This window comes from Lagenorhynchus albirostris, chromosome 19 (genome assembly GCF_949774975.1).
Source record: "Lagenorhynchus albirostris chromosome 19, mLagAlb1.1, whole genome shotgun sequence".
In the NCBI taxonomy this organism is placed as follows: Eukaryota; Metazoa; Chordata; class Mammalia; order Artiodactyla; family Delphinidae; genus Lagenorhynchus; species Lagenorhynchus albirostris.
The window spans coordinates 29,315,310-29,387,398 of NC_083113.1; positions in this window are offsets into that span (position 1 = coordinate 29,315,310).

A 72,089-nucleotide genomic window follows, 5' to 3' on the forward strand; every position below is an offset into this window, starting at 1 on the left:
AATAATGCTGCAATGAACATGGGAATGCAGATATCTCTTCAATATCCTGTTTTTATTTCCTTTGGATATATAGCCAGTAGTGGGATTTCTGGAGCACATGGTAGTTCTATTTTTAAGTTTTTTAGGAAACCTCCATACTGTTTTCATAGTGGCTACAGCAATGTACATTTCCACTCACGGTGTACCCAGGTTCCCTTTTCTCTACATCCTCAGCAATACTTGTTATCTTTTGTCTTTTTGATAATAGCCATTCTAACAGGCATGAGGTAATATCTTATTGTGGTTTTGAATTGCATTTCCCTGATGATTAGTATTGTTGAGCATCTTTTCATATATTTTTTGGCCATTTGTTATGTCTTCTCTTGAGAAATCTTTATTCATATCCTTTGCCCATTTTTAATCAGGTATTTGTTTCCTTGCTACATAGTTGTTTGAGTTTCTTATATATTTTGGATATTAACTCCTTATCAGATGTATGGTTTACAAATATTTTCTCCCATTTCATAGGCTGTCTCTTCACTCTGTTGATTGCTCCCTTTGTTATGCAGAAGCTTTTTAGTTTGTTGCAATCCCACTTGTCTATTTTTTGGTTTTGTTGCCTGTGCTTTTGGGGTCATATCTAAAAGAAATCATGTCAAGAAGATTTTCCCCCATGTTTTCTTTTAGTAGTTTTACAGTTTCAGGTCTTACATTTAAGTGTTTCATCCATTTTTTTCTTTTTTTTTTTTTTTCCGGTACGCGGGCCTCTCACTGTTGTGGCCTCTCCCGTTGCGAAGCACAGACTCCGGACGCGCTGACCCAGCGGCCATGGCTCACGGGTCTAGCCGCTCCACGGCATGTGGGATCTTCCCGGACCGGGGCACGAATCCGTGTCCCCTGCATCGGCAGGAGGTCTCTCAACCACTGCGCCACCAGGGAAGCCCAATTTTGAGTTCACTTTTTTATGAGGAGTAATGTAAGGGGCCAGTTTCATTCGTCTGCAAGTGGATAACCAGTTTTCTCAACACTATTGAAGAGATTGTTCTCTCTCCATTGTGTGTCCTTGGCTAAATGTGTGGATTTATTTCTGGACTGTCTTTTTGTTCCATTGGCCTATGTGTCTATTTTTATGCCAGTGCCATGCTCTTTTGACTGCTATGGCTTTGAGGTATAATTTAAAATCAGGTAATCTGATGCCTCCAGTTTTGTTATTTCTGCTCAAGATTGCTTTGGCTATTTGGAGTGTTTTGTAATTCCACAAGAATTTTAGGACTGTTTTTTTAATTCTGTGAAAAATGCCTTTTTAATTTTGATAGGGATTGCATTGAATCTGAAGCTCACTTTGGGTAGTATAGATATTTTAACAATATTAATTCTTCTAATCCATGAACACAAAATATCTTTCCATTTATTTATGTCTTCTTCAACTTATTTTATCCATGTTTCATAGTGAAATGTCATTTTTTAGTCTAAATTCTAAATAATTGCTGCTTTATCTGTTGAGGCTTAACAATATATATAAGCTTCAAATTAGCACATTTTATTACTTATGCCTTAATAAATATTTCATCCTACACGTGAGGTAATTCAGACAACTCCCAGGTATGCAGTGGTTCCCCGTTGCACCAGGACTCAGCCCCAGGGTATGTCTCAAGAGAATAATTCTGCAAATGTTCAGAACTGTTTGGGCTTGCTTCCAACGTAATGTGTGTGTCTCTAACACCTGGCGTGTGACATATTCCTGTACTTATCTAGTAGATTCAAAATAAGCAATGATAGTGAATATAAAGATGAGGAATTTGAGTTACTTCAGTTCTGTCATTCTATGTGACAAATAGAAATGTTTTATTTATGTTTAAAATAGTGACACAGTACAAAGAGCTAGGTGTAATTTTTTTTCTTTGGTAAAAGTAACTTTTAGGTCATATGGGAAATATTTTACTGAATTGAAATGCTATCTTTAAAATTGAAATTTATTCTTTTTAAATTGCTTATTGTTTGTTCCAAAACTAAAGGACAAATCAAAATATAGCAATTATTGTAACATCATTAATTATTATATAATTATTACTGAAAATAATTTTGTTGTAGAGAAAAGAGGGATATTTTTAAGTGCTTCATATTTTTAAAGACACTGGATACGTTACTAAATACAACAGCTATACTTATAATTAATTGGAGACTGTTAACTGCTTGCTGTACCTGACACCGGGTGCTTTGAATCCATTAAATCATTTACTTTATGTCGAAGTAAAAACTATATTATTGTCATTAGTCCCAGCTGTACATGAGGAAACTGAGTCATAAAGATGCTGTATAAGAGGTGAAGGTGGAATGAGAACCCAGATGCTCTGATTCCAGAAACTGTGCTATTAACCACAATGCTGTGCTGTTTCTCAATATTTCATCCAATAAATAATCATCACAAGCCCCAGCTGTGTGCTGGGGACTTTACTCGTGTTATCTCATTTAATCCTTTAATCCTTATAACAACCCTATGAAGTAGTTACATTATTCCCGCATTACAGGTTTAGAAACTGAGATTCAGAGAAGTTCAGTCACTCGCCTAGGATCAAAGTGGTATAAGTGTCAGAAAGGATATTCTGGGACTTCCCTGGCCGTCCAGTGCTTAAGAAGTTGTCTTGCAATGCAGGGGACATCAGTTAGATCCCTGATTGGGAAACTAAGATCCCACATGCCGCGGGGCAACTAAGCCCACGCACCGCAACTACTGAGCCCGCGCGCTCTGGAACCTGAGTGCCACAACAAGAGAGAAGCCCACCTGCCGCAAAGAAGAGCCAGTGTGCCACAACTAAGACCTGATGCAGCCAAAATAAATAAATAAACAAATAAATATTTTCTTTAAAAAAGGAAGAAAGAAAAAGAAAGGGTATTCTGATTCTGCCCACTCTGGCTCTAGAACTCTCTCTTCCCACTGCTTCTTCCATTTGTTGTACCACAAAAGGATGGTGGACTTCTAAGTGCTAGAAAGGGCTTCCTGACTAGTGATTGCAGTCTCTGCTGGAGGGGCAGTGTTTGCCTATTAAGCGTGACCCTGTTATTCCTTCCCTCACAGCCATAAGAGAAAGAAAGAGGAGGAGGCACATCTTGCGAGTAAAAGGGGTTGGAAAGTCTTCTCCAGGTTAGAGAAGCCCAGGAGTTAGTGCAGCAGAAGGAAACTGAGGCTTGAGCTTCAAAGTGCAACAGCTAGACAGAACAGTAAACAATTTCTTGATTTGTCAGAGACAAAGCTCTGCCAAAGGAGAGACCAGGCACTGCAGCTGTGTGGGGTGGGCACGGCTGAACAAGGAACACCAACAGGACTCCATCTCTCTCTTTCATCCATTGGCTTTAGTCTTGGGCAGAGCCTCCTAACATGACTGTAGGAATGGCCTCCCACAGCTGCCTGCTGCTATCCCACCAGCTGCATAACCCCTGCAGAAAGAATACTTCTTTCCCAGTAGGGACAGCAAAATTCCCAAGGCTGGCATTGAATGCCCCAGCTTGGGTCACATGCCCATGCCTGAAATAATCAGGCAAGGGGACATGAAAATTCCCCTATGTCAAGTCTGAATTATGTGTCAACCCCTCGGACCACAGTGTAGAGTCAGCCTACCTGAACCACGTGAATTAAGTGGGAAAAGACATTCTGTTGTTTCCAGAAGAAAAGAAATGCAAGATGTGCAGACAAAAAGCATAACAAAAACTGATATTTCCGTTAATGGTCATCTTGACTGCCAAATATAACAATTCTTTCTCAGTCCTCCTCTGACTTGTCCTTCTGGCCATATGTCACCTTGCTGACTGTCTTGTACTTGTTTCTTACTCACAGCTTGATCTTGGGATCACATCAGCCATTAGAAAACAATGTAGGTGTCCATCCAGTAGCTACACTTGGGTCATTCTTCCAGGCCACACAGATATTTATAAATCCAAAGGCCTCAGCCTCTTCTTCTAACATTGCATGATGGCAGTCACGCATGTGATGACACATTTCCCATGGGCGTTATGACTGAATTAGCCATAGCTGTAATGCTACTACTCCTCTCTTACAAAAGTATACATGAATGCAAGCCACAGAGAGCAGCATTATTACAGGCATAGCACTGATTCTTTTCTCCCTTATTTTTTCAAGGCATTTGAAAATTTCGGTTCATAACTATTAGTCATTTTGCAATACGTCTTCCAAACCAATCATGACAAACCAGGATTTCCAGGTAACCAGGTTACATAGTTTTTAATCATCTTGTCATTCCACCCACAGTCTTTATCTGTACCATTCATTTGGTCATGGAATCATATTCTAGTTTGCATTTTTGTTTGTGTGTTTGTCTTATGTTACTATTTTCCAAGGATTGTAAAGACAAATGCCTACTGAAGCAAGGCAAATAAGGCTGGATTAAGAGTGATGGGAATTGTGATGAACTGGGGAGTACATTTCTCAATAAAAGGAAGTAGCCACCACTCAGGTCCAGCTGGTTGTTGCCATGACAGAGTGTGGCATCTGTGTTTCTAAGTCCTCTGATATTCTCTAAGAGAAGCCTGAACTCTCAATTTTCAGGTGAAACATCCCAATTTCTAAATGTTGGCAACAAAATCAAATTTTAGGTTTTATTTGATATGTTTAGTTATTTATGCTAAGACACTAGATGCCACACAAATTACATCTGCTGGCCATATCTACCATTTTGCAACCTTTGGTCTCTATGTCTTGCACCTCACCAACCAAGAGTGTACACTCCTGGGAAGGTGGGTGGATTAAATATTTTTCTGCAAAGCTTATAGCACTCATCCCAGGATGGAGCTCATGGCAAGCAGTCAATAAAAAAGAGAAATAAAATAAGGCTCGCAGACAAATGTTAGAAACAGAACAAACGCGACAACAGCAATGGCACAGGACATGATATCCATTTGGATTTGTTTTCAAAGATGTCAAATGATCTCACCCAAACTTTCTTTTAACCAGTCTGTGATTCCACAGAAGCTGCCTTTCCAAACCTGATGAGTTAATTTAAATAAAAGTCACTCAAACAGTCCCTGCATTGCTGTTGTAGGCTAAGATGTTGTAGGACTCTATAGGCTCTGATCAAAACCCCTTACCCCAAAAAGCTACTCACGGCACCCACCACATTTTTCTCCCAGCCTTCTCTCATATTCTAGAGAAAGCCCTTAATATGTACACGGTACATACCAGTGAGATTTAGATATGATTTTAGCAAATCTCTGAAGCTACTCTGCTGCTGAATTTTATGTGTCAGAGCCACATTTAAGGAGATAAGGGTCTTCAGCCAGCCACAGAGAGGGAAGCCCTACATGGCTTTGGTCTCCGAGTCTACATTGGAAAAGGACGAGGTGATGATTTGTATAGGTGGCACAGGCTTTAAATGTTCATTGATCAAGCACTATTTGAGAATCACTTAAATGGAAATGGTACCTAACTCAACATTTCATTGATTCATTTGCTTTTCGAGCTAGTGACTGGTGGGACCAGAAAGTGATATGGACTGAAGTCTAAAGTCAAACTTACACCAGTTGCCTTTCTGTGTCCACCTCCAGCTTTAGAATTAAAATCGGCACAACTCATGAGAGTGTTTGACCGTGGCTGCGAGAGTGGCAACGAGATCTCCGGTTGAGGGAAAGCCGTCTCCTCCTTCCTCCACTGTTCCGATTCCCTGCTCACTGGTCCGCCGTACAAGAGGATGCTTCTGCTTCTGCCCTTTGCATCTGACGCAGCACCCTGCAGGCTGAACAGGCTTGGGGGAGCGGGCGGGGTTTTGAAAGTGCCAATAATTATCTGGTGGGAAAATGTTATTAAGTCCATGGATGAGGAAGGAGAAAAGGAAGTCAGGATGTCCCAAGGAGAGGATGAAGGACTTCATTCTTAGGATATGGCAACAGCAGAGACACTATAACAATTTCTCCTGAACGACTTACTCTTTTCTTATTCATTGCTTATATTATACTCTGCACTTCATTTACTATATCATTTGATTATCAAAACAACATGAGAATGACTGTTATTTTTTTTACTGATGAGAAGTTTTCTCAGAGAAGATAAATGATGAGAATGAAATTGTTGTGTTGCAAGAGTCTTTAGATATCCTTAATCTTATCCCATTTTATACATATGGAAACTGAGACCCACAGAAAATAAATGGATTGCCCAAGTCCAGTGGGTATTTATTAGCAGAAACCAGATGAGAACCCAGGCTTTCCAACCTGCAGCCCCCCATTCTTGCTTAGCAGCCACGAAGCCACCAAAACAAGCTTCCCTTACTTGCCCTGGTGCCAGTAGTCCTCAGGACTGTGTTCTACAAATTAATCTTTCTGTCATCTCAAATCTGAGGCTTAAAGATAAAAGGTAGAGACAGGATTCAAGACAGGTTGGTCAAGAGGTCTTCAAAGTCTTACAAAATGAAATAAATTATGAAAGGAAAGGCAACGTAAATCAACCAAATGCCTTAAATATGAACTTGTAAGGACTCCCCGCTTGTTCAGTTTCATCCCTCTAATGCTGACAAAATTTTGCAGAGTATGGGTATCCAGCAGATCAAGATTAATGAATAGACCAGGATTACTTATAATTGACCTATTCATTGTTCCTATGCAGATGGTTCTACTAAGTATGTGAAAACAATTTGTTCTCTTAAATAGGTTATATATTCCCTACCCTCAATTTTGTTTACACTATTAATTTGCTTAGCAAACCCTTTTTTCCATATCTAGTACAAAGGTAAACTTCAGCCCAGCCAGAGGGTCTGAATTATTCATACATTCTAAATTAGCACGGTCCAGATTAATGAGGTTTTATTCTACTTTTTATCCTCAACTACCTTCCCTTGGGGCACAGAATCATTGCTATCCTCTTTCTCCTTCCCTATTATCATAAGCTATATCCCCCAAGTGAAGCCCCTTTAAAGGGGCACCTGGTTACAATCTCTCTAGGGCTGCTCTGAACGCACAATGAAAGAAAGGCAAGTGGTCACAGAGCTACAGATTTTCTGTCACCCCATCCTTGGTTCAAATTCTTTACAGTGAGTAGCTGTCAGAAGCTTAACTTCCTCTTCTCCCACATATGATATTTTTAAAAGGACTTGAGTGAAACTAACACAACATTGTATATCAACTATACTTCAATAAAAAAAGGAGTTGGACACCATGAGGCCATTAGCTGGGGGGAGAGAAGCAGAGAGAGCCTTGGAGGGTCCTTTCCAGTGGACCCCTTGGCAGTCATGCACTTGCTTAGTGAAAATTAGAACTCCAGCTCCATGAGACAGTGGCTGGTTTACGATCATCCCCTGCTCTTTGGTGTTAGGTAGATACATACATTTTAAACACTCATTTTCCATACACCATTCACGAACAAATACACCCTCCCTCCAAAAACATAACTGCAGGAAAGGAGCTCTCTCTCTCTCTTCCGCACACTCTGCCAATGTCATCTCTATGATGTGAAAATCACTATTTGAGATTGGTGCAATCTGCGAAAACTAAAAGCAGAGAAATTCTGTATGTTTACCCAAGGTAAGTGTGTCAGCACCAGGAACATAAGAGCATGGACAGTGTTGAGGATTAGCTGAAAGCCAGTCGCCGTATGCATGCTCATTTCCTCTTTTACTGCTTAATTCCCCTGCGATGCCATCTGATCAGTTCTCGAATGTCCCCTGTGCCTTTGCCTTAACAATCGAGCCTGGTAGGCCATTCCACACATTTGTGATTCTCCGCATGAAAAAAAAATGCTTCCTGACATCTGTTCTGAATTTGTTTCTCTTTAATTTCCATTTATGCTCCCTTATCCTAACATCTGTGTCATTCTGAAAACAGTAACTCACACTGACGTTATCTGTGCCATTTACAATTTTATATTCCCCAGCTAGAAGTTCCTCTTAACCATGTCGTGGATGTGGAATTCTGGTTGGTGTTCAGTCCAGCGAGAGGGGCTCAGCTGTGATTTCAGAGGGTTCAGCTGATGTGTCAGCCCCCAATCCTTTCTCAATATCTTTTTTGAAAGAGAAGCCAGCAGCGAGGGTTGGGGGAGGGGGGTCAAACCTGGATAAACACAGTCTTTCAGTTGGAAACCTTTCTGCTGAGGCCTCTCCCCGGTCCTCAGTGCAGAGGTGTACTTTACTCTCAGTATGCTAGGGCTTACCCGCCCACTTTCCTAACAGTCATTTTCTAGCACAATCCAGAACCTGGGATGTTTCATGCACTCAGGAAACATTTGTGGGGTGAATGCACAAACCAAAGAAGGTAGGTAGGTGGGAAGGAAGAACCGAAGGAAGGTTGGCTGTCTCTTAGAAAACAGAAGAGGGCACGATCGAAAACTTAAAGCCAATTCTAAAATCATCATGTCCTTCTGGAATGTATCTGCTTCTTAGGGCTGTTACTTGGATGCTCCAAATTTCTCCCCTACTTCGCAGTCCCCACTCTTCAGGTAAATCTCTCTCCTGTGTGTTGACAAGTTCATTCTGTGCCCAAGTCATCGACGTAAATTCTAATCATTGCTACAGAAGGCTGTTTTCTGGCCACTGCCATGTTTTCTGGCTTGTAGTTCCCACTTCTGCATCCCCCATTTCATCTCTGCCTCTAAGTTTAAGAGCATGCATCTGAAACATGGCCTGAGACCCAAGCGCACCCTCCAACAGTTAAAGAGCCTTCAATTTTAAATTTATTTATTTTATTTATTTATTTTTGGCTGTGTTGGGTCTTCATTGCTGTGCGCGGGCTTTCTCCAGTTGCGGTGAGTGGGGGCTACTCTTCATTGAGAGGGGTGGGCTTCTCATTGTGGTGGCTTCTCTTGTTGCGGAGCATAGGCTCTAGGCACGCGGGCTTCAGTAGTTGTGGCACGAGGGCTCAGCAGTAGTGGCGCACAGGCCTAGCTGCTCCACAGCATGCGGGGTCTTCCCAGACCAGGGATCAAACCCGTGTCCCCTGCACTGGCAGGCGGATTCTTTTTTTTTTCCCTCATATTTTCATTTTATTCATGACTTTTCTGGTAAGGTTGACAACAGAAAAACATCAGAATTTATATCTTGCTCATACTGATGGCTACTACCACAGCTCAGTAAGTTATAGAAGTTTAATAAATATTATAAATATTATTATTATTTTTGTGTGTGTGGTACGCGGGCCTCTCACTGTTGTGGCCTCTCCCGTTGAGGAGCACAGGCTCCGGACGCACAGGCTCAGCGGCCATGGCTCACGGGCCCAGCTGCTCCGTGGCACGTGGGATCTTCCCGGACCGGGGCACGACCCCGTGTCCCCTGCATCGGCAGGTGGACTCTCAACCACTGTGCCACCAGGGAAGCCCATAAATATTATTTTGATTAATGATGATAACATTGGTCAGGCTGTTATGCTATTATCAGCTGCCAGATAGAGGACATTGTACTTCAGAAAATATTTTCAAAGGTTATTAAAATTTCTTCAATTAGTTTAGTTTAGTTTTTTCCATTCAAGTCAGTTCTTGATGATTGCCTAAACTTCATTCTATTGTTAGCAATTCCATGGAAATTGACTTTACCCTCCTTCATAATAAGAAATGATGGTAAGGAGGAAATAAGAATAGGTACAGTATTTATTTATGACATTAAATATAAAGATACTGTACATGCCTTTGGATGGGCAGGCGGATTCTTAACCACTGTGCCACGAAGGAAGTCCCTAGAGCCTTCAATTTTAGAAAAATACTACAGTCCTTCAAGAAGTGTTTATCTGTTGCACAACTACTCTGTAGCAGGCATTGAGCTACATGCTCAGAATACGACGAGGAAAAACAGACATGGTCTCCATCCCGATGGGACTTAAAGTCTAGTGGGAGAGGCAGAAAAAAGCCCAAATAAGCAAGCAAATCAAATTAACCCCCAGCTGCACGCTCTGGCCAACGTTACGAAGGAGAGGAGCAGGGCACTGAGACGGAATGAGGGGACAGCTGTTTTTCCATTGAGTGATCAAGGAGCAATCACAAAATATATTTATCATAATAAATATGGAGCCACAGTAGCCCGCTGCATCATGAGCTAGGAGTTGGCCCAATGCAGAAGTTACTACGAGCCACATGTTGGTGGAGGAGAGACAGGGGCAAAGAGAAGTTAGAAGGCAACCTCTATCATGGCAGCAGAGATGGATACACCTGTACCTGTGTTCATGGGAGGGAAGAAGCAAAGCCTATGCTTGTTTTCAAATAGGAAACAACTGGAAAAACATTATTATTAAAGCTTAAAGAAAGGAGAGCTTGGTGAAAGCTGGAGATGTCAGAAAAGCCTTCGAGAAAATGAAAGGACTTAGGCCGGGCTGAAAGGGATAAGAAGGTGAAAAAAAAAAAAAAAGCCCTGTCCCTCTTCTGGTCCAGGGTACACTATTTCTTGCTTTAACAAAAGTTCCCGCTACTAACTGCTCTCCTTGGTGAATGAAAATGAAATTTCAAATTCCAAAATGAAATCCTAAAATGTTACTCTGGCCCTGTCACCTCACGCTCAAACTTTTTGCTGGGTCTCGCTGTCTTCAGGATGAACGCTGAACTTTTTCAGGTGGTACAGAGACCCTCATCCTCTGGCCCCTGCATACCTATCTAGCCACCTCTCTTGAAAGTCTCCACAACCCACTCTTTACCCCGTAAATTTACATTCCACTTGCACCAGCTTCCTTCAGTTCCATGAGTTACGTGATGCACTCTCTGTAGATACGTGCTCCTGTCCACCTGGGTCACTCTTTAGTCTTCCACTTGACGACCACCAGCTCACTCTGCAGAGGCAGGTGATGAAATCGCTACTCTGCGGAGCCTCTCTGAGTCTCCCCCATGTCTGAGTTGGGGGCCTTTGCTATGCAACCTGACGGCCACAGTCTCCGTAGCATGACCCTGATCGCATAGTATTATGTCTGTTTAATTCCCTTCCCCCCGCATTATAAGTTTTGTGAAGGGAGAGCCCACGTGAGTCTTGTTTACCACTGGCTCCCAAGAACTAACAGCTCTTCTTGGAAGTAAATAATGAGTGAGTACAGGTTAAATTGTTGAACCACATTGCTGAACTAAAAGAATCTCTGGCCAGTGGTCCTAGATCTTCCACAGAAGGATGATAATGGCGTTCCATTGACCGATTCCAAGCTTCCTCATTGAAATCGTCCCGTTCAGAGATGAATCAGCCACACGAGTATAAATCTCGCCCGAACTAGAGAGCCCCAAAGAGACAGAGACCAGAGCTCTGCCTATTCATATCCAGGAAGAAATTAAATGGAGGCAAAGAAGTGGGAAAAGGGGGAAGAGGCATTGCAGCACTTCCCCAAACAGAGCCAGCCTTGGCATCAGAATGTCCAATAAAAGACTTTCCCCTCACTTCCCCCAAGTTATGATGAACACCGTGCGTGAGGATTCCATTTCCCCCTTTTGGAATTATTTATGGGGCACTGGGCTTAAATAAAGATTCTACCCTTTTGGAGAAAAACGTCATATGTTTCCCCCAATTTTTAAAAAAACATTAGGTATACTGATCCTGTTTTTAAGTAAGCTCCAGCCTGTGAGTAATAGGTAAGTTTTCTTTCTTGGTTATATCATACTAAAGCTTATTCAGATATGATAACGTTTTTGCTGCTGTATCTTGGCAACATGATTTATTCTGCAAATGCTCAGTGTTACCGTCTCACAAGGCTGTACCATCTGGGTTGAATTAATAGGCTACCCGGAGAAATAAATGAGAATGGTCTCCCATAATTAACATGTAGGTAAAGTATATTTAACAGATTATTATAATTAATATGTCAGTTACTGATTTCATGCTAAATAGAATTGTGAACACAAGATATTAAGATTAGTTACCCTCTCTGTGTGTGCCTTGAAGAAAGGCAACAGGGAAAGAAATGAGGGCACAGAGTCCAGTATCAATAGAATTGACCTTAACATTAAGAACATCAGATACCAAAACTCTAAGTAAACAGTGACGATGTCAGGCATTATAAGCTGGGAGCAGCAAATTACTGGTTTCATAAATTCAGAGTTTATGCCAGAGATGTCCAGAATATCCCAGATGTGACCTGCAAAAGCACAAGAATGTGGTTAATTTATACACAGCTGAAAGCGGCTATCGAAAGGAAGGGGGTGGGGTACGGGAGGCAAGACAATGAACGAAACCAGCTTTGCTTCTAATGCCAGTCTGCATTCCCTGCTGCTCAGTACCGTATGCAAAATGCCAGTGTGAGGGAGAAAATCCACAAAGGACACCTAGAGGTGATGGGAACTCGGGGGGCATAGGCACCTGTGCCGGATCCTCATGGGATGTGGACAGGGATTTTGTCACCTGGCATGAATGGCAATAGACGGGTCCTGGGGAACAAGGCAGTGGGGGCCAGGGAGAAGAGAGAAGGTGACTCACCGACCTTTAACGCGTCTTTCATGACGCATTCCTCTATCGAGATTATTAAGTTCCATTTCTTTCAAGGCTTCTGGGAAAAGGAGAGATTCACCTTAGCAGAGATTCTCCTGGGGATGCTGAACTGAACTGTTACCTCACTCAGCGAGGAAAGCCACTCACCTTCATTCAGGTTCATCCGGTTTTCCCATAATGGACGTGCATGTGCTTCATACCACAGTGATCCAACAATGTTTTTTTTTTTATAATTGTGGCTTTAAAAAATTCTTTTTTAATTTTTTGGCTGCCTTGGGTCTTCATTGCTGCGCGCGGGCTTTCTCTAGTTGTGGCGAGCCGGGGCTTCTGTTGCTGTGGAGCACGGGCTCTAGGGGCACGGGCTTCAGTAGCTGAGGCACGCGGGCTCAGTAGTTGTGGCTCGCAGGCTCCAGAGCACAGGCTCAGTAGTTGCGGCGCGTGGGCTTAGTTGCTCTGTGGCACGTGGGATCTTCCTGGACCAGGGATTGGACCCGTGTCCCCTGCATTGGCGGACGGATTCTTAACCAGTGTGACACCAGGGAAGTCCGATCCAACAGTTTTTTAACGTGTGTTTGTGTATGCTTATGTGTGTCATTGAAGCAAGAATATCAATTTGCTTTCATCACTCTGGGTTTGCCTGGTCTTTGACAGGTGGTATTTTTTCTGGACAAACCCGTTGTCCCTCACTCCTCACTACTACCCAGTGATCAGAAACTCTTCGGGAGTTTCCTCACTTTCTCACTGATTTTGAGCTTCTAGGCTTGGATTAAAGCTGTAATTCTGGTTTCAACCGGCATGTCCCAGCTGTGTCTTCACTGGCCTCCAAGGAAGGGCCATATTTCTGGGGAAGCTTCTCCGTGGGGGGGCGTTATGTCGTGTCTCCCACCTCCCCCAGCAGAGAGCAGTGCAGAGCATCCCACCCACAGAACGTCTGCTTCAGGGCTCCCTAATTGATGAACGAATGGATTCATGAATCCTCCAAGCTGAGCCTTCCTCAGGGAGTCTCTGAGGATGGAGTTCAGCATGTTTCCAAAATAATCAGGGCATCAGAGAAATGGCAGATAGAGTCAAAAAGAATATACCTCCCAAGAACATGACTGTTTGGCCTTCAGGAACAGAACAAAAAGAAGCTTCTGTATCAGGCTTTATCTCAACAGTGCAAAGGAGGGAGTAAATATTGTCTTAGCCAAAGTGGTCATTAGAAAGAGGAACCATCATGTTATCTCAGGAAAAAACAGGGATTTATTGGAATGATTCGGAGAAGGGAATCCAAGAACAGGAAGCGTTCTTGACCTCAGGAGAGAGTTCTCACCAAACGGGAGCTACATTCCCCAGCTCTCTGTCTCTTTCTGGGACTTCACTGTTCTCATCTCTGTTTCTTTCCTCCAACCTACTTCATTCTCTTTTTTCTCTGCAACATCACCTTCTCTGTTCCATTTGCACATGGGCTGGGGCATGGTTCCACCTTTTAAATTCTTCCCAATTAAGCTGCCCCCCAAAAGCTTGACCTGAGTCCTGATGCTACAATTCCAACTCCCTAAGAGAGAATACGACTGGCTGAGCTTGAGCCATGTGTTCAATCCTGGTCCAATCAGCTGCGCCAGGAGTAAAGTGGTCCAAGTTGTCCCCTCAGCAGGGGTGGACGAAACAACTCACTAGGAGGGAGGAAGGGGGAGATGGAGGCAAAGTGATTAACATCATTGGAATTAGTTCTCTCTTCCTGCTGACTTACCATCACAGTGTAGAATGTTATTTGTTTTTTTCAAGAAAAGCTTATCTTCACTCCACCTTGGCTTGATTAGTTCTGGTTTCTGAAACACCTTTCAAAAGCAACTTTCATTCAAGATGTTTCCAAGACAGAAGTCCAAAATTGTGAGGAGAAGAAGGTATTACTCTGTAATATTGTTAGAGTCGTCACGAGTAGGGGCCCCTATGTGTTTTTGGAGATCTACTGTATCTCTTACTCCTGTCACAGTGCTTGGCTCGTGGTAGATACTCAAAAAATATTTATTAAAGGAATGACCCAATTAATGAAGTCTTACCAAAGGCTGTAAGCCACCGGCATCAGTGTCTTAAGCAGCTTCTTAAGGATCCCCCTCGCACTCAGCAGACAGTAGCTGCAGGATGTTTCAGAATTTGGCTGTGGGCATCACTGAGGGTACCACCAGTCACTGCCTGGTTCGGTAGCAGCTCCCAAACTCCAGCTGAGTCTGCAGGTGGGCAGCATGTGTTCAGGGGGAGATGCGCACAGCTTAGGAAGCTGACTCCAAATCTGCCACCATACACATAAGCCCTGGGCTGCTCAAGGGAAGACAGGACTCAGATGAGCTCTTCAATATAAAGGAGGCTCCAGTGGGAGTGTGACAACCAGAGCCACCGAGAGGGTACATCGTCCCTGTGCCCGAATGTTCCTAAGCACAGGAAAAAGATCTGAACCTAGCAAATGCTAGGATATTTCCCTGGAATCCCTTTTAATAATTCCAAAAATGGTCTCCCATGCATTTACTTTAAAATACAAAAGCATTTTTGACCCTGCCACTCTACTTCTAGGGATCTGTTTTATAGAAATATCTAGTCCTGTGAGCAAAGATATACAGACAAGGGTATTCACTGCAGCAGAGTTTAAAATAACACTTTTTTTTGTTTAAAAATAAACTCTGTATATGTGTTGAGGGAAAACTGTACATCCATAGAAAAGGGTTGAGAAAATACATACCCAACTTTAAAACTGATTACCTCTAGCAAGTAAGACGGCAGAGGCGAGAGCCACTGAGGAGAATTTTCATGCTGTACCTACTCACTACTTTCTATTTCTGTGTTTAAAAAATTTTTATTGGAGTATAGTTACTTTACAATGTTGTGTTAGTTTCTGCTGTAGAGCAGAGTGAATCAGTTATACATATACATATATCCACTCTTTTTTAGATTCTTTCCCATAGAGGTCATGACAGAGTACTGAATAGAGTTCCCTGTGCTATACAGTAGGTTCTTATTAGTTATCTATTTTGTATATAGTAGTGTGTATATGTCAATCCCAATCTCCCAATTTATCTCTCCCCAGACTTTCCCCCTGGTAACCATAAGTTTGTTTTCTACATCTGTGACCGTGTTGAGTTTTTATAAGCATGTTTCCCTTTTGTAATTCTCCGAAATTTGTTAAAAATAAGGAAAATGGAAATATATATACCTGTACCATCCACACTCTCCACATAAAGAACCTGCCTCAGACACTAAGTAATTTACTACAAGTCACTTGTCTAATTTGGGATTGGAACGCAGTGGAATCCCAAATCACCTCCATGAAGCAATGGGCTTACACTGCGTCACGGTGCATTTGAGCTAGATGTAAAGATTCAAACCATTATGGACTGGTATTCATTGTGACCCATTAGTAGAGTCATTTATGAAGTCAATGAAGGGGTTTAGAATGCGGCCACTTGTGTCTTCTAGACTGCATTTTGCTCACTTATAAGCTTTGTGACCTTGAGCAAACTACATAACTCTTTGGCATCTCAGATTATTTGTAAAATTAGAATAATAGTAGCATCTATCCCACAGGTCATTGTCATTTATTTATATAAATACTATATGTTAAGTACAGTGCCTGGGATAAGTCCTCAAATATCTTAATGAACAAATACGTATCACTCACAAGAGATGTTATAAAATGCAGAAGACAGATCATCTGCCAGGTTCTTAAAGTGCAATCTAGAATCCTCAGGAGACTGTAACTGGGCTTCTGTGATTCTGAGAGCCACCCAAAATTACATGGGAGAGAGCACAGGTGACTCTTTCTAGGGACACAGTACAACCTTATCACATCCTAAAAGTTACCCCAGAAGGCTAAGGATGGCTGGTTGAAATCTACCTCCTCCTAGAGGCAGGGGTTCTAAACACTCTCCCACCAGGATGGCACAGTCCCAGCACCAGTCTCCACACCCCGCTTCTCAGGCCAATCCTTTATTCTTGCTGGGGGTTCAATGGCCACCCTCTTTCACTGGAGCTGAGTCTGCCATGGCTGCCCAACCAGTCAATCTCACTAGGTTAGAATAAACCTAGTCTAACAACAGGTTGATAAATCCATAAATATATTTTGTCACTGAGTTGACCAGTTTGGCTGAGTTACTCAGCTGCACTACTGAATTAATCAGGACTATTTCAATGTCAAGTGATGGAAATACAGCTCACTCTTGAAGAAAAAGAATAGAAGTTGTTGACATAAAAAGTCCAGAAGTGCATCTCATTTCAAGCAGGACGGTGTCCCGGGGCTCAAACAACGTCATCAGAAATCATTCTCCATCTCTTATCTCTACTTTCTTCTGGGTTGGCCTCCATCTCAGGCGATCAGGTGGCCACAGTGAGGCTCAGCAGCTCCAGGGGGGTAACCCCACTGAAGAAGAGAGCTCATCTTTCCCACCAGTTCCAGCCAAGCTCCAAGATTTACTCCAATTGGGCACTGATCCACCTCTGAACGAATTACCACAGCCAAGGAGGTGGACAGCTCTGATTGGTTAGCCCTAGTCCCGCCTCTGGAGCTAGAGGCTGGAATCACCCACACAGAACCCCATGGATTAAGAGTGGGTGAAGAATGGTTTCCCAGAGAAAATAGGGGCCTTGTTACCAAAAGAAAGTGATGAATGTTAGACTGGACAACTCTTTGCTTCCCTGTGATCAGTCATCTCAGAGACACAGCCTCTGCATTGGTTGGTGTACCCAAAACACAGCAGCCAAGTCTTCTTTGATGAAAACAGCCTAGCCCAGTCCTGATTCTGCAGCACCACAAGTTCAGGCAAAAGACTTCCGAAACGAAGGATGTCTTCAGTCTTCTCCAACAGATAAGCCACGCAGACACAGCTTCTGCTACTTACTCTCCTCTCGGTAGCTCTCACTGTGGTTTTCAAGGCTCATATTAGCCTGTCAGAAGGAAGGGATTAACAAGTATTTTGATTTCTGTTGAAAACACGTTGTTTCAGAAATAAAGTTGGCATGGCAGTCATCTTGGTTGATTTAATCTCTGACACAGGAAACTTATTTATAGCATCACAGCCTTCTGAATGTTTAAAAACTCAAGCTTTATCAGCCCGCTGTGCTTTTCCTGCGAAGTATGGAACGGCACTAAATGAATAATGCCACCTGGGCCAACAGCACAGGCATGTTCTAGAAAAACACAGCTTTCATCTTCTCCTGGTACGTGTGAACTCCCTTCTGCTTAGCCTGGATCCCTCCTGCAGGATGGTTCCTGGCCACCCGTCCACATCCTAGGAATGAAGTCCTGAAGGAACCAGGCTGGGCTGTGACCCCCTTTCCCAATCTGCTTTCCCTCTCTTCCAAATCCTCTCCTGGATGGCTGGAGACCTCTCTGAATGGGATGAGATTCTCTGTGCTAACTCTTCCCCAGAGGTAACCCCTTATTTCCACTACCAATCGCGTTCCACTGAGCAAGTGGCAAGAATATTTCTGAGAAGTGATGTTAAAGCAACCTAAGGCAATCTCCTCGTTTTTCAGGTTAAAGTGAGTCTCAAAGAGTACAGATTTTTTCCCCTAACAATGTAATCTCCACTAAAAGTAGGTATTGGTGACAGGGACATGGGTTAATTTAGGCATTTAACTTTACCTTCCTGTCACAGGAAAAATTGATTATCCTCGAGTTAAAAAGTAGGTCGTTCTGAATGTATTTAAAACAGCCAGGCGATGACATCTTTTTGGGCAGAGGGTCCCCAGTGACTACTGCAAGTATAAACATTTTACCATATTAATTTATGGGCAAGCACCAACAGCCTCAAAGCTGTATTCTCAAAGCAGTGTACTTTCTTTTACAAATCAAAGGATCAGAGACATTTTTTTCTGGATCTCAATGTCAGTCGTTACCGTTTTGACGTTTAGACAGAAAACAGACTGCATGCATTTCAGATCAAGCTAACACCACCTCTTTCTAGAATCTGGCTATAAAAATAGATGTGCCACCCCAGGACTTTTCTATAAGACACAGAACACAAAACAACTAGAAAATTACTCTCCATTCCTAATTACAAGCTTGATTACAGGAAAGTTCTCATCGGGGAAGAAAGTTCTCAAAACTAGGCCAGGGACCTCTGGAAGAGGCACATGACAAGGTTTGTGAATTATGAACACTGAGTATTAGTACAGTGACCACACTTCTGAACCAAAAACTAGGACAAATGGTCTGAGAAGCCTAACCGTTCTTATGGGGGTAAATATTGAACTGAGGACCGTCACAGAAAATGCAGAAGACACAGAATGATATCTCGGGCCTGGAGTTAAAACTTGGGTTTGAACTGCAAATGTACCAATTCCACAACCATGAGTAAGTCATTCTTCCTAAGCCTCAGTTTTCTCATCTGTGTAATGGCAGTAATCACAGCACTTTCTTCTTTTTTTTTTTTTAACATCTTTATTGGAGTCTAATTGCTTTACAATGATGTGTTAGTTTCTGCTGTATAACAAAGTGAATCAGCTATACATATATATATATCCCCATATCTCCTCCCTCTTGCGTCTCCCTCCCACTCTCCCTATCCCACCCTTCTAGGTGGTCACAAAGCACCGAGCTGATACAGCACCTTCTTGACGTTGTCATGAGAATTAGATGACGTACACTGAATGTTATGATACTAAGTGAAGTCAGACAGAGAAAGACCAATATCATATGATAACGCTTATATGCAAAATCTTTAAATAATGATACAAATGAACTTATTTACATAACAGAAACAGACTCACAGATTTAGAGAAGGAACTTATTGTTACAGGGGGAAAAGGTGGGGGCAGGGGGAGGGATAGATTGGGAGTTTGGGATTGACCTGTCCGCACTGCTATATTTAAAATAGATAACCAACAAGGACCTATTGTATAGCACAGGGAACTCTGCTCAATACTCTGTAATAACCTAAATGGGAAAAGAATTTGAAAAAGAATAGATACATGTCTATGTGTAACTGAATCCCTTTGCTGTACACCTCAAACTAACGCAACGTTGTAAATCAACTACAACATAAGATAAACATTTTTTAAATAAATAAATAAATGAGATACACTGAATGTTAAATCAGGTTTCTTTGTGTCATGGAAACCCTTAAAGTCAAACACCACCAAAGAGATGCCAAACCTCCCTTGGGAGACACGCTAAAAAGTTGTAAAACTGATTTTTTGACTCTTGACTCATGAGTAACCTTGAGGGAAGGCAAGAAGTTTGATTGAGAAGGCCAGTACTAAGGATTTTTTTTAAGTCTCTGGTGTACACTGTCAGTGTTCATCATGCAAAACTTTGGTACCAGCAATTTCCACCGGAAAGAGTAACCAGTGGAGGGACATACAAGCAATGGGTCACTTTGGAGGGTGTTGCCAACATGGCTGCCCTTTGCTCATCTGTGGGAACAGACACTACAGTACCAGTAAGATGCAGCAGGGAAGGAGATGGCTGGTACATAGAGACGCCCAAGAGAACAAGTTTTTGGATCTCATAAATTCCTGCTAGATATCTCCCTGATCTGATGGGGTTGGATATCCCACTAGGCAGATACAATCAGAACCAACCAAATCAGAACCAAAGAGATGTGGTCTGGAGTCTTATTTTTCACTCCAGACCAGTGTGGGCTAAGAAATACAGATTCCAATTAATGTGAAAATCCTCAGTCTGCAGAAAACACATTGTGCTTGAAGGAAGCAACTCATTGAGGGAAGCGGCTGACAAAAGCTGTGAATGGAGTGCTGGTGAACTTCGACAGGATCCCAAAGCCTGGAGTCTCTGGAAGGAATCGGTATCACCTGGGCCACAGCAAGTCTCCTCAGAGGTGATAGCCCTGAGTTGGAACTTGGAGAAAAATTTGACTGTTAAGGTGGGAAGTTGCCAGAGTTTTCCATGAGAAGAATGATATGCCTATAAGACTTCAGTGTATTAAGACTGTAGCTTCTTCTCTGATACAAATGGAAGAGGAAAAAAGTGTGTGTGTGTGATAAAGCAGGGATAGGAGTGACTTCTCTGCTGACTCACAAAGACGACCTCCCTCCATGTTGCCATCATGGCTTGTTTCACAGGTCCTTGCAAAGCAAACGTCTATCAGCGCAGAAAGAAATTTCTCCAAGGAGAAGACAAAGCTAGATCTAGACTCCTCCAAAGGAGGAAAGAACTTGGGAAGGAAAGGAAGTCAACCAAGAACTGAAGACACCAAGGAGAGGGGTGTTAGAGAAAATTAACCTCCTGATTCCTAAGCGTGGGGGAATGATACTCACAAGGTCTCTGGCTCTTCCATGACTCCGTGACACGGCAAGAAGCCTGCAGGGACTTTCATGGCATCTGTGCTGCTGAGGAATTTTTAGAAGGTGTCTCTTTTGGCCACTCAATATTGGAGGCTCCAGATCCGTAAGGAAGTAGATGATTCTGTTGAAGTTTGGGGCTGGGGGGAAGAGGGAGGTGGGAAGGAAAGCCAGCAGGCACAGAAGCCGACCAAACAAACCTGAACGCCTACTGGGTCCCTCCTCACCTAGGTGCTGGGGTGGAAGCTTCGATGCTTGTTAGACAGAATGTCGGGGCTGCAAGGGCCTGACAGATAGTACCTGAACTTCAGTGATTTCAAATTTTTGTAGTTTTTGTGAACATTTTTTAAAACAAACATTTTTACAGGAAAACTCATATCACTCTCATAAATAGAAACCTGAGCTCTTTTGCCAAAAGAAGGTAATTAAATAACAACAATGATAATAAAAACAACAGAAATCGTATTAAGATACTGAGTGATAGCTTTATGCTGACTCCTGCTGAGAAGACCTCCTCTCTCACCCTCTCTCTCTAAGAGACAGGAGCAAATGTTAGGAGGTTATTAAGACACACAGGGCCTGAAGGACAAAGAAAAAGACCTGTGTGCCTGAGTACTCTCGTAGCCACAACCTGGGAGCTCCACCCCAGTTTACCTCTACTGTCAGCGAAGGTCAAGTCCTCAAGGTCATCCTCACCTGGGTCCTCATCCTCTTGCTGGATCCAATCTCCCATTATTCCCCTTTCTCCCAAAGCCACAGTGCTTGTGGAAATAAACTTTATCTTCAACAAATACCCCTGTATCCTTAACTTCTCCCCTAAACATCTTCTTCACCTCCTTGCCTTCACTGAATACCTAAGCATCCCAGGATGGGTTCTCTGCAAGCCGCAAGATGCTGAAATGGAGCCTGGCACGCAGGGTATTTGTTAGGGACCAGCTCCCGTGAAGGGGGGTGGGTGGGAGCAGGGTGGGACGGAGGGAGATGCTGAGTGTGCCTTTCCTGCTTTTGGGCGAAGCGGCTCTCTGCAGCCCTGGAGAAAGCAATGGCTGGAGGCTGTCCTTGGAGGTGGATCTGGGTGCTAGTCTCTGTGTTCACCACCCCAGGCAACCCAGATTCCCCTGCAGCCCTGGCAAGCGGGGCTTGGCTTTTTCTTTTCACGCTGCGCATACTCCAAGATCTAATGGGGGATCAGAGACTCCTTGCTCCTCTCTTTGCCTCTCATTCCAATTCTTTTCCCTCCTCCAAGGGCCCCCGTGCCATGAGGTGCCTGCTATCAGACTGCGCCGTCGGCTGACCCTCTTTACAGTCATGCATAGATCACGCCGCAGCCCCCTGCCCCGCCCCCGGACCCAGCGCATGAGCCTCGTTCACGGGTTATACCGGCAGCACTTCACTCTCTCCCGCCCCCCCGCCCCGCCCCAATCCTGTACCATTCTTGGCAACTTCAACACCCTCTGGCTATGACTCCAGCATCCACTATGTCCGCCTCATCACTTCCGATTGTGCATTTCTACACCTCAGCCAACCTGCCCTTGGCACCTCGCCCTATTTTAATTCTTTTCATGACTTATGCCATTATGATATGGTTAATACCTATTGATTGTTTCTGCTCTGACCTTCCCCCGCCTCCCAGGATAAAAGCTCCAAGAGAGTAGGGTCCTTTTCTGTCTGGTTCCGCTCTCACCCTCAGAGCTCAGAACCTACTTGGCATGTACTAGGCATTCTCAATAAGCGTTTGTTGAATGAATGAATGATTCAATCAGTCAAACAGAGATTTTCTTCTGAAGTAATGAGTAGAACTAAAATAAAATTTAAAAGTGAATTATATTTTCCCCTGAGTAAGCTGATTGATGTTAATTAACGCTCAGACCTCTTCACACTTTTGTATGCGCACACCCCACATGCTGGGAAACACTGGTCTGACTCAACCCTTTCCTTTCAGCGATGTAGAAGCTGAGACCAAGGCAGGGCAGAGGCTTGTCTGAGGTCTCAGGGCAGGAAGCTAAGGATCCAGGCCTCTTGACTCTCTATTTAACCATCTTCACATCCCTCTGTCTGCTCTTATTGTCAAGAGGATGGTCATTTCACCAAGTGGTGTTGTGGAAAGAGCTGGTCTTGTGAAGGGCTGGCCTCAAGTCCTGGCTCTACTCCCCACCAGTGGAGCAGTTTGGGGCTGCTGTCAACCCTCAAAAATGGGGACGTTGGGCTTCCCTGGTGGCGCAGTAGTTGAGAGTCAGCCTGCCGATGCAGGGGACGCGGGTTCTTGCCCCGGTCCGGGAAGATCCCACATGCCGCGGAGCGGCTGGGCCCATGAGCCATGGCCGCTGAGCCTGCGCGTCCGGAGCCTGTGCTCTGCAACCGGAGAGGCCGCAACAGTGAGAGGCCCGCGTACGGCAAAAAAAAAAAAAAAAAAAAAAAAAATGGGGACGTTAAACCCTCCTATCTGCAATATTGGGAAGCTTAACAAATGAACTGTCTCCAGCAACACCTAGTATATTGCTGATACTCCATAAATGTTAATTCCCTTCCTAAGAGATTCATTCTATATTTAATTAATTTTATTGAGCTGCCTGTTAGAGTGTCAGGTGCTACCTTAGACCCAGGCAATTTAGTTCATGGTTTAGTTGAAAGGATGGTGGCGTAGCTGGTTAATTTGATCACATTTTGATAATGAAGTTTTGATCACATTTTGATAATGAAGGCTCTTTACGTTCGCTCGCCAATAGAAGGCAAGAAGACACAGTGCTAGGTAAAAAGAAAATCCACAGAAAAGTCCTCCACAGAGGGAGTCACCAAGCTTACGCACAACCAGCACTCATGCGAGGCTCCCAGTGGTGAGAGGATGGAGGAGGGTTAAGGGGGAAAGGGGAAGAGGGGGAGGGGGAGAAAGGGAGGGGGAAGGGGAGGGGAAGCAGCAAAGATGCCTGCTCAGGTCCCCAGATATCTGTGTGACGGCGGCCACTGGGGAATGACACAGGACTGACAGTATTCGTAAAAGTTTTCAGAGCACGAACTTTGAAGTCAGACTGATCGAGGTTCAGATCCTGGTTCTGCCAGATACTCACTCTGTGACACTTTGGGTGACAAAGTATCTCTCAGAGATTCAGCTTTCCCATACCTATAGTAAGGGCAAGGTAGGACCTTTCTTGTAGACTTGCTGTGAGAATTAAATAAACCGACTATGGAAATCACAGTGCCTGGAACATAAAACATCCGAGAGTTTGTCGATTACTGTTAATGATTGTCATTGGAATGCTACCTTCTTTCATCAAGCTCAGGTCGATAGAGGTAGTGTCAGCGCCTGAAGCAAGTCAGTTCTCAACTCCAGACACTAGATCCCCCCTCCTCCTGCCTTCCTTCTCTGTCACCCCTCCCCCTCCTCCTGAATTCACTGATAGACTCTGGCTTTCATGCTTTCATGCAGAGGTCACTCTTCCGGTTATTTTTAGACTTGGAACATTCCATGATCCCTGAAAGAGGACACAGGGTTTTGGTGGAGCCAATCCTGGGCCAGGAGTCAAAGATTAGGATTTAAGTCGTGGCTCTTGCTTACTGGCCGCCCATGCTTAGGTAAATACTTTTTCCTCTCTGGTCCTCAGTTTCCTCCTCTATAAAAAGGCCATAATAACCATCCTTTGGGAGGTAGTGACCCAACAGAACAAAGGCTTTGGAGTCATGCCGACCTTCTTCCAGCATTGGCTGAACAACACCCTGAAGATCTCAGGAAACGTACTTCCCTTTCCTGGGCCTCAGTTTCCTCCCCAAAATGGAGATAATGGTAACTCTCTCCCAGGTAGATGTGAAGATTAATTGAGTTAGTTAACATTTCTTGAGCACTTGTTATCTGCCAGATGCTCTTCCGAGAGCTTTACAAATTTAAAGGCATTTACAGATGAGAAAACTGAGGCACAGAGAGGTTAGTGACTGGCCCAAGATCACCCAGCTAGGATTCAGCTCCCAACCATCGGGATCCAATGCATGTTAACTTCTGCTTCCTCTCATGCGTGATGCCTGCAAAGCACTGAGCACAGTGCCCAACACATAATAGGCACTCAATAAACATTCGCTGTTATTACTACTTCATGGGGTTTCTGTGAAGATAAATGAACGCTCTACCTTCAAATACTTGGGAAATTTCTGTATACACAGAAATCAGCAATGCAAATGCAAATGCAAACCAAGAAAACCTGAAACTACTGTTACCCAGCCCCATCTCCTACATCAGGAGCTGGGAGACAGAGTCCAGCTAGCTGCCACCTGTTTTTGTAAATAAAGTTTTATTGAAACATAGCCACACATATTCATTTACATATTGACTACAGCAGGAGTGAACAATTCTGACAGAGACCATATGGCCTGCAAAGCCTAAAATATATACTGTCAAGCCCTTTATATAAAAAAAAAAAATTGCTGAATCCTGTCCTAAATCATGTATTTTAACTAGAGTTCCTCAACAGTCAGAAGATTTGTTTGCTCAGTAAAGACATGACACAATGGAAAAACTATTGACTTTGGAGTCAGAACAAAAGAACAGCAAAGCCACCTGACACCTCCTGAGTGCCCATGTCATGGCTGGCAGTAGCTAAGTGTCTGATGTGCATAACCTCACCTAATCTTAACAAGCCCATGCAATAGGATCATTCCCATGTTACAGATGAAGAAACTGAGGCTCAGAGAGGTTAAGCAACTTGCTTAAGGCCACACAGCTGGAACTTGGGGGAGCCAGAACTCAAGTTCAGATCCAAAGCTCTACTCCTAACCCTTGCTTCCTGCCTCCTGCAGGCTCCAGAGCCAGCTTTGTCCCTTCCTAGCCACGCAGGGACATTTAAGTCCTTACTCTGGCTCCGGTAATGGATGTCTTTATCAATTCCAAAGCATCCCCGATTATCATTTTCCCTTCCCTTTTCTTCACTCTCCCTCTCTTTCCCAAGAAAAAAGGAAAGACCTGCCCCCTCCCACCAACACACACACACACACACACACACACACACACACACACAGAGCCCTTGGTGTTTTGTGCTGAGCAGGGATGGATTAAAGAAATAGAAAGATAGGAAATCAATATGTAAATGGGTGGGTTTTTTCTTTTTTCGTTTGCAATTCAAAGTCATTTGGCCAATTGTCAAAATGTCAACTGTGAGTTTTCTCTCTTGTTTTCTCTCCACATCCTTCTCAGCTTCCTCGCCTTTCATAGTGTGCGCTGTTTTTGTTGGCCCTGCTATGGAGGAGGGAGAAATCCATCGGTTTCATTAGCTCTTTGAAAAACGAGGTGGGACCAAGTTGGCGAGGTGACGAGGTCACCAAGAGTCATTTATCATTTTCGATGAGGCATAATGAACTCCTCGAAGCTGGACTCTAATTTAATTGTCTTCTACTTAATTGAGGAGAAGGAAGCCTGTTCCAAGGTACTGACTGAAGGTGTTTTTATTGAAACAGAGACAGTTCTCATTTGTAGCCTGTAGGTGACAGGAAAAAAAACCTGCTTCTTGTTAAACTGTCTCTCACTCTCTCGCTCATTCAATGCAATCTTTATTTTGTGTCTAGTGGAGTCTAGATTTTCCTCTCCCGACTGATCCATCCCCTTCCAGTAAATGGTACCACCATCCATCCAGCTGCCCAGGCTGAAAAGAAAGGAGTGTGGTTCCTCATACCCCATAGTTTCATCGGGGAGCCCATCAGCAAGTCCAATCAGCTCCATCAAAGCTGACCATTTCTCACCATCCCTGGTGAGAACTTTCCTGATTCAAGCCACCACTAACACTCACCTGAATACCTACAAACCTTCTCAATATTTTCCTGTTTCCACTCTTTACCCTCCCAAGTTCTTTGTCCGTTCAGCAGCCCAAGTATGGAAAATCTAAATCAGATGATACCGCTTGAATTAGTTATCAACTACAGCAGAACAAATGACCTCAGCATTTAGAAGCTTCAGGTAAATAATAAATATTTATTATTTCACACAGTTTCTAAGGATCAGGAATTGGGAAGCGGCTTAGCTAAGTGGTTCTGATTCAGAGTCTCTAGTGAGGTTGCAGTTAGGATGTCAGCCTGGGCTGTTGTCATCTGAAGGCTGGACTGGAGCTGGAGAATCCACTTCCAAGGTGGCTTACACCCATGGCTGTTGGCTGGAGGCCTCAGTTCCTAACCACATGGACCTCTCTTAAAGCTGCTTGACTGTTCTCATGGCATAGCAGCTGGCTTCCTCCCAAGTGAGTGAACAGAGAGAGAGAGAGAAAGGCAGAAGCTGCAATGTCTTTTACAGCCTAGTCTCAGAAGTCACAGTTGTCATTTCCACATAGCCTGTTAGTTACAGGTCACTCTTATTCAGTGTGGGAGGATATGAATACCAGGTAGCAAGGTGGGAACCACCTTGGACACTGGCTATCAGATGACTCCCTTGCTTTAAACCCTCCAATGAGGGAGAAGGGTAAGCTGGGACGAAGTGAGAGTATGGCATGGACTTATATACACTACCAAATGTAAAATAGATAGCTAGTGGGAAGCAGTCGCATAGCACAGGGGGATCAGCTCAGTGCTTTGTGATCACCTAGAGGGGTGGGATAGGGAGGGTGGGAGGGAGACGCAAGAGGGAGGAGATATGGGGATATATGTATATGTATAGCTGATTCACTATGTTATAAAGCAGAAACTAACACACCATTGTAAAGCAATTATACCCCAATAAAGATGTTAAAAAAAAAAAGCAATGGGTGAAATTAAAAAAAAAAAAACCTCCAATGGTTTCCTACTGAAATTAGAATAAAATCCCAATTTGCTATTATGGTTTAGCAAGCCCTGTGCAATCTGACCTCCACTTACGTCCCCCTTACCCACTTGGCTCCAACTACTGTGGCCTTCTTTCTCTTTCTCAAGCATATTCCTGCCTCAGGACCTTTTCATGTACAGTTCCCTCTGCCTGGAATGTTTTTCTTCCAGACTTTCATACAGTTGGTTCCCTGTCATTCAGGTCTAAATACAAATTGTCACCTCCCGAGAAGCCTACCCCAGCTACCCTATCTAACTAGAGAAAAACTGATGTATTAATATTAAATTTTTAGAGAAATGCAGTGGATTACTGCAGAACACATACAGTGCCTTTGTAAACGTTGCCCTCCCTCTACCTGCCCCCTTATTGAGGGTTCAAGAAGGAAACTAACCAATCTCAATTTGGTCTAAAGATTACCTGATCTGGGGATTTAATTGGAATATGCTCTTCTAGGTAGAGCTCAGATGCTCGGGTAATCTCCCTTTTCCCCATGTCTCTCTGTGCCTCACACCAGAACCTCAAAGAGGTAGATAGCCCCCCAAAGATGAACAACCCCTTAGAGCCAAGTGGAGACAGCCAGAAGTAAGCTCTAAACCCTCAATCCACGTGAATCTAATGCTTTCAACCTCTTGGCACCTACCTACCACTTACAAAGCACACTGATGCATCAGGTGCAATGCTAACCACTTCATGACTTCATAAACTGCATCCAGTGTAATTCTCACAACAGACGCCTCTATGAAATAGGAAGTCTTATCTCCACTTCACAAATGAGGAAACAGGGGCACACGTGGGACACTATACCAATTAAATGACACGAGCCAGAATTCAAATCCTGCTTTAAGTGCAAAGTGTGTAGTCTTAACAGCCCATTACATTACCTCTTTCAATGTTTACAGAGGCACTGTATGTAGTCGTATAGTAATCCATTGCATTTCTCTATGGAATTTTGTATTAATATATGAGTTTTTCTTACCTTAAGCATTTATTGAATAGCTGTTATGCTCCCAGCCCTGTGCTAGTTGCTATGGGGATCCTGGAAAGTGTGACATCATTCCAGCCTTCAAGAAGCTCACAATTATACACTGGTTTGAGAGGCTAAAGGAGAGCAAGTCATTTCTCTAATACTTGGAGAAGTGAGAACGTTATCGAGATGAATAGAGTAGGGTGGGGAGGGACATTTAAGGTCAGAGAGGATATGAAGTTTGAATTAAGCCTTGAAAAATAAGCGAGCTTTAAACAGCAGAAGGGAGGAGTGGGGCGGGGGTCTTGTAAGCAGAAGAGTCGTTCTTACGAAAGTGAAGAGGCAAGAAAAGTCAGAAAACAGTGAGATGACCAGTCTGAGTGAAACTGAAGCTGTATGCATGAATGGAAATGGTGTAAAAACATAAAATCTGACATAAAAAGAGAATGATATGTGAAGGGAATTAACTGACTAATAAGGCAGGTGTCCATAAATATTAGTAAAGGAATGAGACGTGACAAGATCTAGTTCTTTCCCAAGAGAATATCATTGGATAATTAGGCTTACATCCTATCTGCCTGCTCTTAAGTAACCTAAATAGAAAATCCAGGAAACTGAGTGGTCACATGTGTTCAATCAATCATGTGTTCTGGATCATATAAACAAATACTTTAAATATTTTCTGTTCTAGCACAGTTCATAAGAACTGAATCCCTCCTACGTGCTCGGCACGATGATCAGAGTCCAAAAGAGTTGGCTTCTAAACCTAGTTCAACCACTTCCTGGTTAAGTGACCTGACCAAGGTAAATAACTTTTCTAAGCTCAACTGTAAAATATGGAGTAAGAGTACTATAGTTACAGGGCAATCGTGGGGATTTGTTGAGATAACATCCATGTTTTATAGGCACTCAGATATTAGCTTTCTTTCCCCAACTCTGACGTTTTATTCTCTAAAGCACATGGTTCAGGTTGGTTTAGAAAGGGAGGAAGGAGAGCGGCACAGCAGGAGGTGGCAGCCTCATAAACAGGCATGCGTAGTGGACATCAATTACTCTGGCTCCCCAGAATAGCCACTCCCCTCGTTTCCTGGCTCTGCTCCATGTCCCTGTTCTAATCATGTTACAGAACCTACCTTCCTGGCCAGAATTATTGTGGGAAGAACTTATCCTAATCTAAGTCAGACCAATGACAGGGCTCAACCTCTTGGCTACAACCATTATACCAGAGATGGGCACCTGACACAAACCAGGCCAATCAGATTCTTCCCTGGAATTTTTGAACCTGAACCCGGGAGACTGGCTGAGTTTCACTTCCTCTCCTCTGTTATTTCCTGCCCAAAAGAGGAAGTAGTTTGACAGTAATAGAAGGTGTGAATCTTCCCGTCTAGAATAGTGACAAGACTGAGAGAGACCATCTGAGAAGTATTTTGGTTCCAAGTTCCACCTGTACCAGATCCAGCCAGCCCTGCCTTCCTTGTTTGGTGAGTCAAGAAACTTCCCCTTTCTGCCTAAATAAACTTGAGTTGGGCTTCCGTCACGTGCAACCCAAAAACCCTACACCAGAATGAAGAAGGAAATGAACTTGTCGTGTCTAGAGAACAATGAAGAGACACACTTCGTTGGAATAAGAGATTTATTTTAAGGAGTTGTGAGATCAGAGCTGAATGAGGAGGGGTGTGAATGCCACCCACCAGGGAGTCACTGAGGCTTCTGAGCATGGAGCGACATGGTGAAAGCCGTCACTTAGGATCAGTAATGTGGGGAGGGTCATCTTTGATGAATAACTGCAGGGAGAGGCTAGCGGCCGGGAGGCCGCCTTGGAGGCTGTTGGAAGTGGAGCAGGGTAGATTCCAGTGCATCAGCCTTCAGCAATGGTTGAGTCATGGGGCTTCACCTTGTTGGTGCTTGTGCCCTGAAAGCTGCTTCCACCTTTGGAATTTCACTTGACACTGGCTTCATCAGGGAAAATGTCTATCGACAGTCACATCAATAGGACATGTGTAATTAACTCAGAGTCCTGCCCCCCAGGGGGTGGCCATGGGGAGGGCTCAGAATATAAGAGCTCAATATCATAGTCAAAGCTTTTATGCACGTGTCTTCCTCCAGTGGGTTCCACGCTGACAGTGTGGCTAAATGAGGCTTAATTCGACCATCCCAACAACCTATGGTTAATGACATGACATTGTTGTAATTTGCATTTGGTAAATGCAATTTTGGGGCTATTTTCTCTCTCTTAGCTTTCTCTCCTGGGTTCCTGGACACCTGTGCTCCTTGGGGGTCAGGTTTCCTTTTCAACACCACAAATACCATCTCTGCTATTGGGACACAACAGTTAAATAATGTGAAATTGCACTGATGCCAGTGAAATAAAAGTGAGTGTTACAAAACCGAGTTCCTTCCCTGAACATAATAACAGTAAATTTCTAGGGTCCTATCGTGTAATATCCATTAGATTTATTATGTTGCAATTCCCAGTCCCACTAGTTCTGCCTGAGGGTGAGTATATTACATTTCATCACAGTTTCATTTTCTCCTACAGATGAGAAATGGGAATGCGATTGCAGTTATGTAGCATGCATGTGTTAAATCTGATCTCTAATAAAATCAAACACATCACAACTCAAAGCATTTTAGCACAGTGTCGGGAAAATGAAACACCATCTGTCATCATGTAGAGATTGCCTTATTATAACACAAAATCAAACTGCTCAGTGTGAACATTGCTACTTAATAAATGGGTAAATGAAAACTGATAATTATGGTCTTATTTATTTTAAATGATTACTTAAAGCCACCAAAAGTGCAACATAATTTGTCAATTAGGCACTCTGGACCCCATAACAGTATATAGAGCAAACACCCCTCAGTAAAAATGGTGCATAGACTTGGAGAGAAACAAAGGGGAGAGACTGAAAGGAACTTTCAAGAACTGCCAGACGTGGAGATGAGGAAAGAAGCCCAAGACTTGAGAAATCCTGGTCCGTCCTGATCAGGTGGGGGCAGTTTCCACATCAGAATCGCCCAATATTTTCACTTGGAAAAAAATCAACAGTTTCCACGGTGCAGGAAGATATGATGAGAGACTGAGGGTCCCAAGGAGAGCTGGTAACACTGCCTTCATTCTCATGAGACACATGTAAGATGCTGTTTCCAACTCTTGGGGGCAGGAGGTTTTTAACTTGGTTTTAATCTTTCATTTGAATAGCACACTATTAGGCTAGAGTTAGTCGTTTCTGAAAACAGATATTAAAGTAGGTAGAAAATACACAAGTTGGGAGAGAGACATAGGAAATTTGAAGAGAATTAAGGGCACTGATAGTTGTGAATCCACTGTAACATGGACAAGGGCTTTGTTCTTCCCCGGAAAAAAGGAAATGGAAACACCTAAATGACTCTCTGTGATCAAAGATACAAGCTGATGTCTCTTCCTAATGCTTCTACCTATAATCCTGATTATCTGCCCTGATGAAATCGCAACCATTCCTGGGATCCTATGAGATGTTACAAGAGTCTGCAAGCCCAAGAAGACAGAGAAACGCCTCCTGTCCCTGTGCTAAGCAGTTTGGTATAGACGTAGTACACAGGGATTAACAATTCTAGACTCTTCCTTTGACATGTCACCCAGTTTTTCAGAGTCTTGCAAATACTGCAAATTCTCTTAGTCCCAAGAAACTGATGCAGAGTTTACAGACATCCCCTAGGTTTCCCAAACGCCCCCTAAGACCTAGAAAAGTGGCAGGAAAATAAATTGAGTCTGAAAAATATATAGTCTACTACCATCTTACTATGCCCCTCCTCCAAAACCTTAAAGAGTGGTTTCATGGAGGGATTATCTTAAGTACCATCACAATTGATTTAATTTCCTAATTTCAAGAAAACTTTATTACAAGGTGGTTTCATCTCCAATATTCAATTCAATTAGGTAAATATTTTGGAGCGCTTGCTATATTTAAATCAGTGAGGTGATTTAAATAAATAAGCAGTTTGCATTTGCATGTAATTTGCGACCCAGTTAGAAAGAGAAAACTTTCAAGGATTAGAATTTGTGGTAAAAGAAGGTAAAGTTGCATTCAAAGAAAAACTGTCTTGTTGTGGGAAAGAGCATTTCCAACTGAGGTGATTGGGAAAGGCTCATAAAGAGGTGGCGTATAGGATGGACTTTTTTTTATTGAAGTATACTCGATTTACAACATTTCAGGTGTAGAGCAAAGTGATTCAGATAGATATATAGATATATTCTTTTCATATTCTTTGCCATTATAAGTTATTACAAGATATTGAATATAGTTCCCTGTGCTATATAATAGGACCTTTTTTTTTATCTATTTTATATATAGTAGTGTGTATCTGTTAATCCCAAATCCCTAATTTATTCCCCTCTCCCCTCTGGTAGCCATAAATTTGTCTTCTATGTCTGTAAGTCTATTTCTGTTTCATAAATAAGTTCATTTGTATCATTATTTTTTTAGATTCCACATATAAGTGATACCATATGATATTTGTCTTTCTCTATCTGACTTACTTTACTTAGTATGATAATCTCTAGGCCCACCCATGTTGCTGCAAATGGCATTATTTCATCTTTTTTATGGCTGAGTAATATTTCTCTCTCTCTGTCTCTCTCCCTCTCTCTCCATATATATATATATATATATATATATATATATGTATATATATATATATATATATATAAATGCCACATCTTCTTTATCCATTCATCTGTCAATGGACATTTAGGTTGCTTCCATGTCTTGACTATTGTAAATAGTGCTGCAATGAACATTGGGGTGCATGTATCTTTTCGAATTAGAGTTTTCACAGGAAGGACTTTGAAGAACTCAAGAGGTAAAGAGGATGAGGCAGAAGGAGAGGTATGGTTGGCAGAATTCTAAGATGACCTCATGGTGTAAAAAAGAATTTGTCCGGTCTTTGTCCCAGGTTCCTGGCATACAAGTCCCAAAACCTTTGGGATTTCATGACTGAGAAGAATGTTTCTGTTATACTAATGAGGTAACTCCTGGTGGGCCCTTAGATAGTCACCAGAAAGACCAACCTTGTGATTGGGGGGTTGGAAGTTTGGGTCAGCCTGGAACTTTAGATCTCCCAGGGAGAGGGGGGGACTGGAGATTGAGATCAATCATGCGGCCAATAATTTAATTAAGCATGACTACATAACGAGACCCTCAATAAAAACTCTGGCATCCAAGTCTCAATCCTGCTTGGTGCACACATGGATGTTCTGGGAGTGTGACACACCTTGACACCAAAGGGAGAGGGCATGGAAGCTCTGTGCTCCCTCTTACGCCTCACCGTATGTGTATCCTTTCTAATAAAAGTGTAATCATAAGCATTACTTTTCCGAGTTCTATGAATCATTCTAGTGAATTATCAACCCCCTGAACTTATAACCAGTTGGTAAAAGGATGGGTGGCCTGGGATCTCACTTGCAGCTGGCATCTGAAGTAGGGTCAGTCTTACAGAGAACTCTGCCCTTAATTTATGGAGATTATCCTCAGTGTGTCTGATCTAATGAGGTGATCCCTGAAAAGGAGTGGAGCTCTTCCTAACAAGAGAGTTGGAAGCATCAGAGGGATTCAACAAGAGGTATTCACCATTGCTAGTTTGGAAGATGGAGCAGGCCATGTGGCAAAGAACACAGCAGCCTCTAGGAGAGCTGCTTCAGCTAGCAGCCAGCAGCCAGCAAAGAAATGGGGACCTCAGTCCTACAACTGAAAGAAACTGGATTCTGTCACAACCATGTGAGCTTAGAAGAGGGCCATGAGCTCAAGATGAGAGCCTAACTGACACTTTGATTGCAGGCTTGTGAAACTCTGAGCTGAGAACCAAACAACACAATGCCCAGACTCTGACCTACAGAACTGTGAACTAATAAATAGGTTTTGCTTTAAGTCACTAACTTTGGGGGTACTTTGCTACACAGCAATAGAAAACTAATAAAAGAGGGCCTTGTGATGAATATGTCAGGAATCACATTATCATTCTATACAGCCATATTGATTTGTCTGTCCAGCTTCTCTGATTATCTGGGATTTTCCCCATTACCATCTGCATCACTCCAACCCTCATGGTTATTATTTTGGAAACGTGACCTGCCCCAGGGACAGAACTGATTGGTCCAGGAGTGAGACCTAGACAGACCAATAGAGCCCTTCTCTGGAACTTTCAGACTTGAGACACAGAGGGTGGCTGAAACTATAAGATGTATGTATCAATAACTAGTGGTGGGTGTGTTTTCTCCTATGTGGGAGAACCTCTGCTGTGAAAGAAAAAGAATGAATTCAGCACGTAGAGAGAAGCAGAGACAAGAAATACTGAGGCTGTCTGACACCAAAAACAAAGGCAACAAAGCAAAAATAAACAAGGGGGACCACATCAAACTAAAATACTTCTGCATAGCAAAGGAAACCATCAACAAACTAAGAAGACAACCTGCTGAATGGGAAAAAATATTTGCAAATCGTATATCTGATAAGGGGCTAATATCCAAAATATATAAAGAATTCATGCAACTCAATAGCAAAATAACAATTTGATTAAAAAATGGACAGGGCATCTGAATAGACATTTTTCTAAAGAAGACATAGAGATGGCTAACAGGTACATGAAAAGATGCTCAACATCACTAATCATCAGGGAAATGCAAATCAAAACCACAACGAGATATCACCTCACACTAGTTAGAACGGCTATCGTCAAAAAGGCAGGAAATAAGTGTTGGCCAGGGTGTGGAGAAAAGGGAACCCTAGTACACTGTTGGTGGGAATGTAAATTGGTGTAGCCACTGTGAAAAACAAAATGGAGGTTCCTCATAAAATTAAAAATAGAACTACCATATGATCCAACAATCCTACTTCTATGTATTTATCCAAAGAAAATAATATCACTAACTCAAAAAGATATATGCCCTCCCGTGTTCATTGCAGCATTATTTACAATAGCCAAGATATGGAAAAACCGGTGTCCATCAATGGATGAATGAATAAAGAAAATGTGATATATATATGAATATTATTCAGCCATAAAAAAGAACGAACTCTTCATAACATTGTAAATCAACTATACTTCAACTTTTTAAAAAAAGAATGAAATTCTGCCATTTGTGAAAACATGGGTGGACCTTGAGGGCATTATGCTAAGTGGAATAAGTCGGACAGAGAAAGACAACTACTGTATGGTCTCACTTATACGTGGATCTAAAACAAAACAACGAAACAACCCAGCTCACAGATACAGAGAACAGATTGGGGATTGTGGAGATTGCCGGCAGGTGGGAGGGAGAGAAGGGGGCGGGTAGCAAAATGGGTGAAAGGAATCAAAAGGTACAAATTTCCAGCTAAAAAATAACTAAAGAAGTCACATGGATGTGATGTACAGCATGGTGACTATAGTTAATAACACTGTAGTGCATATTTTAAAGTTGCTGAGAGAGGAAATCTTAGAAGTTCTCATCACAAGACAAACACATTCTATAACTATGTATGGTGATGGATGGTAACTAGACTTATGGTGGTGATAAGTTCGAAATATACGGTCATCCCTGTATATCTGCGGGGGATTGGTTCCAGAATGCCCCTCACTTACCAAAATCCCTGGCTGCTTAAGTCCCTTATGTATGTATGTAAAGTCCCTTATGTATGTATTGTACTTGTCCCTTATGTATGTATGTATGTAAAATGGCATAGTATTTGCATGTCACCTACGCACATCCTCCCATATACTTTAAATCATTTCCAGATTACTTATAATACCTAATACAATGGAAATAGTTGTAAATAGCACATAAAAATGCCACGTAAATAGTTGCTGGCACATGGCAAATTCAAATTTGGTGTTTTGGAACTTTCTGGAATTTTTTTCCTGACTATTTCAATCTGCGGTTTGTTGAATCCAAGGCTGTGGAACCCGTGGATACAGAGGGCTGACTGTATACAAATAGAGAATCATTATGTTGTATGCCTGAAATTGATATAGTGTTGTATATCAATACCTCAATTTTAAAAGAAAAAGAAAGAAAGAAATATGGCGGCCGTATTTGAGCTCTGGGTTCCAGTTCTTCCTTAGGCCCAAATACAACTTGGCTTTAGGTTCTGAGAGACAAGTATCTTTTACAAGAAATTCCCTTTTGACTTAAGCTGAATCAAGTTGGGTTCTGTCTACTTTAATAAATACAGTCTTAATACAATAATGTTAGTAAAATTTCAGTTTTCTAATTTACACTAGGCCGAGCCTAAATTCTGCATGTTCTAAGATAATGCCTCTCCTCCAGGGAGTATATTCATGGTTACTCCACAGATAGGGTGCTAGATTCCCCAGACACAAATCTAAACAAGGCCTTTATTTTTACCTTTTAGATGTTTCCAGAGGATGCCAAAATCATTGATTCATGTGATCAGTTCAGCAAACAACCTGTTAATTAACGTTAAGAAAAGAAAGAACTTAGCTACAGTTGGTTCATTGAACTGGCCTTGTAGATAAGCTTCAAAGCCACGTTGCTGACACAAAGATTTGCCTGAGTTATGACATATCCAGGACTACACAGGATAAAGGTGGAGGGACTTCCGAGTTCTGGGGGCTGCTCTTCCTCTATGTTTCCCTCATTATCCAAAGCACTGAATGCAGCCACATCTCCTGGACTCTCTGCAGGAAGTCAGGGTGTCAGCCAACGTCTCCCTTTCATCTGGGATCACGTCTACCAAAGCCCAGAAGAAGTTCAAGACAATTTTAAAGCATCAAAGACAACACTGGATGTTTAGAGGAAACTTGGCATTTCAGGCCTCCTACCCATTTTTCCCATGAAAATCAAATGGGAGTGTAACACAAATGAAAGGATGAGTATAATCTTTTCCTGTTGCAAAAGATTGAAAAACAAAACTCAAATTGCCTTCGGCAAAAGGGGAAAAAACGGAGCTCAAGTAACGGGAAATCTGAGGGGTTCAGCTGCATAAAGGCATGGACACCCTCACCCCCACTCCCCCATCCACTCCCTCCCCAGCTCCAGCGACAGCTTCAGGATGTGGTTCCTCTCTCTCTCTCTCTCTCTCTCTCTCTCTCTCTCTCTCCCTCTCTCTCGGGTGCCCCCCCCCACAAAATCGGAGTTGCACTGAAGAGTAGGAGTGACTTCTAGGCCAGCAAAAACAACAGGTGTCCACTGCCATAGTCTTGCCTGGCTCCAGTCTCCGTGGTACCCCCTTCTTCACACCTGGAGCCACTTGACCTACGTTTTCAAGCTCAACTGACCACAGGCTGACTTCTGGCATAGGAAATCTGAGAAGCTTCAAGCTATCGCTCCGAAACTCGGCCTCAAGTCACTTTTGCTGGTTTTCCAGTTCTGACCCAGCTTTATAACCCAGGATTCTCTTCTTGTCCCCTAGACCTTCTTGTCTTGGCCAGCTGCCTTAGGTATCTCCATTAACATGGAAGGACCCAGACTTGCTTTTGCTAATTTTGTCCCAGAAACTGGCTTGGAACCCCAGTTCCGTCTTGGGCCATGTGTGGACAGACTTCATGATGGCAACATGGATGTTAGTGTGTTATGTATTTCTCAATTATCCATCATCATGTACCACTTGCCTGTTGAAACTCCTCCCATCTCCTGTTATCTCCTGCTGAATCCTCAAAGTGTGTCCCTAATCCAGAGTATCATTTGTCCTCCATTGGCTGGGCAGGACTTTTTTCAATTCTTCAAGGCTATGTCTAATTTTAAAAAATAATGCCTCTCTCTAGGGGGCATTTTTATATTTGCTACCAGAAGCCACCTCCCTTTTCTACAGTACTCTAATTTTCCTCTTGGGAGCCTATCCAGTGTCCATCCATGGATTGTTTGGCCTCAGATTCACTCCTCGCTTTCCCTTGCTCTATTCTGTATTTCAGGATTGCTGACTCCTACAAACTGAATTTCCTAAGCCCCAGTCAGATGTTTTCCAAGAGAATTAACTAATGAGGGGCAATGGCAAGAGACTGGAGGGTAGGAGAAAGGGAGATGCCATAGTATTTCTCTCCCTCCATCTCTGCCTTGGGTGATGTGTCCAGCAGTGGGAGTATCTTCTCCATGGCTTCAGCTCCTACCAGGCAGCCTCTGCTGTAGCTCCTGCTTCCACCAGGTGGACCTGGCCCCAGGGCTCTGGGAATTTGCTTCCTTCCTTCCTTTGTCCCTCCAGCCAAGCTGCTGTAGCAACATCCAGCTGTTGTTAATCTCAGGATTACTCCGTCATTCCCACCTGGCTTCTCTGCTCTGCCATAACTTGTGTAACCAGTCGCCTGCATTAAGTTACCTCTGCTTTAAATATTCAAAGTAGTTTCAGCATTCCTAGTTGGACCCTGTTTGATCCCACTCTTTCCCCCATTCTCAGTCCATTTGATTCTAGTGAAGCTGACTCCACCCCCAGCTGTAAAGGTGGGCAGGTGACCATGTGACTTAGACCTGGCCAATCAGAACATCTCATCCCCCTGGCCACAGTGACTGGTTCAGGAATTTGCATATGGCACAATCAGAGCCAATGATAAATGTTATCAGGAATTATGCTGGGACTGCTGGGAAAGAGACAGATTCTCCTTATTCTCTTGGACTTCCAGGTGTAAAGATATAAGCCCATATCTACCATCAGTCATCTTGCCAGCCTATGAAGAGACTCCTGGCTGAGAATGAAGTCGATATGGGTAACAGCAGAGCTGAGAGATAGAGGGAGGAAAAATGAGTCTTGATAATATCTGCTGTCTGATACCGTGAGCCCCTAGAGCCTGAAGACAAAAGAAACTGCCTTATGAAGAAGGGGAAGAAAAAGCTATATCTGTATCATCTGTATCTATATCTATGTCTATATCTATCTACCTACCCACACATAGTTTTTTAAAATAGCTGAAAAGCCCACTCCAAAGGCTAAATCCAAGGTCTCACGTAATATGATCAGGACAAGGTCTTCCCTCTTCCCCCACCTTTTTCTTGGTTCTGCTTAATTATGTGCCAACTCTAAACCACTGTGGCTAAGGATATATAATATTTCATTGCCGGTCCTGGCCATGGGGCTACCCCTAGAAGCGCGGGAGAGGAAGCGGTCAGCCCCAACCAAACTACATGGAGAGAATTGGGGGAGAAGTGGTTTCCTGAAAGTGTTTGCAATGTTGTAATTTCCAAACAAGCAGGAGGCAGTAACAGTCCCTGACCTGGTCCAGAGCTCCCATTTGTAGATAGGAAAACTAAAGACTGGAGAAGAGATATGACATGCCCCAGGCCACACAGCCCAAAATCACTTTTCTATGTCTGGTGTCATGGTAGCTGGAGACCTCATTAGCCTCCTTCCACAACAATTCACCAGAAATACCGTCCATGAGCTTCAAACAACACTCAGAATATTTCCAAACTTTTTTAGTTCATTGAAATCTCAGGAATTGTTCCCAGTGCCTCTACGCCAAAAGAAATAGGTAACAGTTCCAAATATTTGGTAGTTAGGCTCAATTAACTAAGTATTTCTATTCTAACAACTTAGTAACCATTTAAAAAAAATACAAATAAGTTTAAAGAAAAAATAAATTTTAATTTCATTCTAATGCCCATAACTAGTTAATGGGAGGCAGGTACCCACCTATTAGACACCCTACAACTTCTCAAACCTTGGAATCAGATTTGATACCACTACCCTTACTTCCTATTCCACAGTGATGTTGACACACTTCTTGCTTTTGATCACAGTAACTGTCAAAAAAAAAGAAAGAAAAAAGAAAAACAGCTTCACGAAGATACATCATAGAAAGAAATGTAGTTGAACTAATATTCACTACCTCAAGCTAGTAGTTTATATAGTGTCCAACAGATGCTGACTATCACTGGTTTCCTCCAAAAATTGTTAAAAATCCTGCGGTGCCACTATGAGTTAGCTGCAGTGCTTCGATACACCTTGACAGATGATTCAGGAACTGCAGCCTTAAGATAAAGGCCTATGGCCTGCCCCCAGGAGTAGCACCTTGAGCCGCAGAAGGGAGGCATGGAGGAGAATGAGGGTGCTGCTGGCAGTTGGCCAGATTAGAGGAAATCCCTTGCCATCTGAGCAGAAGAGGCATTACCCCTAAACTCCTTGCTCATCAGAGAAAAATGGCAAAGCCACCCCTAATTCTAAGGAATCAGCATAACCACCTTTGGCCTCCTTCTAAAGGCAGTGGGACCACCGTCACCGCCCCCAAAAACCACTTGTGGCAGTATTTATTGCATTTCAGAGGTTTGCTTCTTCATGATTTACCTCCTGTTTCCTTTTGCATCTCTGACCGTTAATCTCATGACAAACTTGCGCAATAAATTCCTTCAGAAACTGATGCAAAAATTCTTTTCAAAATTATATAGTTCCCCTAAAATGAACATTAGTGCTGCTTACTGACCTGAAAGTAGAGAGATCCGTGCTTTGAACATGGCTCTGCCATCCCCTTGCAGTGTGATGCTGACACACACACACACATACAAGCCCCATTTTTCTTATTTGTTAAAAAATAAGGAACTTCCCTGGTGGTCCAGTGGTTAAGACTCTATGCTTCCAATGCTGGGGGTGCGGGTTCAATCCCTAGTTGGGCACCAGGATCCCACATGCTGTGCGGCACGGCCACATAAATAAATAAATTGGCTTTAAAATAAATAAAGTGGGGGTAGACTTTGAGATTTTACCAGCCAGTAGATTTTTTAATGCTTTGGATATCAGCCTATGATTGCCAAGGTTTAATTTTACCAAAGACAAACCAAGAGCCACTGACATCTACTATCGCCATTACTTTATAATATAAAGGTTATTTTAGCATTAAAAAAAGGAGAAAGAAAATATCCCCCAATAATCTCCATTTTTAAAGCTTGTTTCTTTTACTTTATTAGGAAAACTCATTGTTTGTCCTTTTTTCCATTTTGCTTCAGACTGGTGAAAATTTCATCATAGATCGGCACCAGCTTCGAATGCGTATTTGCACGTCTGAGGCATCCTTCCCATCTTTGACTTTTTAGATGTTCACTGCAACAACTTAACCTTCTGAGCCTCAGTATCTCCATCTGACAAATGGGCACAGAGAAACCAACTTTACTTCCCAGGGTTGTTATGAATATGAAGTGAAAAAGTGGTTGTAGTAGTGCTTTAAAAAAAAAAAATTAAGGTACAATTCCTACCACCATCTTTTAAAATCCTTTATGTTCCATTCGGCATCAAGACTGCAATTATGGATCTCCCAACTTTTTCTCTAACTCTCCAGCCTTGACTGGTTTAATTTAGACACTGAACATTAGTTTAACAAAGTGCTTTCATGTTTATTATATTGGATTAGCAAATTATAAGCTATCATTTGAGGCTTTCAAGAACACCCAGACAAACAGTCTGCACACAGGGAACCCTCATATAGTCACCATATGGGCTTCATTTATTAAAGCTTTGGACCCCGAGCGTGGGGAGAGCCAACCTCTTTGCAGAGAGACTCCTGAGGACTGGTTGCTAGGAAGCTACAAAAGCTAGTGTTTCTAATGAGATTTAAAGTATCATAAATTATATATTATTTTCTGCACTTAGGACATTCATAGCTCCTTGGCTTATTTTGTATTTCATTTTGCATTGGTGACATATAATCCTTTACATATAAAATGGCTTGCATAAGAATTCCCTGAGAAATCAGAGCAAAATTACATTTCAAAATTATTATTTTTTCCTCTCTAAAATAAAAGTTCACATTTCTTTGTCTCCTTATGTGTGTCCAGGGCAGGCAATTGCTAAGAATTTATTCTCTCCAGCTTAAAAAAAATTAATCCCAGCCTTTACCAATAATAATTACTCAAGTGAATACTGTGAGTTTAGTCTGGAGCTGCTGTTAGTAAGAATTCTCATAATTCCATTTTCTGATGAGAGTTAATGTGGGTTCTGCGGGTTTAATTCCACAGATAATTACGGAGGCAATATTTAAAAAGCCTGTTTAGTTGGTACCCTTCCTCAACTCCCTTCAGTGTTCAACATTAAATAAAGAGCCATTCCACAAAAGAAATTCAAAAACTATTTGGTTTAACTGCCCATCTTCAAGGAGGAGAGTCATTATGCAAATATGGTACCCAGAATTGGCGGGTGGAGGCCAGTTCTGTCCGATCTGCATGATAAAATGCAGCCCCTGGTCTGTTTCAAAGGGCCAGGGGCATATTTCTGCAGAGAGTGGACACCCATAGAACAAATTAAGAGAGTGGTTTTGGATTAAGAAGCTGTTTTGATCAGGAACATTTGGGAAATGAGATTGTTAACACCTTTGGAAAGCAATGGTCCCTGAGAAAGATGTGTTTTCTTTTTTGCTTCCCCTTTGTAACTTGTCTTCTTCTCCATCACAAGCTTCTCACATTAGGCAGCTTTCAGGGACATCTCTGTGATTTAATTTAGCAAGCTCTATTTTTTACTTTTAACAAAAACCAAGGGCTCTAGCAAGGTACAATTGATTCCAGCAAAAGTTTAGGAACAGGTGTAAGTCGAGACATGGAGAAATCTGGGAGGCGTGGATATGGCCATCAACAATTGGATGCAGGACTATGGAGCCCAGGTCTTCTCGGAATGTTGAAAGTCATCTTTGTCTTGCCTTCACAGTAGCCAGTTTACACACTACTCCCCATTATCTTCCCCCCAATTCCAGTGTAGGGGCATTTGACAGATCAGGCTCTATCTGCTTCAGGGTCCTGATCTCCACCTTCGATTGCTTGATTTCTGGACTCAGCTTATCCCTCACTGGGTTAGTAGCTGACCAATCACAAATCTGGGCTTCACTCAGCATCCCAGCCCCCTGTTCCCTCTGCTCTGCTTTATACCAAAATATCCTTTTCCAATTGCATTCAAATGCAACTGTTCATAGACTTGTCAACTTATGAACTATGTCCTTTAGCTGTAATTTCAAGAAAACCAGGAGAGGGTAGAAGGATGACACGGAAGGCTGGAACAAGTGGCAAAATGGAAAAAATAAGAAATTGTTGGCAGATTGAAAAGAGCAATGGAAATAGGGAAAAAAAGTCCGAAAAGATATATATAAACCAGAATCATTAGGGTAGCTACATGTGAGTTCTGAAGGTTGATTTATATTTTCTTTTTTTGGTCTACTTGTCTTTTCTACATTTTCTACAATGATCATGCATTACCATTACAAATATTTTAAATATTTTTTAAAGCGTGTACTGATTTCCCATGTTGATATGGCCAAGTGAAGCCTTCAGGTGTGGCTGCATGAGCTTGGACCCTCTTGGGCTTCAGCTTCCTCATTTGAAAAGGAAGAATCTGATTCTGAAGGTCTCTTCTGGGGCTCACGTGTTGAGTCATCTATGAATACCTGTTTCATTCTAAGGATAAAAGAAAAATAAAGAAGCAAAAGGATAAGGAGGCAAGATAAATCTTATTCCTACAACTCAGCAATATTCAAGCTATAAGAGTGCTTGGAGATCTTCCAAAATGTTCCTGTGTAAGAATTATTTGAAAAGAACTATTCCACTAAGTAGAAAAAATGGTTGAGAACCTCTGATCTATTTTAATGCCTTAGATAAGAAATTAGTGGCTCAAGGATGACTTGAGCCTGCTTCAAGCTAGAAGCGGAACTTCTAGGCTAGGACAACTTAGTCCTAGCTAGGACTGGAACTTTGATGGCTTAGATCTGTCTAGGGCGTCTTCTACCAAATTATGTGCTTTCTTTAATTTGTGATGTTTCCGTATTTGACCCCTGAATAGGGTGACTATTCATTGCAGTTTGCCTCGGATCGTCCAGGTGTACAGCTGTTGTCCCAGTGAATTTATTAATAGCATCCCTTTTGCTCTCAAAAACGTCTTGAATTAGACAATACATTTTATGGTCATGTCACTCACCCCTTAGCCCTCTCTCAGCCTGCCAGCATGACACAGCTTGACCTGGGTTCCCTCCTTGACATCTATCTTCATCAGAGAAAGGACTGACCCTAATATCTCAGAGTCCATCTTCATTCATGGGTCATCTTATGGTCTGGATGACAAAAGAGATCCCAGGAGACATAGACCGGGGTTTGGTCTCTTAGCTCAGGAACCAAACTCTTCAACAAATCATAAGGGGAGGTGGGATGAATTGGGAGATTGGTATTGACATATATACACTATTGATACTATATATAAAATAGATAACTAATGAGAACTGACTGTATAGCACAGGGAACTCTACTCAGTGCTCTGTGGTGACCTAAATGGGAAGGAAATCCAAAAAAGAGGGGATATATGTATACATGTAGCTGATTCACTTTGCTGTACAGTAGAAACAAACCCAACACTGTAAAGCAACTATACTCCAGTAAAAATTTAAAAACAAACAAACAAGCAAAAAAAAAATCATGAAACACCATGCAGAGAGAGAGGCCAGACCTGCTTAAAAGGAGACCACCATATCCACGTGGGGCAACAGCCCCTTTCTTTCTAAAAGGAAGAATATTGTATGTAAAATGTCTCATATCCCCACTAGGGATATGAGTCTTGTCCAATCAGCCTCTTTCATTCATTTGTTTGACAATTCCTATGTGTCAGGTTCCATGTTAGTCCTTGAGGAGAACTACGTCACAGTCTGTATTCCCAAGAACTTCACGGTCTAACTGGGGTTGGGGGGAGAGGTAAGGATACAGATTTTACATATCACTGCCTCATCTTTACCATTCTTAGTCTCCTCCAGACAATGTGCCATGTCGTAGGCACTCAAAAAGATTTGTCGAACGCATTCATGAATGAACTCATTAATTAACATTGCCTTATTCTGTAATTGCATTGTGTATATATTTCTCATCTCCCAAGGGATAGAACCATATTATGATAGCATGGTAGACGCAGAGAGACAGTAACCTGTAACAGGTAAGAAGTTGGGTCTACAGGCAGAGTTCCTAGGTGTGAATCTTGGCTTTTCCACCTGCTAGTTGCACAATTTGAGGCAATTTACTTTACTTCTCTGTGCCTCAGTTTCCCATTCTGAAAATAAAGATAATAATAGTAGCTACTTCATGGGGTTGTTGAGATGATTGAGCTAATGCATACTCAGTACCTGAAGCAGTGCCTAGCGATGGTGTTGTGCTGGTAAATGTTTAACAATCAGCTTTCTGGTGGTTAAAACACACACACACACACACACACACACACACACACATACACCCCAATTTGTCCCATTTGCTGATTTCAGTGGTGTAAATGCTTCCGCCACCAATCACCATCAACATGAAATCACTGAACTCAGAGCTGGGAAGAGATGTGTCCAATCTGTTTGGTGAGCCAGCTCTCCATTGAGTTATATCTAATGAGCTAATGTACATGAAATCATTTCCTAAACTTTTGTACATGTTAAGTTTGCTCTGTTAATCTTTTTCCGTTTGCGGTCCTTATTGTGTTTGACAGAATGGTAAAGATATGAGGTCAATTTCTCAATAATTATACGAACAAGCCAACTACTGTCTCAAAGTCTGACTGAGCACCAAGGAATGAGGGAGGTCCCCTTCACAGCACTGTCCACTGTGCACAATGTTGTCAAGTTTCTTTAGAAAGATACCATGATAATAAGTCAAATTTAAAGGACTTACTATAGTCTACAAACTGTATCAGGTGTCTTAAATACATCATTCCATTCTATCCTCACAACTTTGAAAAATCAGAAATATAACCCCAATTTACAGATGAGAAAACTGAGGCTCAAAGGGGTAAAAACAAGCTCTTATTCCACCACCGCTAAGTGACAAAGCCAGGATTTAACCCTGGTCTGTGTGATGTCAAAACTCACACCCTAAACCACTTACACTTGAACTTCCATGATGCTTTTAGGTCCTAAAGTCATTTTTTTAAAAATTTATTTTATTTATTTATTTTTGGCTGCATTGGGTTTTTGTTGCTGCACGTGGGCTTTCTCTAGTTGTGGCGAGTGGGGACCACTCTTGTTGCGGTGCATGGGCTTCTCATTGCGGTGGCCTCTCTTGTTGCAGAGTACAGTCTCTAGGTGTGCGGGCTTCAGTAGTTGTGGCTCACGGGCTCTAGAGCACAGGCTCAGTAGTTGTGGCGCACAGGCTTAGTTGCTCAGCAGCATGTGGGATCTTCCCGGACCAGGGCTTGAACCTGTGTCCCCTGCATTGGCAGGCGGATTCTTAACCACTGTGCCACCAGGGAAGTCCCCTAAGATCATTTTAATTTTGACTATTTGTGCCAGTAGGCAACATATCATAGTGGATAAGAGGATAAACTCTAGAGCCAGACCAGGTTCAAATAGTTGTCTGCTTTTTATCAGCTGTGTGACTTCAGGCAACTTACTTAGTTTCTCTGTGCCTCTGTTTCTTCATCTATAAAATGGGGATAATTATGATAACTGCTTTAAAGTTTGTTTTGAGGACTAAATGAGCTAATATGTATGAAATATTTATAATAATGTCTGGAACTGAAAAGTTCTATGTAATTGTTTAGTATATGAAAATGAAGTTCCTTTAGATGAGGTGAGATTATCCCTGGATTTCAAGAGAGAAATCACGTGAAACCAACTCTTAGCTACAATAGCCAGTTCACTTAATTCACTTTCCAGAAAAGCTCCAGGCAGATGAAACCAAACAATAACAGGACCAAATACAGACAAACAGCAGGCCTAGCTTTCCTCTTACACGTACACTCTGCACCCTGAGTTTCCAGTTAAATGACCTCTATGGAAACCCCAATCATAACAGCTTAAATTTTTCTAAGCAGGTTCTTCAATGGTGACTATCAGTGCCCCTCAGAGGACACAGGATGGAAAATAAACAGGAGTTTTTATATGGTGATAAACTCATGACTTAAGCAGCCTTTCCTCAGTTATGAGCAACACAATTCCACTCAGCTAACTAACCCCAAACAAAGCCACATAGACATGGCTCTCTCTCACATCCCTCCACATCATAAGTAAACACTCCTGTTGAAAGGCAAAAGCTTTTGAAAAATCTGATCAAGATATAGACCCAGGTGACATTGCTGTATCCACCAAATGGGTGGCTTTCAAAAAGTACCTGGAGGGGTCTCATTGAGTTCTTCTTTTCTTTCTAACTGGTGGTGGCAGCAATACAAGTTGGATGACCCATATATACACCTCCAGAAACTTTTTTTGCATAGTTTTGATAGCACCCCTTGAAACCTTTAACCACACATACACCCATGTAGGCCATCACCTCCAACACAGTATTTACCATGTTTTCCAATAAAGTCTGTGTCTTTAAGGATTACCTCTTATGTGTAGAAAGTTATAATAAGATCTAACTACCAGTGTACAAGATCAGGGGTCAGAGGAGCATTATAAATGGTACTACTGGGATGCAATCAGCAAAACTTGGAAATTCTATAGGGTAAATGACGTGGTTTCTTCCATGAATAAAAGGGAACGAAATTGTTATAGATTAAAAGAGAGTTTAACTGATGAAAGAAATAAAAGATGATAGAAACAGATGGAGAGATATACCATGTTCTTGGATTGGAAGAATCAATACTGTGAAAATGACTCTACTACCCAAAGCAATCTACAGATTCAGTGTAATCCCTATCAAACTATCAATGGCATTTTCAACAGAACTAGAATAAAAAAATTCACAATTTGTATGGGAACACAAAAGACCCCGAATAGCCAAAGCAATCTTGAGAAAGAAAAACGGAGCTGGAAGAATCAGGCTCCCTGACTTCAGACTATACTACAAAGCTACAGTAATCAAGACAGTATGCTACTGGCACAAAAACAGAAATATAGATCAATGGAACAGGATAGAAAGCCCAGAGACAAACCCACGCACATACGGTCACCTTATCTTTGATAAAGGAGGCAAGAATGGAGAAAAGACAGCCTCTTCAGTAAGTGGTGCTGGGATAACTGGACAGCTATATGTAAAAGATTGAAATTAGAATACTTCCTAACACCATACACAAAAATAAACTCAAAATGGATTAAAGACCTAAATGTAAGACCAGACACTATAAAACTCTTAGAGGAAAACATAGGAAGAACACTCTTTGACATAAATCATAGCAAGATCCTTTTTGACCCACCTCCTAGAGAAATGGAAATAAAAACAAAAATAAACAAATGGCACCTAATGAAACTTAAAAGCTTTTGCACAGCAAAGGAAACCATAAACAAGATGAAAAGATCACCCTCAGAATGGGAGAAAATATTTGCAAACAAAGCAACTGGCAAAGGATTAATCTCCAACATATACAAGCAGCTCATGCAGCTCAATATCAAAAAAACAGACAACCCAATCCAAAACTGGGCAGAAGACCTAAACAGACATTTCTCCAAAGAAGATATACAGACTGCCAACAAACACATGAAAGAATGCTCAACATCACTAATCAGTACAGAAATGCAACTCAAAACTACAATGAGGTATCACCTTACACCGGTCCGAATGGCCATCATCAAAAAATCTACAAATGATAAATGCTGGAGAGGGTGTGGAGAAGAGGGAACCCTCTTGCACTGTTGGTGGGAATGTAAATTGATACAGCCACTATGGAGAACAGTATAGAGGTTCCTTAAAAAACTAAAAGTAGAACTACCATACGACCCAGCAATCCCACTGGGTTGCAACCCCAGCAATCTCAGGCATACACCCTGAGAAAACCATAATTCCAAAAGAGTCATGTACCACAGTGTTCATTGCAGCACTATTTACAATAGCCAGGACATGGAAGCAACCTGAGTGTCCATCGACAGATGAATGGATAAAGAAGATGTGGCACATATACACAACCGCATATTACTCAGCCATAAAAAGAAATGAAATTGAGTTATTTGTAGTGAGGTGGATGGACCTAGAGCCTGTCATACAGAGTGAAGTCAGAAAGAGAAAAACAAATACCATATGCTAACACATTTATATGGAATCTAAAAAAAAAAAAAAGGTTCTGATGAACCTAGGGGCAGGAAGGAATAAAGACACAGATGTAGAGAATGGACTTGAGGACACGGGGAGAGGGAAGGGTAAGCTGGGATGAAGTGAGAGAGTAGCATTGACATACATACACTACCAAATGTAAAACAGGTAGTGGGAAGCAGCTGCATTGCATGGGGAGATCAGCTCGGTGCTGTGTGACCACCTAGAGGGGTGGGATAGGGAGGGTGGGAGGGAGACGCAAGAGGGAGGGGATATGGAGATATGGGGATATATATAGCCTATTCACTTTGTTATACAGCAGAGACTAACATACCATTGTAAAGCAATTATACTCCAATAAAGATGTTAAGAAAAAAAGAGAGAGAGAGAGAGAGAGAGAGTTTAAAGCCATATGAACCAAATGCAATGTGTGGACTTTGGTTCAGATCTTCATTTGAGCAAACCAATTATAGAAAGTCATTTTGAGATTGTTTGAACACTGATTGAATATTGGATTATATTAGGAAATTTATGTTAACTTTTTAGGTGTTAAAGACATTGTATTTATGCTTTTAAATCCTTCTTATCTCTTAGAAATCCATGCTGAAGTATTTATGGATGAAATAATGGGATATCTGGTACTTGCTTTAAAACACTTCAGGCAGAGGTGAGGGGCATGGTGGGGGGGGAGTCAGAATTGACGAAACCAAAGGACTCTATGTTGATGGTTGTTGGATGTTAAGTACAAGAGGGTTTATTACACTATTCTCTCTACCTTGTATGTGTTTGAAGGTTTCTATAATGAAAAGTTTTTTCAACTTTCTGAATCAGAAACATGTGAATCCTCTCTGACTTTTCCCCTCCCTTCTTCCCTACCCGCTTTCCCTTTGCTGTTCAGTCACTAGGGCTGGTCTCTTCTACATACTACAAACTGTCCCCTCTTCATCCAATAGCAACCACCTTAGTCAAACTCTCATTTCTTCCTTCCTGCATCATTGCCACAGCCTCCGTACTGTCCCCAGTCTCCAAGCTCCTGAGCCTTCATCTTCTCTCCCACCAGAGTAATCTTACTAAAATGCAAATCTGATCAAGGCACCCCACTATGTACAACCCTTCAGTGGCTCATCTTCACCTACCAGGAAGAGTTTAACCATAACCCACAAGGCCCCTCATGATCCATCCCTTGCCTACCATTCCAGCCTCATCTTCCCATCTTGCCTTCAAATAAGTAGGTTCCAACAATACCAGGCTACTTCTCATTCATTTGACAAGAATTTAATTAATGGGCCCCTATTATCAGATGAACACCATGCTAAGTATGGGGAACACAATTGCAAAAACCACAGACAAAGTTCCTACCTCATGGAACTTATATTCCACTAGGAAAAACAATACATAAATAAACAAGACGGTGATGAACAGTGAATGTATTCACTTACAGTCCCCTGAATTTGCTATGCTCTTAATCTTCTACGTCTTTGCATATGCAGTTGCTTTTATCTGGAATGCCCTCCCACAATCAGCTCCCTTCATCTGCTGAATGCCCACCCATCTATTCACCCTTTAAGATTCAGCCCAGCCATAGCTTCCTCTGGGAAACCTTCCCTACCTCCCTCAGGCTTGGTTTTTCATCGTTGTATCACCAATATTTTGTACATTGCCTAGGCTAAAGTAGGTCTTTAATAAATGCTTATTTTTTAAAAAAATGAATGAATGGATCAATGAATGGATTTCTGCATCCCTTAAACTGCCTTTCTTGGTCTTTTAAGTTGTGAGTGTTAAAAGCAGAGGTTACATTTGAGCATTATTCTATATCTTGAAGCACTTGAGATTATGATGTACTGTGTATTAACCAGAGTCATTGAAAATGGATACTTGCTTCAAGCAAAAGTTTCTCTGCGCATTTCCAGTGAATCGTGTTATGTGCAAAAAAGGCTCTACCATGAAACACACTGAGTTAAAGAAAAATTACACTGAGTAGTTTTTTTTTTAGCTCCAGGATTTCTCAGAACCTTTAACATGCTAATTTGCATTATGACCCTCCAGAATGATACTTTATATAATTTTCCAAAACATGTTTGACCAATGGACCCATTTGTTCTAAGGGCATCTCAACAGATGAAGGTCTTGAAGAGCATCTTTTAGGAAACATTGGTCTACCTGATGCTCTGCCTAAGAGCTTGCCTTTACTGGTCCATGTGACTTACCATAAAATAAGTAATACAACAGGGCTTTGAAGCAGTGGCTTTTCAACAGCAAGAGAGTGCTGAAGCTCTCTCCTCCCTTGCCTCCTGGTCTGTTAAACTCTGGTAATAACACGTGCTAGAATGAAATCAGCAGAACGAAAAATAATTTACAAGGATGGGATGTAGAGATTTTATTGTTGTAGTGTGTTATTATCACTACTTTCCAGCTTTCTCCCTTTCTGTCTTTATTCCTCAATCTATACAGTAAAGTTAGCAACGCCTTAGTGATTGAGAAAATGGCATATCAATCAATGCTCGTTGAAACGAACGTACAAAAATGAAGATCTCTAAGGACAAAAGCCAGGAGCTGCTAAGGCTGCTTCTAGATACGTGAGAAATGAAATAAGAGTAGACTATATGACATTTGGGAGAAGAGAGTTTCTTTTAACACAGTGGTTTACATTGTTTTCGAGAACACAAAGAATGCAATAAAATACATGTGAATGTGCGATTTTACACATATATATGAATACCTGCCTTACACTATGGTGTGAGAAAATAAAATTGATGAAGGTTTTCTTTTCAGGCTATATCTTTGTAGCTTAAATGATGACTAATCTTACAGATTAAATCTGATCTCTGGATTATTGATATTAATTCTTTCTTTGGCTTGACAGCTGTAGGATGAAAATGTCATAGGAAACACACTGAAATTGACTGAGCCCAATTAAGAAGGCAGGACCTGGGCAGACACATAAAAAATACATCAATCACAGCTCAGAGTTTCATTTTTAAGTCAGAATATTTTTGTAACTGGAGAAAGTAAGTTTAACACACTATATTAGTAACAATATTATTTTACATGATGATTTATGTAATGATTTAAGCTTTAGTCCATTGTTTAAACCTAATCTGTCAGCACATAGTAAAGATTTCTTAAACTCTTTTAAAAAAACAATTTGACCAAGAAATGATCAGACATGGAGGAGACTTTATCATCTTCAGAATTTCAAGCCGTGCTTTTGGTGAAAGCTTTTAGTTAAACAAAGATGAATCTGTCTAATCTGGCAATTCGCAAATAGGCTCATTTCAGTACCCATTCATTAATGTGCTGATTAGAATCATAATGTAGAGTTGGAGGCATCTTAAAGTCAACTCATTTATGGAAATGCTGGTAAATTTAGCACCTCATTGTTCAAATAGAAACATTCCATAATTATAGAATGTAGAAAGAGAGTAGATTTTAAGCAATCGAGGACGAAGGAGCATACAAGTTCCTCGTTACAAAGTATCTAGACGGAAGTGACAAAACCTAAAATCAGAAGACGTGAAAGATATCCAGTATCAGTGAATGGTAAAATTGGCAGATTCCAGCAGACTCATCTTTATCCCAGTGCAGAAAGTAGTGGGAAAGAAGGAAATGGAGGGGTAAGGAGAGAAGGAAGTCTTTAGAAGTAAGATTGGTCGTGAGCTGATTATTGTTGAAATGACATAACTGATACATGAGATTGACTATTTTTATATTTGTGTGAAACTTGTCATGATAAAAATGTAAAAATAGGGCCTCCCTGGTGGCGCAGTGGTTGAGAGTCCGCCTGCCGATGCAGGGGACGCGGGTTCGTGCCCCGGTCCGGGAAGATCCCACATGCCGCGGAGCGGCTGGGCCCGTGAGCCATGGCCGCTGAGCCTGCGCGTCCGGAGCCTGTGCTCCGCAACGGGAAAGGCCACAACAGTGAGAGGCCCGCGTACAGCAGAAAAAAAAAAAAAAAAAAGTAAAAATATGTATATTTGACTTCTAGCAAGAAACATACTAATTTTAAGTGAATAAAAAAGAAATCAAAAGTAAATCAAGTACTATGAAAGGAATACATTGACTATAAAGAAGAAAGGAAGGAAGAAAACTCTCCAGAGAAAGGAAGAAACCCTGTATAAGGAATATTTAGAAGAAAGCAGGACGAGCTGAACATAACAACAACAACAACAAAATTGTAACTGTGTGAGGTAAAGGACTTGTTAACTGCTGTGTTAAACTGCTTCGCGGTATATACATGTATCAAATCATCACATCGTACGTCTTAAACTTATACAGTGTCATATGTCAATTATATCTTAATAAAGCTGGGGGAAAAGAAAACCAGATAGAGGATGATACAGATGTGTTTTGATAGCTAACACGTTTTTCAATTTCAAGTAAAAACAAACAATTATTACTGAAGTACACTACATATTTAAAAGAGTACTAAGAAAAATGTACAGACAGAGGAGATAGATGTCGCTAGGACCAAAATTACAGAAACTATTCAAATCAAAATTCTCGTGAGAAGGTGGTTGAAATAAAAAAGAGGGAATATAAATGGGAAAGGGAGACTTGTGAAGGCAAAAAGGGCGCTTCAGAAAGTTCCAAGGGTTTCTTTTCTCTCTAGGATAGTATTCATCCCAGCCCAGCCAAACACCTTGCCCCTTCTGTGACCTGTATTTTTTTTTTAAAGTATACTTGGTTTACAGTGTTGTGTATCTAGTGTACAAGAAAGTGATTCAGTTTTATATATATATATATTCTTTTTCATATTTTTTCTGTTACAGGTTATTACAAGATATTGAGTATAATTCCCTGTGCTATACAGTAAGACCTTGTTAGTTATCTATTTTATATATAGTAGTGTGTATCTATTAATCCCACATTCCTAATTTATTCCTCCCCCGCACTTCCCCTTTGTTAACCATAAGTTTGTTTTCTATTTCTGTTCTGTAAATAAGTACATCCCTCTGCATACTTCTAAGTGGTCCTAGGACAGGGCCGAAAAGAGATGACATGCACGCCCAGGTTCTACCTCAATAGGTACAGCGAGAAGGTGACAGGTGTGTAGCTGTGCTGTTTAAAACCTTAAAATCTTTTGCCATTGAGTTTTTCTGAGTTTTTAACATATTCCTTGTGACTGGTGGCATACCTGGCAACTAGGCATTATTTCTCAATTAATATTCGTTGGATGAATAGAAGAATGAATAGGTGAATGTATGAAAATAAATGGATGAAGCACAGAACATTCCCTGTATGATACCATCTCCACTAGATATCTGGGCACGTGAGTGTCAGACTGCATCCAAGTCTATTTCGACTTAAAATGAACACATCAGGCAATAGGTGGCTTCAGGGTCACCGTCATTTCCTCCGTGTCCCTCACTCTTCTTGTCCAATCAGTCCTCAGTGTCAATGTCACCTCCTAAATATCTCTCAAATCTACTCCTTCTTCCATTGTCTCATTAGACCCTTATCATCTTTCACCTAGACTGTCTGAATAGTTTCCTAACTAGTCTTCCCTTAAAACTTTCCTTTCTCCAATATGATCCTCTTTGACCACAGATCCATCATGCCTCTTCCCTTATTTAAACCGTCCAAAGCTCCCCTAACTCAGAGGGTAAAATCAAAGATCTTTAGCCCAGGAAAGGTTTCCCAAGATTCCCTCCACCCACCCACCAGTTTCCTCCTCTTCCATTATACCCAGCTGTACTTGTCGGGGGTCATGGTGGTTTTGTAGGCTTTTCCTATATAAGAATGCTTTTTTCTCCAGCTAGGGCACTATAGATCCTTCCAAGCCAATTTGAAATGTAACCTCTGAAAAACTTTCTAATCGTTCTTTTTTCTGTTTCCATTGGCATTTAGGTCATAGGCTTTTATAAAAACTTATCTGATTATCCTAGAATTATTAGTTCACTTGTCCGTTTTTCCTACTAAACAATGAGCTCTTAGATGGAAAATATCAATTCTTATTCTGGTCAGAATCTCCTATGCCCAGCAGGCACCTGACATATAGTAGGTATTCAATACATGTTTGTTGTATTAATATAATTCACATTTGAGAATGAGATTAAGGACAGAGAAGGGAGTGACCCAAGATAGAGTCCAAAAAATGCTATGAAAAGTCCACAATTTTCTTGAAAAAAAAACATAAAGGAAAATATATGAACCTAACACATAAAGTCCCTAAATTAGCAAATGTTGGGAATGTAGTAAGCTTTCAGGCCAACTATTATTCCATCATTAGGAAAAATGAGAAACTATAATCCCACTGTTATCTAACCTTTCCCACTGTGTAATGTCATTCTATCTCCAAATCATTTTCTTCCTGGTCTGGCAAAAGCAAGAAGTTGATCCAAGAGGAAGATCACACCATGGATTTGAGACCTGAGTCAGAAATGAAAAAGGAAGGAAGAAGGAAGTGAATGAGGGAAGAAGAAAGATCTAAAAAGATAAATGCAATGACCTCGTTACATCAGTAATTTTATTTACCAGGTTTTGAGGCCCCAGTATTTTGGGAGGCCTGCTAATAATAAAAATCAGCCCAAAACATAGATACCAAATTACAGTGACGTGATGTCTCCTCTCTTCTTGTTTCCTTCTTTGCTAAAATGTCCTTGATTTCCCCCCATTAATTGCACACCAGTTCTTCTAACATACAGAATATCTTCTAAATTACCCACTAGTGTGAGCAATTCGTACTGTGTGAGCTGAATGAAATACTCAGCTCCTCAAAGCTCCCCAAATACTTTCTTTCAAAAATGATCCACTATTTTCTTAGTTTGAATAGTCTTTTCATCGTAACCTCAGTGACTACCAAAACAGTTTAATGTTATTAGAATGTCATCAAGTTTCATTATGTTTAATAAGAGATGGTGACAAGAGATAATTTTAAATACATTTTCACCAAAATTAAAATCACAAGTTGTAAAATTAATCTTCGAAGTGTCAGTTATAATGTGATGTAATTTCAGTCTTCTTAAACTTATTCTCATTAGCTGCTCTGGTATGGAGCTCTAGCAATAAAATTATAAATATGGCAAAGAAGTTAAGGTCTTAAATACCCATCTTCATTCTCAATAATGAAAACTGTGGTTTGCCTCATCAATTTATTTGCCACTTTAAACGGATTATCTAAAGGAAATTGATTGACATGATCAAATATCTCATTGTCTATTCATCATTCGGTGTATATTCATCAAATATTTATACATAGAACATTGGTGGTAGGCCCAGTGTGAACTAACAAGAAGGGTAAAAGACATTGCATGCTCACTTTCCCCCATTCTCTGTAACGAACTCAGAGAATAACCTGGAAAAATATCCAATTAAATGTGATTTGTATTTATTTATGCATATCCTGTTTCATGTAAAACAAGTTTTTGAGTTTCATTTTTTAAAATACCTGAAATACGAGAGTATAAAACAAAAGATAAATTAAGATAAAAGGAAAATGAAAGAAAACATATGGTCAGGTGAACATTCCATTAAAAGAGGTGGACTGTAAATGAGGCAGAGAGCTCCCTGTGGGTCAAAGCAAAGAACACACACACACACACATACACATACACACACGCGTGCGCACACACATACACACATGCACATACACACATACACACACATACACCAGTTGCTTAGGGAATGCCAAGCTTTTCTGGAACTAAAACTCAAATGATGCTTTCATGGAACATATAAGGGATGCTGCAATGTTTCCTTGATGACGTCATATCTGTATCTGATGGCATGGTGAGTTTCATGTAGCTTAGCTGATAGCAGAGTGGTAATAAGAGGCCAAAGCAACATGGGCTAAGGTTGCTGCTTTCTATTCCTCATCTCCCAAGGACTCATTATCTAGTTGGAATCCCTGAGGAGTCCAGTCAGAATTACAGTGCATGTGATAAGAACTACGGTAGTCTCACACACAAAGTATCATGAAAACACAAAGAAACAGGTGGCCCTTGGGCAAAATTATAAAGGAGGAGGAGAAGTTACCTTAGACTAGAGGAAGCAAACCAGCAGGGCACAGTCAAATCTCACAGTCGGCTGTATCTTTAAATGTACACCAGTTGCTAATGAATTCAGATTCCCCATTCCCCCACAAAAAATTGGAAGATTTGTCAGTCTAGAACCCGCATTCTTGCATGACAAAAGTTGGTTGAGACTGAGCAGTGGCCTCTTCTTTTGATACAGTGAGCACCCTCCAGTTTGTCCCAAATCCCATCCAATCCACTTCACTCATGAAGTTACCTTCCTTAGCCCCATGGACAGTCAAGGAATAAGGGAAGGAAAGGAATCAGCCCATGCAAAGGTATGAAACAGCATGGCACCTTGGGGAAACTGGAGTGAAAGGTGTGTGTAGGAATGATGAAGAAGAGGCTAGGGTGGCCAGCAAAAGCCAGATGCTATTCAAGACAGTATTTGTTACAGGCAGAATAAAATTTGTCACACCTGTTCTTTGCTCACGTGATCCATTGACTCCATTTGCTGCAAGAAGCTCTTAGGGTCTAATTGTTGCAATGGTTGTAGATCTTTAGTGAAGAGCTCCACTAAGTATTTAACACATGCCTCTGGGAGAGGTTCCCTAGGAACATTAGCGTTCAAAGACTTACATTTAGATCTCTTTGCTGCACCAGAGTGGGTTCCCCATTTGAATGTAACAGTCATAAATAATCCCTAGGAATCAGTGTCCTCAGGACATTTCTTCTGTATCTGGAAACCTGTACTATAGTGAGTCTTCCCCACTCCTTTTTGCAGACGCAGGTATCAGTGCAAAGACTGCTTCCTACATGAAGCCATCTGCTTTTCATCTACCTGGATGTGATCTCTCCCCCCATTGAGTCCCTTGTGGCCCTCAGTTCTTTGTATCTTTATATCACAGTTATTTGTGTACACATCTCCTCCCTTATTTGTTGAGATTTTGGGGGGAAAAATATCAAAAAGACTTCCCGAATGAGAGCAGGAATTTCAGTTTGATGCTCTTCTGTATCCTGTATACTTGTACCACCAACTTCATTCAGTCCACAAACTATAATTGACCATCTACCATGTACCAAACACTGTTCTAGGCACTGAAGAACCACATTCTAAAAGAGGAAGAAAACGGTCCTTAGCTAAAGGGATTTAATTCTAGAAGAGAGATATGTTTATCTGTAGACAAATGAAATCATTTCAGATGGTGATAAGGATACAAAATGCAGTGAAATAAAAGACAATGGCTGGGGGAGGGATGCCCGCTTAGAGACAGGGGTATCAGGAAAGACCCCTGTGATGACTTGACATTTGAGCTGAGACCCAAAAAAATCGTGGAGAAGGAAACAAGCCATGGAAACATCCGAGGGCAAGATGTTCCAGGCAGAAGGATAGCAAAGGCAATCACAGACAGAAACAAGCTTGGTGAGTTTGCAGAACAGAAAAGAGGTCAAAGTGGCTGGATGGCAGTGTGTGAGGGAGAGAGAGATAGGAGGCGAGGCCAGGGAAGTGAGCACTTTAGTGCCCTGTGGACTAACTAGGCCAGGGGTCTGCAAGCTATGGCCCATGGGTCAAATCCAGCTCACCACCTGTTTTTGTATGGCCAAAATGGTTTTCACATTTTTGATTAGTTGGGGAGAAAAATCAAAATCAAAATACTTCATGACATGTGAAAATTATATAAAATTCAAATTTCAGCATCCGTAAAGAAAGACTTATTGGAACGTAGCCATGCCCATTCACTGACGTATGGTCTGTGGTTGCTTTCATCCAACAACAGCAGTTGAATAGTTACAACAAAGAGCATATGGCCCACAAAGCCTAAGATATTTACTATCTGATCCTGTACAGAGAAAGTTTGCCAACTGTTGAACTAGACTATAAGCTTCCTAAGGTCCATTCATCTAGTCAACGAATATGCCTTGAGGGTCTCTTTTCCAGACATGATGTTGGCTTCCAGAGAAACATGGTGGATTAAGTCAGACAGTGGAAGATTCTGAATTCCAGTAAAGATACAATAAATACTGGGTGAGCAGGAAGACAGTTTTCTTTGAGTTCACGGATTTACAAAAACCCTTGTGACCCTCTCCCACTGAACAAAATCATCTGGCCCCATTTTTATCAGCCCCAAAAGACAAGAAAAGCTGGATCCTGAAAAGTGACCAGCTTGTGATAGAAATGTAGCCAATCAGCAAAATCTAAAGGCTCTGAAATATGTTTAGTCAAACTTTTTTTTTCAGAGCAAATACGAAAAAAGACGATGAAGTCCTCAGAAACGGAATATTATTTAGCAAGCGCTGGAAAGTGTTCTCACTGCACTAATGAGTCATTAAGTGAGGCATTTGGGAACTGGGGAGGTGCTATAATTAGGTTATCTGTATTTTTAACACAAGAAAAATAATCCAAAGCGGCATTAACCAATGCAGCTGTATTGGAAGGGGGACAGCTCTTTGCAAGTCTCCAAACAGAGGGGAATCATTTTTAACAACTCAGAGTTCAGCTGAGCAGTTAATTTAACAAAATGCTTAAGAACAAACCGTCAGCCATTGGTTGCCATCCTTAACTGTCTCCTAGTTTTACCCTAACTAGAAATCAACACACCATTCCAAAACACCAGGCCTGTAGAGATATCAGTTTAGATGGAGTGGAAACAGCAGATCTGATCATAACAAAAGGGGAACAGAAATGAAGTGAGTGACGGGTTAGGGATTTCACATAATTAAATTGTCAAAGGCCACAAAAGGAATGTGAAAATCAGGGGATATCACCATCCTAGGGGAAGAGAGAGGGGATTTAGTTATAAATACATTTCAGAGGAAGATGAAGAAAAAATAGATGTCCAGATTGCTCATTTTTGGCCTAATGAATAAATCATCTTGCTCTCCCCCAACCCCCAATGCACCTGCTGCTTTGAAAAGTCCTTCCACACCAACCCAACAGTAAATGCCTTACAATGGCTCCAACGAAGCTGGAGTCCCGCCAATGAAAATTACCACTCTTCAACCAAGATAAACATCATATTACTTCATTACCCTTTTAAAACATATGCAAATTAAATCCATTATTCTTTTTTCACCCAGAAATGAGGTTCGTTTGGCTGGAATTCAGCGATTCCTTTTGTTGCAATTGACCATGAATGGATGAACTTCATGTAGATGGTGCTCACTCCCCATCTTTGAATCAAACATTAATACCATTTGACAGTAATAAATAACACTTATCACAATAGGGATGGAATAATGATTTTCCCACTCAGCTGGCTCATCAGAGCCTATCAGCTGACAACTGCATAAATGAGATTAGCATAACAGCTGCCTATGACAAATGTATCTAAATCCTCCTAATGCCAGCTAGTGCTTTGATCTCCCTATCAAGTCGATGCCAAAACCCAAATCCATTTCTGCAAAATACATCTTGTTTATTACAGATACATATGTATGTCCCAGCCCAGTCTGCAATCCCAAGACAACCTTAATTCAACGAATTTGGAATATTGATTGAAAATTGTCAACTCTGGCTTTGTACTTCCTTCTAAGACATTGCCGAATATTTTAAGAAATTTATATTCAAGATGGAGTTTATGCTTTGCCTTCCCATACTTCCCCTTGAGTCACTCACTAGAATGTAATGAGGTCCCATTCTGATGTTTTCAAATGAAAATAATTACCATGGTTTCATTTTGATTATTGCCTTTCAGAGGTATCAGGTTCATAAAAATTTAAATCAGCTCCAAGTAACATAAGCCACAGTCCTTTACTTCCTATTATACAATCACAGTGAAACACAGACTTGTTCTTTGTTTGGGAATGCAAATGGAGTTTGATCAAACCTGAACTAGAATGCCTTCATTTATCCTTCTCAACAATCCACATGGCTGATGAGGGTAATATGAGAAGCAGTAAATACACATTTTTGGTGTCCAGGTCCCTGCAAGTCTCCATTTGTTTCTCCTACTGAACTTGAAGTTGAAGCAAGACAGAGAGTCCAGTGTCCAGGAAATAATATACTGGATATTAGGGAGATTAGGATGTAAGGAGTTAGAGATTCCCTTAAGAAAAGGGAGGCAGTTTGGAAAGCAAGGCTAGCAAGTGAATAGAGTGTAGGTCTTATTACTCTGCCTTGAAACATACTAAAGGCGATGGGCAGTAGTACCTAGTTTACCTCCTGCCCCTCTATGTGGAGCATTTTAATCATGTCCGTATCGCAACACTCCTCCAAACAATAAAATTAGTCAGTCAGTCAACAGTCATTTGTTAATACAATAAGTATTTATCAGGGGGCTGCCATGTACTAATAATTAATAATGTAGGTGCTAGGAGTACCCCAGAAGCCAGATAAACAAAGTCCTCACCCTCATGGGACGTTCCAGAGGACAGATACCAAGTACTATTGAAAAGTAATTACTTAACAGTTGAGAGAGACAGGATGCTTTTCAGATCACATATTAGAGAAGATGTGAACAGATTTCAACATTTGCACAAATATGAGCCGTCACGAATAAGAACAGACATAGGTGTGTTAGGCAAATACAACTGATGAAGACCACCTTCGAGGTCTGACTTTTGAGCAATTTTTAGACCGGGGTTGGGATTCCTCTGTAATTAATTAGCCCAATGTAGAGTGCTCAATATGAAGCCTCGGGGGATATTCATTAATTGATTCAACAAACATGTATTGATCAGCCCCTATGTGCTAAGGATACTAGCATGAATGAGACTAAGTCTCTGCCCTCTGTGGCATGCCATCCCAATGGTGGAGTTATGGGCATCGTCATGATTTACAAAAGTATAAGTCTACTAGGCTAGGAGGAAACAGGTAAGGGGTTCATGAAGAAGTGGACTTTAAAACGAGACTGAAGAGTGAAGGCTGGTTATAATACACAGCAGAGGATCCGTGCGACAAAAGTAGACACCAGATAATATCAGCAAAAGGCAGGCATGTCAGAGCAAGAACTTCAGCAAGATCAAATTAAGGAGATCTTGGTCATTAACACCAGACCCCTTTGTAGTTGTCACAAAGTGATTTGTAGTTGGATGGACATGTGTTTCTTGACATTAACTCTTCATAAACCATCTATGCTTCATTGTGTAAGGTAGATCTAACCATGAGTGAAGGAGTCCCACAAATATTATGAGGGCAAGACTTCATAACCTTCCCAGAGATGGTAGAGAAGAAAAGTAATGCACTTAGCTGAAAGGTTGTGGAATAGAATCTAGTCCTTCTTGGTTTTGCTCCACAAAACCTAGTTAGACATTTATTAGACATCTGTTAGTCAATTGATATTCACATCAATGGTCCCACTGGAAAGAGTTCTGAAAGTCTATTTGTACTACATGCATTACCTGTTGTCGGAATAAACATTATGCATCCCACAACAAAATTCTGCTTTTGTCAAATATATGTAGATGGTGCTATGACTAACAAGATACGAAAGATTTTTAAAGCATTATTGAATTTGTCTTAGTTCTATTATTGTATATTTTTTCCATTCCCAGACACAAAAGTACTACTATCATAAAATTAGCATTAAAAATAGAGGTTTTCACCATATGATATCACTTATACATGGAATCTAAAATATGACACAAATGAACCTATCTGTGAAACAGAAACAGCATCACAGCCATTGAGAACAGACTGGTGGTTGCCAAGGGGGAGGGGGAGGGGGAAGGATAGAGTGGGAGGCTGGGGAGAGTGAATGTAAGCTTTTATATATAGAATGGATAAACAACGTCTTACTGATAGCACAGAGAACTGTGCTATCTGAATCCCTTTTCTGTACAGCAGTAATTAACAAAACATTGTAAATCAGCTATATGTCAATTAAAAATTATGTAATTCAAACAAAGAGAAATTATGCAACTGAGGTAACTCTGTAGGCTTAAGGCCTCTTCCACAAAGGTGGAACTAGAGATTCAAGCTGAAAACATACAGGACTATGACCAATAACCCTATTAAGGATTATTTTAATCCTGAACACAAGTATGATATCCCCAAATAGTCTATTTGGGTTAGAAAAGTTTCTACATGGACTGTTTTGGCTCCTGAAAAGAGCCATCTTTTGTAATCAAATCATTAATGAGTTCAAAGGAAGTGGTTCTGATATGCTCTTTATGTTATTAAAAGACATCAGAAAAGTATAAGGTATTGTTGATTTACAACGTTGTGTTAGTTTCAGGTGTACAGCAAAGTGATCCAGTTATGTACATATACATCTATATATATTCTTTTTCAGATTCTTTCCATCGTAGCTTATCATAAGATATTGAGTATAGCTCCCTGTGCTATACAGTAGGTCCTTGTTGTTTATCTATTTTATGTATAGTACTGTGAATCTATTAATCCCAAACTCCTAATTTATCCCACCTCCCCCTTTGATAACTATAAGTTTGTTTTCTATGTCTGTGAGTCTGTTTCTGTTTTGTAAATAAGTTCATTTGTATCATTTTTTTAGATTCCACATATAAGTGATATCATATATTTATCTTTCTCTGACTTCCTTCACTTAGTATGATAATCTCTAGGCTCATTTTTAAACTTTATTTCATTAGAGAATCAAACTTTGTTTTAAAAAATTGTATATTATTTGCCTATGCAGCATCTCCTTTCTACATTCCTGGGAATTCTCTCAAATTCCTAGAAATCTGAAAATAAAAACACACACAACCTCATAAAAAATATATGTAATAAAATTTAAAAAAGAAATAGAGGTTTTCATAATGTAAAAAATTAGAAACTTCTGGTCTATCTGATGAAAATGCCATATGGAAAAATGATCGATTCTGTGTTATATGTCTCACCCAGCTAATGATTAAGAATAACCAAGCAATTGATTCACTTGATTTCACAGAATTCCATCATTAACACGACCCCAGAGACTTCTATTTGATTCAACATGCCATATATCCAAACTTGAAAATAAAATAATGGAATCAATAGAGTCAGTGTTATTAAGAAGACCATAGGTTTCCATCTCAGTCACGACTGAAACCTCTGGCCATGTTTTTGGTTTCTTTGTTTCCATTCCGAGCACTTGCTATGTGCCTAGCACTTTGATGGTGCTATGGAAGAGACAGTAATTTTGTCTCCTGACTTCAAGGATCTTACAGTATAATTGGGGAGATAATATAGAGAAGATGTATACCTTGGGGGGTGGGGCGTGGTGGTGGGATGAATTGGGAGATTGGGATTGACATATATACACTAATATGTATAAAATGGATAACTAATAAGAACCTGCTGTATAAAAAAGTAAATAAAATTCTAAAATTCAAAAAAAAAAAAAAAAAAGATGTATACCTAAGTTCCAATTCAAGACAGAAAGAGCTAAGGACCATAAGAAATAGGGGCGGTCAGAATGGGAAAATTGTCCCAAACACTGGTATCAAGAAAGTCTGCTGGAAGAGAAAACATAGAAGATGAGTGTGGGAGACTGGGCTGCACTAGGCTTCTGGTCCAGATTGGCTAAAACTTCTGAGGACAAAAGGATAAATGAGAAACTAAAATTTAGGACCAATGGATGGAGGGTCTTGACCACACTCCTGGGAGTCACTAGGCTTTGGGGAGTCATCATCTACTTTTTAAACTACAGAGTACAGTTTAATTTTCTTTATACGACAAGAAGTCTGGATGTGGGCAGCCCACAACTAGTACAGCTGCTCCGTGGCACCATCAGTTTCTATCTTTATATTCCATCATTTTTTTTAATTTAAAAAAAGAAAAAACATTTTTAAGTGTACAGTTCAGGAGTGTTAACTATATTCATGTTGTTGTGCAGCCAATCTCCAGAATTTTTTCATCTTGAAAAACTGAAATTCTATAGCCATTAGACAACAATTCCTTCATTTCCCGGTAACCACAATTCTACTTTGTTTCTAAGGAATTCAATACTTTAGATGCCACGTTTAAGTGGGATCAAAGCAATATTTGTCTTTTTTTGTGGCTGGCTTATTTCACTTAGTATAATGTCTTCAAATGTCTTCCCTCCATGTAGTAGCATGTGACAGGATTTCCCCCCATTTTAAGGCTGAGTAAAATTCCATTGTACGTATATACCACATTTTCTTTATTGATAGACATTTGGGTTGCTTCCATCTCTGTGGGATACAGTGAATAATGGACTAATATTGCTATGAAGATGACTGAGCCATCATGCACTTTTGAGGTAGAGAAAATGATAACCACATAGATACACAGCCATTAAGATTTAAGAGGTTTTACCTCCCTCAAACTCTCATCAACTGTTAAAGAATAGTAAGTGAATAGAACTTATTAAAATGTACAAGTGGCTCTTGCCCAGACACGGTTGTTTGGAAATGCCTCAGCAAATAGCCCATTCGACCAACCTTCCTTCCACCCTCCCCCACCAGCTGGCCGAGATTCCTCCACAGTCTCAGCATCTACTGATCTCCTGATCTCAAGGTCCAGGCTAGCTGGATTTGTAAGACTTCACTGAGTATGAGGGATGTTAATCAGAGACTCTGCCTGGGGCTACAGCTGAGGTGAAAGTCGGGGCTGTAGGGCAGACACATGAAGAGAGAAGCAAGTATCAATGAAAAAAATGTGGCCTGCCATATCAGGAAACAAAGGGTGCTGCAGCCCTCAAGCCATCACATTACGCCCCGGGCGCCTCCACCCATGGTGAGCCCTGAAGGAACTCAGGATGATAAAGCACAGGATAGCTGAGGGGCACAGCAAAGGAAAGATTTCCGTGAGCCCAGACTCTTGCATCTTCCCATACATACAAAAGCACTAAATTTCTTAACGCCAGAGAGAGGGTTTTCTTAAATTAACAGTAATCTTTTGAAGTTCTGACTACCTGGTCTTTGTTGCAAAAACTCATATATCCTGTCTCCTCCCTTACCTCTTCAGACCAGTCCCTCAGAGCGATCTGAGATGCTGTGTCCCAGGCTTAAGTCTTCAGTTTTGTCCGCCAAATAAAACATAATTCTTAACTTGTAGGTTGTGCATTTTTTTTCAGTTGACACAAGAAAAGCCATCTTCTGCAAGAGAGCAAAGGGGTTACAAAGAGAAAGACAGAGATGAGAGACCAAATGACCCCAGAAGGAAACCAAAAGAATCAGTGCCTTGGTTCTGGACATATTCTAATCCCAGCCCCCTGTGGCTTCTGTCACATACCCCTGTATACTTATAATAAATTCCATTTCTTGTTTAAGCTAGCTTGGTGTGGGTTTCTAGTCCTTAGAGCTAAAACAGCCTTCACTGGGATAGTGACATAAAACATCGCCTGGTGTAGATGATAAATGTGTTTGCATTCATCAAAGTGATATTTCAATGGGTCTGTGGTCAAATAAGTGCTCTCGCCTTGCAGTTTGCGCTTGGAGCAGGGTTCACTCTGCAGTTTGAAGACAGGTCTCTTTATGTGGCTTTTTCATATGATAATGTAGACTGTATTTTCAGCCCAGCCCTCAATCAAATGGGCATCGTCTTAAAGAGATATAATTATAGTAGCTATTTTGCTGGCTCTTAACTGAAGACAAAGCAAACAGTATGCTAAGAAATTATATCCAATGATGACACTTAGAACAAGGTGGGGAAGAGGGTCAGGCAGCATAGAGGGACTGCACATTCCCATCTGTAACATTTTATCCTCAGAGGACTCCCCCCTAAACTGAAGGAACATGAGGATTGTTGGGTAATTTTTCTTGGGTGTAGGGACTGTGTTACTTTAATAGGCTGTGAAATGATTGATGCTGGCATACCCAACAAATCCAAATAAAATAAGGAACAATAGCCATGATCACCAGTGAATCGTATTCAGCAATAACCACTTAAATCCACTGAAAACAACTTAGGTAAAACAGTCAACCATTTTTCGTTTTGTTTTATTTGTTGTTGTTTATCTTTTTTTTTTAACATCTTTATTGGGGTATAATTGCTTTACAATGGTATGTTAGTCTCTGCTGTATAACAAAGTGAATAGGCTATATATATCCCCATATCTCCATATCCTCTCCCTCTTGCATCTCCCTCCCACCCTCCCTGTCCCACCCCTCTAGGTGGTCACAAAGCACCGAGCTGATCTCCCTGTGCTATGCGGCTGCTTCCCACTAGCTATTGATTTTACATTTGGTAGTGTATATATGTCCATACCACTCTCTTCATCCCAGCTTACCCTTCCCACTCCCTGTGTCCTCAAGTCCATTCTCTACGTCTGTGTCTTTATTTGTGTCCTGCCCCCAGGTTCTTCAGAACCTTTTTTTTTTTTTTTTAGATTCCATATATATGTGTTAGCATACGGTATTTGCTTTTCTCTTTCTGACTTACTTCACTCTGTATGACAGACTCTAGGTCCATCCACCTCACTACAAATAACTCAATTTCATTTCTTTTTATGGCTAAGTAATATTCCATTGTATATATGTGCCACATCTTCTTTATCCATTCATCTGTCGATGGACGCTTAGGTTGCTTCCATGTCCTGGCTGTTGTAAATAGAGCTGTGTTTATCATTTAATACTAACCATTCAAATTCACACTGGAAATTTTTGCCTTCCAGTGAAGAGTCAACCTTGACAATTTCACAACCTTGACAAAACCTTGACAATTCTTTGTAGTTTGAAATCGCCCCAAAGTTAAAACACTGTAAAAATGATTAACTATGATAATATAGTCTATCTTAATGCCACAATCAGCAAATGAAACATAATTAGAGAACACCTGGTTTGTAGTCCAATTATTTATCCATCTCTGTTTGTTAAGAGAGAAATTTGACTTGGTCCATCATGAAAGTAATCAAACTGCATTACATATCCTCTGTGGTGAAATAATTACATTTCAAACATACAGCAAATGTGTTTGAAAGTGAGAGGATAAGAGAAAATAATTTTAAGAAATACAAGTGATACCTGCTGGTATAAATCTTTCTAATTTTCTTTCTTTCTTTCTTTCTTTTCATTTCAAACACTACATAAGTTTCACTCAGACAATTGGGTTTGTCTGTAAACACAACCGACCCATTCTCATTGAAAAGACCCTTTTCTCACTCTTCAGCTAATAATATTTTCCTTTTGTTCCACCTCATTACTTCGAGACTCCTCCACTTTTCTAAGCTAAGTAATTTCTCTCCCTCTTCACTGCCTGCACCTTTACAAATATTTGAAAACTGTTATCATGACCTATCCTGGTACTTACCACGAAGCAAAAATCTTCAGTGTCTTTAATACTTAATAACTGGGCCAGTGTCTTAACTGTTTTTCTCCCCTGTAATTTCAATTGTCTAACATGTTATGGTAATTACCTAACACAGTCCTCGGCATCACAATGTTGAATTCAAAATTCATGTTGTTTTCCTTAGAAACTGCTGTCTTGGATGAAACTACTCCAAGAGGTTATCAGAGCCAAAGAGGCACCACTGAGTCCTAGACAGTTATGAGACTTTGGTCATGAGATTAACATAGTCGTCCTACCTCTCTCACCATGTGGCTATGGGCAAATCAACTTCTATGGATCTCACTTTCTTTTCTTACAAAGGGAGAGTTCACACAGACTGTCTCTAAGATGCCTTTTAAATCCATGATTCTAAGGCCAACCTACATTTTAGATTATCCAATTTTAAAACCTAAATCTAATCAAGTCACTCCTTTCTTAAGAGCCTTTGGTTGTTTCCTAATGCACCTATAGTAAAATCAAACTTCTTTGCAAAGCCTGCAAAGTGCTGCATGGTCCAGCTTCTGCCTACATTTCCAGCCTCAGCTTGTATCACCCTGCCCATTGATCTTCAGCTAGGTTTCTCCAAATGAGACCTTGAAAAAAAAGGATATGAGTTTATCTGGAAGGGGAACGATAAAGGAGTGGGGAAGAGAGGCATTCAAGGGAAGGAAGCCAGCAAAGGGTGTCTTATCAAGCATCTTACCATGATGGTTTCCTGAGGTTCAACCCCAATGAGGACCCCTGGGAGACTGTGGGGAGAACAGAATATGCCTCCTGGTCATCCCTACCAAGGGATGGGGCGGTTGAGACATGTCTCCACCAACCCATTCATCATAGGTTGAGAACAGCTCCTGGGACATCAACTCCCTGGCACCTCTAGCTTGCCCAATATGTTGACCCAGCATGCAGGAAAAGCTGCCACTGTATACAGGACTGATATAAGGGCTGATGATATAGGGCACTGACACATCTGCTACCCCATTTTTACAAAAATCCAGGCTTGCAGGTCTTCTTCCCGTTCCTCAGACTTGTCCTGTCCTCTCTTTTAGGGCCTCTGCAAACATGACCCACTCTGATTCAGACACATTGCAAAGCTCCCTCCATCTTGGTGTAAGCGTCACCTTCTCAGGCAAGTCTTCCTTGACCACCTTAATTAGGTTACCCTCTTTATTGTATTAGCACTCTGTGTTTGATCCCTTCAGAGCATTCTTTATACTTTGTAATTACGTTATTATTTTAATTTATTTTACATTTGTATATGCCACTAGAATATAAGTTGTCCTTATAGGGACCATGTCTATTTTATTCACCAACGTATAGCCAGCATCTGATAAATGGCTGGTAATCACTAAATTGTTCTCACATGAGTAAATTTTTGAAAGCCCACAGTTGTTTGTAAAACGTCATCCATTTATACTCAACAACAAAAATGTTTGAGTGAGATACAGAGGAAAGGTTTTGATGCGTTATTCTCCTACACATTGAAAAGTGCTGATTTCAATGGTCTTCTGGAGGAGACCATACCATAAATTACTATAGGTACTCAGCTCAAGTAACTTGTACAAGTACAGTAGATGTAAGTAGGGATGCAGATACTAAAGCAGTCAGAAGACAGGATTCCAGTCTAAGCCTTCTATGCTCCTATGCTTCAGGCAATAATTGTCACTTTCTGAGCCTCTAGTGTATTTGTTCTCTTTTTTGGAGGTTTTAATTTTTTCATTAAAAAAAATCATATGAGGAAATTAGGTTATCTTTTAAGTCTCCTCTTCAGCCTCAACATTCTCTCAGTCTATTAACTGAGAAACAAAAATATGACCCTTGCATATTATAGATGTTCAACAAATATTTCTTTTTTAAATGCTTAACAGGGATGCATGGTACGGATGGCAGAGCCATAGGTACAGTTACATGAAATTCTGAATAACTGAATCTCAACTTCATCTGCAAGAGATGGTGGCCTTATCTGAGCCAGAAACAGCAAATATCGGGCTTCCCTGGTGGCGCAGTGGTTGAGAGTCCGCCTGCCGATGCAGGGGACGCGGGTTCGTGCCCCGGTCCGGGAAGATCCCACATGCCGCGGAGCGGCTGGGACCGTGTGCCATGGCCGCCGCTGAGCCGGCGCGTCCGGAGCCTGTGCTCCGCAGCGGGAGAGGCCACAGCAGTGAGAGGCCCGCGTACCACAACAACAACAAAAAAAGAAATAGCAAATATCAATACTTGCTCTGAGTAGCACTATTCCCTGATTCTGTGCTCATGGCAGACATTACTAATCAATTGCCATACTCCTTACCACTGATCAAAATGTAGCCCCAGAAACCTGACATACACTAACTTAACCAAGAGATCAAGGTTAACACTGCCAGTGGTAAGTTACACTGAAAGCAGGATAGCATGATATGATGTGATGAGAAAGACACCCTACTTTTGTGGTATTTTTCCCAAAAACCCATAACCCCAGTCAAATCAGGAGAAAAACATTAAGACAAATCCAAATGGAGGGATATTCTACAAAATACCTGACCAGTATTTTTCAAACTGTCAAGGTCATGAAAAATGAGGAAAGACTGAGAAACTGTCGCAGACCAGAGGAGACTAGGAGACATGACAACGAAATGCAATGTGGGGTCTCAAATAAGATCCTGGGTCAGAAAAAGGACATTAGTGAAAATAAATAAATAAACACACACACATACAAACCTGAATAATATCTAGAGTTTAGTTAATAGTAATGTACCAATGTTAATTTCTTAGCTTTGACAAATATACCATGTAAGATGTTAACAGTAGGTCAAACAGGGTAACAGGTTTACAGGAATTCTGTGTTATCTTGGTGATCTTTCTGTAAATCTAAAATTATTCTGAAGTAAAAGGTTATTTTTAAGAAGTCGGTAAGCCAGACCCTTCACTAATTATATGTTTAACCTCTTTGACCTTCAGCTTTCTCATCAGTATATCTTTAATCTTTTCAGATATTTTATGCAGATATAAAAGATTGAAATTAAATACTTACTATTAAATCTTGCAGTTAGAACACCTTGCCTGGGGCACATAGTAGGAGAAAAATAAACGAGCCCGCCAAACTCAGCACTGGTTTTTTCCCACTTTCAAGTAATTTGAGTTGCTATGCCGCCACAGACCTTTCTAAATTAAGGCTTTTGTTAAGTTTTTAATTTAAAAATTAGTTTTCCAAAGCATCTTCTACCTACACCCAAATTTAATTGCAAAGTCTGAAATCTGGGCACAGGGAGAATTTATGGAGTATTTTGATGCTAAGGAATCACTGCCCCTAACACTAACAACCAACTCAATTGCTACAAATCTTCTCTTAATACCCTCCAGATGACATCCAGGCTGTGGCTAGTCTTTGTTAGATTCTTACAGCTTTTCCCTTGAAGATACATACCAAGTGCAGTATTCAGGCTTTCTATGTACTTCTGGATCCCATAATTCATTGCCTAGGTGAAATGGGCCGCTTTTGAAAAGTTGGAGACTACAGCCTTCACTTTTCAAATTGTGTAGCTAGCAGATTTCATTTACAGTGTATTGCAACAAGTCCCTGGGAGTTTCCACCTAAAGCCATAAATCAGAATCAGTTAAGAAAAATGTTCAAGAGAATTTCCCATTTCTGCAGATAGACAAGGTTGAGAAATATCAGAGGCAGAGTTATGTAGTGTGAAATGACACTTTCTAAAGGGCTCTTCTGAGCAATTTATTAAGAATTTGTCAAAGACTTGCCAAGTGCTCACCAGT